Source organism: Rosa chinensis, chromosome 1 (genome assembly GCF_002994745.2).
Source record: "Rosa chinensis cultivar Old Blush chromosome 1, RchiOBHm-V2, whole genome shotgun sequence".
NCBI classification, from domain to species: Eukaryota; Viridiplantae; Streptophyta; class Magnoliopsida; order Rosales; family Rosaceae; genus Rosa; species Rosa chinensis.
Genome location: NC_037088.1, coordinates 7,854,287 through 7,926,150, shown reverse-complemented (window position 1 = coordinate 7,926,150; position 71,864 = coordinate 7,854,287). Strand labels below are relative to the sequence as shown.

At 42.8% G+C, this 71,864-nt stretch overlaps 4 protein-coding genes across 15 annotated transcripts in view; 3 read left to right on the top strand and 1 right to left on the bottom strand.

Moving 5' to 3' along the window:
* LOC112196035 (putative disease resistance protein At3g14460) overlaps nt 1–1,404 on the top strand; it is a 9,999-nt gene extending 8,595 nt beyond the window's left edge. For 11 of the 12 annotated variants that reach the window (XM_040514757.1, XM_040514753.1, XM_040514748.1 and 8 more), the window contains 2 exons: nt 2–151; nt 893–1,404. The gene's annotated coding sequence lies outside the window, so the exon portion shown is untranslated. The remainder of the gene's footprint in view (nt 1; nt 152–892) is intronic. The other variant, XM_040514756.1, reaches the window with a different exon arrangement.
* A 16,432-nt stretch (nt 1,405–17,836) lies between these two features.
* LOC112181455 (RNA helicase aquarius-like) lies at nt 17,837–19,642 on the top strand. The gene is made up of 3 exons (XM_024319797.2): nt 17,837–18,038; nt 18,765–18,829; nt 19,121–19,642. Exons 1-3 carry the CDS (start codon nt 17,907–17,909, stop codon nt 19,206–19,208), a joined length of 285 nt encoding a protein of 94 aa, XP_024175565.1. The 5' UTR covers nt 17,837–17,906; the 3' UTR covers nt 19,209–19,642.
* A 5,210-nt stretch (nt 19,643–24,852) lies between these two features.
* On the bottom strand, nt 24,853–26,536 carry LOC112199679 (1-aminocyclopropane-1-carboxylate oxidase homolog 1-like). The gene is made up of 5 exons (XM_024340659.1): nt 26,458–26,536; nt 26,282–26,356; nt 26,056–26,123; nt 25,003–25,289; nt 24,853–24,919 (listed from the first exon to the last, which is right to left on the bottom strand). Exons 1-5 carry the CDS (start codon nt 26,534–26,536, stop codon nt 24,853–24,855), a joined length of 576 nt encoding a protein of 191 aa, XP_024196427.1.
* Nucleotides 26,537–41,782: 15,246 nt separating this feature from the next.
* On the top strand, nt 41,783–56,169 carry LOC112187082 (putative disease resistance RPP13-like protein 1). The gene is made up of 9 exons (XM_040512674.1): nt 41,783–42,460; nt 47,597–51,054; nt 51,313–51,460; nt 52,062–52,560; nt 52,675–52,772; nt 52,943–54,864; nt 54,974–55,079; nt 55,253–55,344; nt 56,000–56,169. The coding sequence occupies exons 1-2, from the start codon at nt 41,818–41,820 to the stop codon at nt 50,482–50,484; spliced, it is 3,531 nt and encodes a 1,176-aa protein (XP_040368608.1). The 5' UTR covers nt 41,783–41,817; the 3' UTR covers nt 50,485–51,054; nt 51,313–51,460; nt 52,062–52,560; nt 52,675–52,772; nt 52,943–54,864; nt 54,974–55,079; nt 55,253–55,344; nt 56,000–56,169.
* The last annotated feature ends 15,695 nt before the right edge of the window (nt 56,170–71,864 follow it).

Genomic DNA, 71,864 nt, shown 5'->3' with positions numbered 1-71,864 from the left:
GGAAAGCATGATACTATCATCATCTTAGCCGTATTTATAATTACTCGGTCAAAAAATGCTATTCAATACAGAAAAGCCGAAGAATGTATGTGCAACTGTTCAAGAGCCGAGGTACAAGAGGGTCATGCTAGCATAAAATCATCGACTGCCGGTAAGTCACATATTCTGTCATTTTTGTTTACAGTAGCAATAGTACCATTGTCACAGTAGAATATCAAGACCTCAGTCTTTTGTACATCTGTTTTTGCCTATTGGCGTGTCTATCCAAATCATAAAACAAACCTGAAAGGTCCTCTGTCCTTATGTAACATGGAGTCAAGAGAAATGTACATATTGCAGTCCACAAAATGTTTTGCAAAACTCCTTTTCTACACGGAGTTGATTCTTTGTTGTACAAAAAAGTTTAAAGCCAATCAATTTATTGATTTGCCCTTAAGGTGCCTCCATTGAGATGTTCTGTTTTTCTTTATTAATCAGAAGTTCAGAACTGAGTACTTCTGCATTTCTTTTTGTGCTTTGTGTGTGGTTTATGACGTGCCTAGTGAGCTACTTTATTGAAGATATGACAGAAGTTTTATTTAATCACTAATTGTTTATCTTTTCATAGACAAAATCTGCTTAACCATAGTTCATGTCTATTTATAGTAGTTAGTGTGAAAGATTGCTTCCGTTGTCTAGATTACTTTACCTAAACATATGCAGGATTTTTCTTTAAAAATAAAAATTTTACTAAGATCAGTAATATCGCTTATATACTAACTTGGCACTCATATCAAGAAAAAAAAAAAAAACCTAACTTGGCACTCTGTTTGAGTCAAAGTATCATTGACCAATCATCAGAGAATTCACATGCGAACCTAAGTTTGGCCTTTACTTTCCCCACTTACTGCAGGAGAGCAACGCCTGAATACATCTTTGGCTGTGTTTTATGGTATCAGGCACTAACGGGGGAGCATAACATCACAGACTCTATATGTCACCCAGCATGTTTGGTGTTTATAAAGATACTGATATCATTTCTCAGTGTGTTCTTGCAAGTCTTCGTGTTCCTTGTCAGTTGTATGTTTTTTTTTTTTTTTTTAGCAAACAGTTGTATGTTTAATTGAGAGTAAAAATAGAATAGAAAGGAGTTGACGACTTTGGCGCTACGGTGACGTTCTGAGTGAATTGTGCAAGGTTGTCATTGTACCATCAATAATGGATTCAATTTTGTGTTCTCTCGGTCTCTGTGGGTCTGATCCAGTTTTATTTTGGCGGGTTTCTCTCTTTATGATGCAAAACAAGTCGGCTAGGAGAGTGCTAGACCAGTAGTTCAATTCTCCATCAATGTAACCAAAATAGAATAATATATGGATCAAGCTTTGCTTCTAGTATTTTAATCCTCTGTTATCGTTCTGTTTGCTACTTTGTTTTATATCCAATTTTTATGCAAATCTTTACCAGTCTTACGTGAGCTGGGTTGGTTTGCTCATCAGTTCGATCCTAGTAGGTCGCAACATAATTTAACTTTGCGTGTTTCTCTCCATTCAGAAATGTATGAACTGCATTGTGAGATGTTTGTCACCAATAAAATCTGGTTGCTCTATCATTCTTGAGGTGTAAAGCGAGTGTTTTACCATCAAAATAAGGACCTTTCCATAGCCTTTTTTTTTTTTTTTTTTTTTTTTTTTTTTTTTTTCAGCTTAATAAAAGAAGAAATTACAATAAAAAACCTCTACTACAACTAAGACTTAATTTATCAAAATTAAAAGCATTTAGCAATTCTTGTAACATTGGTGCTGGGGTGTGCCTAGAGACCAGAATGGGAACTTGGATAAAATGTTTTTCTTCATACATGGGATATGGCAAAGTCATTGAGACTGTGGCTTGGGGGAGCTTCTTGGTTTGCAGATGGCTTATCAATTGAATATTCCTAAAATTATAGTCGAATGCGATTTAAAATTACTTGTTCAGTTGATGAACAATGGTGTGGATAATCTTTATCCTCTTAAGAGTGTTATCAGTAGTGTACATACATGTACATTTGCAAGTATAATTAGCTATAATGGGCCACGCTCATTGTACCGCCAAAGGTACTAATTCCAACTAAAGGAATGACATGCAGACACACCGCCAGGCGAGCTACACCCTCAGCGTCGGACCACCTCCAGATCGCTGCCGACGCGCTGCCACGCGCCACGCCAATATGGCATCAGAAGCTTCTGAAACTGGGAACTGAAGCATATCAGTCCCACATCGAAAACAAAGAGAAGATCAACCTCTTCCTCACCTATAAAAGGTTCTCTCCTCTCTCCTCATTAATTACGCATTTAATACTTATCTACTGTTACTTTGTCAACATAAATACATTGACTAACTTAGGCATCGGAGAGTTGAAGACCGCCCGGCGCGGTCTCCCTCTGACGCCCGTTGTATTTTACTTGACAGGTAACGGGAACCACGAGAATAGCACAAGTACCGATCCGCCCACCGGATCAGCGTTAGCTAAGACCCAGCTACCGCTGGAAACTTAGACATTAACATTGGCGCCGTCTGTGGGAAGAAGACAAACAAAACACCATCCCATCACAATCACCATGACTAGCGGCAGCGGGGGAAACAATGATGAGCAGGCAGACAACCCCGCCGTCCCCCAACCATCCGACCCAGCGGTAGGCGTTAACCGCGCACTATTCACAACCCCGGCCAACCCCGGCCAACCCCGGCGGTGAGGTAAATCCAGGCAGTAGCCGCCCGCCGGGCCAAGATCTCGTCACTATGTACGAGCTGGCACTAACGGATCTTCACAAGGCAAACAGAGAACGTGAGGAGGAGCGCAAGGAAAAGGCTGAAGCCCAAAGGCAGGTGGCTACGCTAATGACACGTTTTGAGGAACTAAAGAAGATGCTGGCGGCCACCGCCCGCCCAGCACAGAGCGAGCAGTCACGTAGCACCAGGCGTAGTCGACCCAGCACCGGCACATTGGTACCAGGGCCAGTCGTACAGATACAAGTACCGCTGAACCCACCTGAGTTGTTGGGAATGGGACCGCCGCCCATACCTCAACTAATGTTAGAACAAGTGGCGGAATCACTCCCGCACACCAACCGCTAGGAAGCCAGGGCGAGGACTGAAGGTAATCCGCCTGTGCCGAGGTGCAGGCCAGCCTAGCGGGTCATTCAGACCGATTCCGCCGACGATGCAACCGCCCAGCTATTGGAAAGGATGCACCAACTGGAGCAGAGGTTGATCCGGGCGGAGTCAGGCGTCCCAGCGCCAACTCGGAATCCGCTCTTCACTTCCAGACCTGGGCCCTTCTCCGCTGCAATTCTGCAGGCTGTCAGACTAGCATATGCAAAAACCCCAAAGATGTCGCATTACGGCGGAATGTCTGATCCCTTCGTCCACATGGACACCTTCAAGAAGGTCACCAACAACAAGGGGTTCGACGACGCCACCTTATGCCACTTGTTCAGCGAAACGTTGGATGGCGAGGCAATGAACTGGTTCTTTGAGTGTCCGCCGGGATCTGTCGGCTCATTCCATGCACTATCACACGCTTTCCTCTCCCGATTCATCCTATTGTCCGCCGGGCACCACAATACAAGTCAGCTGTTCAGCGTTAAGCAGGGGAAGGACGAATCACTGAAGGCCTTCGTCACAAGGTGGCGAGCGGCAGCGTCTCAGTGCCGTGACCTAAACAAGACAATGGCTTCAGCGGCCTTCAGGAAGGGACTTCTCAAGGGACCGTTCCTCTATCACCTCAACTACAGTCATCCCAACGCGACGTATGACCACGTCATGAGTGAGGCGGTCATTCACGCCCAGGCAGAATTCATCACATATGGAGACCATCGCCACCAGCAACTCCAGCAAAGTCAACACAGCCATCCTCCAGTCACCAGGAAACCGCTAACAAGACCCCCTCAGCACCGCCAACTGACAAGAAAAGGGAGTGGCAGCAGGGCCACCACCAGAACAAGCGGCAGAAGGACCAGCATTACAACAGGGGAAACCGCCCAACCCATGGGGATAACCGCAACAAGCAGGCGGAGTCCTCGCAGCGGTATGCAGTTTTCACTGTCCTAACGACCTCGTATGAAGACATCTACATGCAGTGCAAGGATCAGATACCACCACCACCCCTTCCAAAGTACCCAAAAACGGGCAAACCCAGGAACACCGGCAAGTGGTGTAAATACCACGAGGATAGCGGCCACAATACCAACAGCTGCAATGCTCTCAAAACGGCCGTTGAGACCTTGTACCGTGACGGCAAGTTGGAACAGTTCAGGGTGCGCCAACCACCACCAGTAATTGCCAACGTCGAGACCTTGGGCCACATCAATACCATCGATGGCGGTGCTCCAATTACCAACATGTCTCACAGGGCAAGAAAGCGCTATGCACGCGCTAATCATCCGAATGAAGTCTGCAACATCCGCTACGAAAGATCCGCCAAACTCCCAAGATCAGGTTGGGAACCTATTACCTTCTCAGAGGAGGAGGAGCGCGGAGTGCATTTACCCCATGACGACCCATTCTTGGTCGATGCCATTCTTGGCAAATTCTCGGTGGGGAGAATCTTGGTGGATAGCGGGTCCGCTGTCAACGTCATCTTCAGCGGTTGCTACGACCATCTCAAGCGAAACAAAAAACTACTCCAGGATCACGATCCACTGCTCAGCTTTTCCGGTGACGTCACGCAACCGCTAGGGTCGGATTACATGCGCCTGGTTATTGGCACTAGTCCATGCATGGCGGAGGTGCATACGGAGTTCATTATTGTCGACTGTTTCAGTTCGTACAACGCCATCATTGGTCGACCAGCGCTTAACAAGCTCAAGTGCATCATTGCCGGCTACATGCTTCTCATGAAGTTCCCCACACCCAACGGCACAGGCTGTGTGAGGGGAAGCCAGCAGCTGGCACGAGAATGTTATTCAACGACTATAGCGCGGTCAACGCGCCGCCATGAAATTCTGACGGTGGGTAATGAGGCACCACCACCAAACATCTTTGAGGATCCTAGAGATGAGGAGGAGAAATATGTAAAGAAGGAGCCGGTCAACTCGGGCACGTCGTTGAAGGTTGTCTGCATCTCAGACGAACACCCTGAGCGGACAGTCCGCATAGGAGCCCAACTAGATCCAGAGGTGGAGGCAGAACTCACTCAATTCTTACGTGACCACGCCGCCGTCTTTGCATGGTCCTACGCGGACATGCCAGGTATATCTCCCCTGAAATTATCACTCATAAGCTGACCATCAAACCCTCCTTTTATCCTATCAAGCAGAAGCGGAGGGCCTTTGATAAGGAAAAATACCGGGCAATCGGAGAGGAGGTCGCCAAACTACGGGACATTGGGTTCATCCGCCAAGTCATCTATCCCCAATGGATCTCAAATTTGGTAATGGTAAAAAAGCCCAGCGGCAAATGGCGGATGTGCGTCGACTTCAAAAATCTCAACAAAGCATGCCCAAAGGATAGTTTCCCGCTACCTCGTATCGATCAGTTAGTCGATTCAACTGCCGGACACGAGCTCCTCAGCATGATGGACGCTTTCTCCGGATACAATCAGATCAGGATGCACCCCAGCGACCAGGAATGCACCACCTTCACCACCGACAAAGGCCTCTACTGCTACAATGTCATGCCTTTCGGTCTGAAGAACGCCGGTGCAACCTACCAGCGGCTAATGAACGCCATGTTCGCTGAACATCTACGAAAAATCATCGAGGTCTATGTGGACGACATGCTAGTTAAGAGCGTAAAGGCCGGTGGACATGTGGCAAACCTCAAAATCATAGTAACCATCCTACTGACCTATGATATGCGCCTCAACCCAGAAAAATGTTTCTTTGCAGTCACCGCTAGCAAATTTCTCGGATACATCGTCAGCGAGCGAGGTATCGAGGCTAACCCGGATAAGGTACAGGCTATCCTTAACATGGCGGACCCCGAGTATAAGGTGGACGTCCAGTGCCTCCAGGGCAAGTTAACCGCCCTTTCTCGATTCATCTCTCGACTCACTGATAAGTGTGCCCCATTCTTTCAACTACTCAAAACAACTCACAAGAAGGTCATCGACTGGAACCCAGAGTGTCAGGCGGCGTTCCAGGGCCTGAAGGAATACCTAGCGGCAGTCCCTCTCCTTTCTGTCCCTGTTCAAGGAGAAACACTATTCTTATACCTAGCGGTCTCGGCGTCGGCGGTAAGTTGCGCCATTGTCCGGCGGGAAGGCCAAGATGAGCTCCCAGTATTCTACGCCGGCAGAGGCATGAACGGAGCAGAAACAAGATATTCACCCTTGAAGCAACTAGCCCTCGCACTTATCGTTGCCGCCAGATGCCTCCGGCAATACTTCCAGGCTCACACGATCCATGTGTTAACCAATCAACCGCTGAGGCAAGCGATGCAGAACCCTGAACACTCGAGGCGCCTCAGCAAGTGGGCCATTGAGCTTAGCGAATTCGACATAGAATACAAGCCAAGAACTGCCATGAAGGGCCAGGCAGTGGCGGACTTTATCGCTGAACTTACTCAGCGACAGCCGGAACCCGGTACTGAAATAGAACCCAGAACAGAAATAGTAACCGGTGAGGAGGCAACTCCCCTACAGTCAGATTGGAACCTGCATGTGGACGGCTCCGCCTACGCCAAGGCCAGCGGTGCCGGAGTCATCTTAACAGGACCTGGGGGACTAAACACGGAGTACGCGTTGAAATTCAACTTCAAAGCTTCAAACAACATGGCGGAGTACTAGGCGCTCATCGCCGGTCTACTCCTCGCCATTGACTCAGGGGCTGACAGCGTCAACATATTCAGCGACTCGCAACTAGTTGTCAACCAGGTCAACGACAGCTTCCAAGCCAAGGACCAGCAGTTAGCGGCATATTTGGGGTACGTCAAAACGTTGCTAAAAAAGTTCAAATTTCACTCCATCACACAAATCCCCAGGGAAAAGAACGCCAAGGCTGATTCACTAGCGAGACTGGCAACTGCCCAGCCACATCAGAGTCCAGCGGACACAAAGGTGGAGTACCTTGACAAGCCAAGTATCACAAAGACCCTGGCGGAGATCTTCAACATTCAGGTCAATCCTAGCTGGATGGATGAGATCATTGCATATAAACGCAGCGGCACATTGCCAGAAGATAAGGTCCACGCAAGACAGCTCAAGCGGAGAGCAACCCGCTACAACATCCAGTATGGCAAGCTTTACCGCCAGGGATTCACCCATCCCAACCTCCGCTGTCTAACCCCAGAGGAGGGAAGGGCCGTCCTAGCAGAAATCCATGGCGGAGAATGTGGAAACCACTCGGGCGCCAGATCCTTGGCCAACTGCACAATGCGACAAGGCTAATTCTGGCCCACACTTGGTGATGACGCCCGGCGGATTTCGAGGTCTTGCCACAAATGCCAACAGTTTGCAGATCTCCCACACGCACCGGCGGAACCACTGTCAATCATCATCGGCCCATGGATTCATTCCACGTGGGGCCTTGATTTGATGGGAAAATTCCAAACCGCTAAGGGCCAGTTCAAATACATCATTGTTGCCATCGATTACAACAGTAAGTGGGTAGAGGCGGAGCCACTGACGGAAATAACTACAGCAAAGGTAATTCGCTTCCTTTGGAAGAATATCTACTGCCGCTATGGTGTCCCACATACAATCATTACAGACAACGGCACACAGTTCAACAATAAGGAACTCATCTCCTTTACCGCCAACTTGGGCACTAAGTTAAGTTTTTCATCTGTCGTCCATCCCCAAACCAACGGCCAGGTCGAAGCAGCAAACAAGATAATCAAGAAGCTGCTAAAAAAGAAACTCGACGACGCCAAGGGTTTGTGGGCGGAAAAGCTTCCAGAAGTCCTATGGGCCATCCGAACAACTCCAACTACCGCCACCGGCGAAACTCCTTTTTGTATGATGTTCGGCACAGAGGCTGTCCTTCCTATTGAGGTAACTCAGCCTACCGCTAGAGTCGAAGGCTACAGCCCAGAAACCAACAGCGACGGCGTCAACTTAGACAGGGACCTCCTAGAAGAAAAAAGATACAAGGCCCATTTGCACAATTTACAAAACAAACAACGGGTATCGCGTTTCTACAACGCCAGAGTCAAGGCCCGGAACCTCCAACTGGGGGACTGGGTAATGAAGGAAGTCATTCCGCCACCAACAAAACTCCGCCCAACTTGGGAAGGCCCATACAAAATTGTGGAAGTCGTTAGCCCAGGCACCTTCTACTTAATGGACAAGGACGGCGTCACTTCGACCCACCCTTGGAATACTGAACACCTTCGGTATTACTACAAATAGTCAGACCGCTACCCAGGAGCATCTTGACTTAGCTAAATTTTTGTTCAATATTTAGCTAAGGGAAGCTACCCAACGGGTACTACCCCACTTTTGTACACTGATCAGTCAGCTATCAATGAAACGAGGAATTATTCAAACCATTGTTACCAAGTCTGGCACTGAGGGCAACTGGCAACGCCAGCAATCGTCAGCGGACCTCATCCGCTACGTGGTGCACTTGGACCAATCCTAATTCCTTTAATGTTTCATTGATGGACAAAAGAAAAATATAACTCAGAGTACTAGCACTACAAACACATCATAGCAAACCAATTCAGAACTTTATTTCATTTCGCAACATTCTTTACAAACTGTTGTGCCTCAGCGGCTACAAAAAAGGTAGGAAAATCTCTAGCGATCCTAGCTGGCTTCAGGGGTTGCCTTTGACATCTTCCACTTCAGCAGGCGGCGGCACGATCGACCGACTCGCTTGGTCGGACCCTCGCGCTGTCGGAATGGGGGTCTCTATGGTGCCATCTGCCCGGGTGTGCGCCGCCAAGAATCCAGCACGTGACACCTCGGACGGGGTGGGGTGGGGAGTCTGCTGGGACCCCTCCCCGGGATGTGCGCCACTTTCTCCGCTGCCTGAGCGGGCACCTCCAGCTGGGGCAGGCACGACTTCTGTCTCCGGCGGGATACTCTCAGCCGGCAGCGCATCAGGCTGTGACACTTTGGCAAAGTCGATGGCGCCCTTCTGCTTCAGCATGTCTATGTTTGCTCGGGCCCCAGCCTACGCCGACTCGGTCATCGCCTTCTTAAACTCCGCCGACTGCTTGAACGCCTCAATAGCGGCGGCCCCAGCGGTACTCCCTTCAGCCCTCAGGCGGGTAACCTTACCCTGCAGCCGCTTCACTTCAGTCATTCTATCGGCGGACTCCCGCTGCACAATAATGAGTTTTTTATCCTTGGCGGCTATCCGCTCCTGCAGCAGGGCGATCTCCTGCTCCAACTTGGAGACGCGTTCATTCCTCTTCAAGTCCCGCTCGATGGCCACGTTGAGCTTACCGCGGACGTCCGCATAATCACATTCCGCCTTGGCCAGCCTCTGCCAGTTTCTCCTTTGCCTCCGCCAACTCCCTCTGGAGACCTTGGATTTCCTCCCTGAGCTCCCCCTCAATCAGGGGCTGCTTCGACGCCGCCACGAACATGTCGTGCAGTCCCGCCGATATTTGACCAAACACCGAGCTGAAAGGCGATTGGTCAATTGTCGTGGGGCGCGAGATACCCGCTAGGCCGCCGAACCCTAGCCGTTCGCATAGATGGAAGAGGAACTCCCGCTCACCATCTGTCATGAACGCCGCATACTCGGCAAACGAGTCCAGCTCACTAACGGCGGGCGCCTCTCCCTCGACCGCAACAGTTTTCGAAGAGCTTGTCGGGCCTTCTTCTGTCGGCGGGCCCCGATCACCTCCACCTCCTCTCCCTCTTCCTCGGCAGGAGAATCAACCTGCCGGCGTTTTCTCTCCAGCGCCCTTTGGTTCCCGGCGGCGGTCCTCGTCACCCTCATCGGCGGCTCCTCCCTTGACACAGTGACACCCTCCGCCGGCTGCACCACCTTCTCCTTTTGAGGGCCACGCCTGTGGGCAGGCATCCGCTCCTTCTGTTGCCCAGCTGCAACGCTTCCCCTCTCCTCTCCGGCCGCTTGGGTCCCCGCCTGTACTACCGGCAGACCATCCTCACCAAGATGGGAGTGGTGCGGCATTGGCAGCACCACCGGAACCTCGGACTGGCTCAGCGCCAGCGTCTCGGGGTTCACCAGCGTCTGCTGGGCCGCCAGCCCCTCGGCGTACATGGCCTCCAGAAAGTTATCTATCTCCGCGCGGTCCATTGCTTTTTCAAAAGCGTTGCGACTCGATTTGTTACCCGGCGGGGTTTCTAAAAAAAAAAAAACAAAACAAAAACCACCAGTCAGTCCGGATCACTTACTACAAAAAAAAAAAAGATCTGGCGAAGATTTCTCACCAATGGAGTGAGTTAGCCGCTGGTCGACCAGCAACTCCCAACCAGTCAGAAGTCGGAAGTCTAGCAAATTGCGGTTCCGCCAGCAACCTCGGATCCTCGCTACGCGACACTCCTCTTCGCGCGTTAGAGTATACCGCAGTCCCGCTGCACAAACACAGTAGTCATTAGTAAGAGTACAAATCTGCAAATATGTGAACCCGCCAACTACGTTAAGCGGAAACCGGTTACCAACCTCGGATGGTTGGAACTCCGACTTAATCTTAAATGTCGGCCCTTCCTCGTTCGACCTGGCGTGATATTCCCAACCCTTTGTGGCGACGCAGAAGGTCCCCCGCCAGTAGGACATTGAGTCCCTTAGATTCTCAATTAGCTTGGGCGCTCCCTGACGACGGCTCAGGTTCACTTGCCCTCTACAACCTCGGCGCTTCACGTACACCAGCTCGTAGAAGTGAAGCACTTCCGCCACAGTAGGCCCCTCGCACCCTGACAAGCGCCACAGTGAGTTCATGGCCAACATCAACCGCCACATGTTGGGACAAATCTGACCAAAGGCAAGGCCAAATTCGCACACCAGGATTTGGAGATTTGGCACCAGCGGGAGTGTCACTCCTTGGCGGAATATCACCTTATGCACGGCCGCAAATCCAGCTGGGAGAATCGACGCCTTCTCATCCGCCGTCGGCGGGCGCAGCTTCACCGAGCCCGGCAACCGGAACGTCTGCTTCATTCGGGTAACAGCGGCGTCGTTCATCCGCCCTCCTGCCTCGTCGACGGCGGTGCCATCCTGGAGGAATCACGCTGACTCAGCATTCTGCCCCTCTGCTTCTTCTTCCCCAGCGGAGCCGCTGGCAGCACTATTACTCGCCAAACGCTCGTTGCGCCTAGCCTTGGCAGCAGCAGCCTCACCCGCCCTAGAGCTCTCCGGACGCGGACCACGACCCATAGCTACTTCCCAAGGTATGGTCTGTAGCGGCTCAACCTCTAGCGGTTCTGGCAGTGAGGTTCCTGCATGGACAGACGGACGCAACGAATCAATAAAAATCCTATCTGCCGCGCTGAACGACACGTCAGACCCGGAATCCTCACTGCTCGAAATCTCTATGACGTTAGCCATCCCAAATCCTAAAACCCACACCAGTTAGCACAAACACAGATCTAGCCTATTCTTACATCAATTATAGCCAAGGACATCAAGAACAACACCCAGAAAATCCCAAAATACGAACAAACGCACTCAGCCCAGATTCGACCATCTAACAAATCCCTAAGCACTAACTCTTTGACAACCACCATAATCCAACCCCCCCCCCCCCCCCCCCCCACCAAAATCTCATTTTACACCTTAGAATACGCCCAAGAAAACCAGCAACCATTCCAGAAAGACAAAAACAGCAAAACCCAGAAAATAGCAGATCCAGTGAAACAGAAAAGAGAAAATCCAGATACCAACCTCAGTGCTGAAGCCTACGGTACGTTGGTACACAGTAATCGTAGGGGGGAGCGATCGTCGTTTCTCCGGGAACGGTAACACCAAACTCCGGCAACCTCTTTCTTCAGTCTCGGACGACCATAGCTTGAAGAAGACGACTCGGATTTGAAATTTTCACAAAGTGTCAAATCTCCCAAGGTTCCCCCCCTTTTTATGTCAACATCAACACGTCCTAAGCCGTCCGCTCCACAACGACATCACATACCAGCCGTACACGTGTCGTAAGTCCCCACTCACTCTCCGGATTACCCGAGGTGTTGCCTCGGTTACGAAACCCATAATTACTATCATTAATGGCAAGAAGACGGACAGGCTTAGGAGACAAGCCTACGCACGCTAGCCCTCTACGGGTTGGACGCGTGTTAACCACCACGGGGATGACTTCACAAAGCCGTCCAAAGTCTCCGCTGAGCGAAACCCCGCCAGCGGAACTTCTCTTTTGTCATCTTCCAAGTGACGAAGTCTCCGCTGAGCGAAACCCCGCCAGCAGAACTTTTCACTTGTTGTCTTCCAGATGATGAAGTCTCCGCTGAGCGAAACCCCGCCAGCGGAACTTCTCTTTTGTCATCTTCCAAGTGACGAAGTCTCCGCTGAGCGAAACCCCGCGAGCGGAACTTTTCACTTGTCGTCTTCCAGATGATGAAGTCTCCGCTGAGCGAAACCCCGCCAGCGGAACTTTTCACTTGTCATCTTCCAGATGATGAAGTCTCCGCTGAGCGAAACCCCGCCAGCGGAACTTCTCTTTTGTCATCTTCCAGGTGACGAAGTTTCCGCTGAGCGAAACCCCGCCAGCGTAACTTCTCTTTTGTCATCTTCCAAGTGACGAAGTCTCCGCTGAGCGAAACCCCGCCAGCGGAACTTTTCACTTGTCATCTTCCAGGTGACGAGGTCTTCGTTGAGCGAAACCCCGCCGGCAGAACTTCTCCCTAGCCATCCTGCAAGCTGGGAGTCTTCCGCTATACACCTCTGGCGGAACCTACTTCCATCTTGCAAACTGCGTGCTTTGTTTAAATGCAATATCGTTCAACAAAATACCGCCAGGCACGTCCACCGGACGCTGCTTCCTGCTACATTTAGCGGGGGGATATCCGCCAAACCGCGTATCCCGAGGCCACGCCTCACTTTGACAATGACCGCCACGCGGTGTTACCGTCAGACCGTCCCTACGGGACACGGGGACTAGTCAACAGTCTACGACGACCTTGATCAGGCACGTTGACCCCCGTCATCTGGGTGCTAAACATTGGGCTCGCTACCCAACACCCCCTGCTCCGTGCAGCTCCCCCTCAACAAACAACTTGCCGACCATCCGGAGGTCTATCTTCGCCGGGGAGTGGGGGATTCCCTGGGGGGCCCAGCAGGGGCCCAGCCGAAAGGGTATAAAGCGTTTGCTCAGTAAAACCAACGGTTGACAACGCACTGACGCTAATTATGCTCTTGCAAGTCTAGCGGAAGAAAACGCTTCAAACCGCCGAACAACTCCCCAACCAAGATTGCCCTCCTTGACTGGGGACTTGGGGGACTTGTACATACATGTACATTTGCAAGCATAATTAGCTATAATGGGCCACGCTCATTGTACCGCCAAAGGTACTAATTCCAACTAAAGGAATGACATGCAGACACACCGCCAGGCGAGCTACAGCCTCAACGTCGGACCACCTCCAGATCGCTGCCGACGTGCCGCCACGCGCCACGCCAATATGGCATCAGAAGCTTCTGAAACTGGGAACTGAAGCATATCAGTCCCACATCGAAAACAAAGAGAAGATCAACCTCTTCCTCACCTATAAAAGGTTCTCTCCTCTCTCCTCATTAATTACGCATTTAATACTTATCTACTGTTACTTTGTCAACATAAATACATTGACTAACTTAGGCATCGGAGAGTTGAAGACCGCCCGGCGCGGTCTCCCTCTGACGCCCGTTGTATTTTACTTGACAGGTAACGGGAACCACGAGAATAGCACAAGTACCGATCCGCCCACCGGATCAGCATTAGCTAAGACCCAGCTACCGCTGGAAACTTAGACATTAACAAGTAGCTACTACATATGAAAGTTGGATTTGAAGAATGTATTGTGGTTCATGTGTATCGAGAAGTTAACATGGTTGTAGATGTGCTATCTACATGGAGCAACATCCTCCTCAAGTTATCAATGCTTTAACTTTGAGTTAGTGTTCTTGTTTTTGGTTCTTTTTAGGCCCCCATCTTAATTACCAAAAAAAAAAAATTAAAAGCATTTAAAGGTAGAATGAGGAAGAGAATTGTTTCGAACTTGAGCATTTGAACTGTGTCTGCAATTGCATCTACTAAGACGTTGGTCTTGTTTGGCTCCAGTTTTGTTGCAGCTGGTCAAAAGTCTCTTTTCTTGCACGGGCGTGCCAGCACCGTTCGGGTGCGGTCGTCGGGGGTGTCCCTTGACCTGACTTCTTTCAAGAGATTGTGGACGAGGAGAGCACCAATCTCGTCGTGGGATTCTTTGTGCCTCGTGGCGAGAACTTTTGCTGAGCTTCTTGAAAATCACAATCGATACTCGATGTTGTAGATCGAGTAGAGCGAGAACCACTGGGAAGTGAGGAGAACTTGCTAAAGCGTGACTTTAGCTTGGCTGGGTTGCTAGGGCGTTACCCTTGCTTGGCTGGTTCTGTAACCGTTGTGGTCGCGGCACTACCGTAGGCTCCCGAGGAGACTAGGACCGAAGTACGTTGACAGAGGGTTTGGTGGCACTGAAAGTCGGCTTCTGAGAAGACTAGGACTAGGAGTATGATCACCGGTAAGAGAAAGAGAAGGAGAGGAGTTGCTCTTAGAGAGGTTTCTCTAGAGAGAACTTAGATCATCTTAGAGATGTTTGTTGTGAATGTGTTGGTGTTCTTGGTCGTGGTACTACAATCGGCTCCCAAGGAGACTAGGACCGAAGTACGTTGACAGAGGGTTTGGTGGCATTGAAAGTCAGCTTCTGAGAAGACTAGGACTAGGAGTGTGATCACCGGTAAGAGAAAGAGAAGGAGAGGAGTTGCTCTTAGAGAGGTTGCTCTAGAGAGAACTTAGATCATCTTAGAGATGTTTGTTGTGAATGTGTTGGTGTTCTTTGTTGTCTTGTTTTTGCCTCTATATATAGGCTTCCAAGCAACACTATTTGGCCTTTAAACAAATCATAATGGAGCACTTAATGGGATCATGATGGAGCACTTATGAGATTATGGAATTGTTAGGTTCAAGCACTTAAACACTAATGGAATGTTAGGTTTAAGCACTTACTGCTCCAATTTTGCTGCACCTATATCTCCACCAAGAACTCAAAATGGGCCTTCGACTTCTGCATATCAAATTATCCATAATGAGTGTAGATCATTGTGACAAATTTTCAGAGCTTTCTTCCATGTGGTTGGGCCGGAAATGCTGCTGGACCTCTTACAGGTCCAGTTTTCCAGTTTTGCTTCTGCAGAAAATTGGACTGATTGTTTGAAGGCCTTCCACTCAAAACTAGCTCTGGCACTCTTCATAAGAAATTATCCTTGGGCTTTCTAGATTTATTCTAGAAAGGTTTAGCTTATTTCGATTTCATTTGGTTAGTCTGCCGCTCCTCCTTCCTTGTTTAGCTCGGTTTCTCCTAGCCGAAGTAGGAAAATGTGCTAAAGTTGACTTTTCATGCTTCCATGCTTCCATAGTAGGCTTTATTTAGCCTCTAAATATATATTTCGAGGTTGTCAACAATATATAGCTTGAGCCACTGATATTGGTTCAATTTCTCCAAGACGTGCCTTGTCAGGCCAAAATGTTCATTTTGGGTCCAAACAGGTCTCCCTCTTGATATGCTTAAAATTGACATTGTGGAGCCGATTTGCAAGAAATCTAATATCCTTGATAATTAGCTCGATTTTTCAAGTAGGAGTAATGAAACCCGTTATGGTATATAATAACATCTTCAAATCGCCTTCCACTTCAAGCTATTTGAAACCATGAAGAACAGTAGCCAATCTTGGATCTCCATTTCCATTTCGGAAAAATACAACCTTCTGCACTCTGTTGATTCATTTTGACTAAGCCATTAAAGTTAAGTTTAATTTTTCCATAGGGCAAACGTACCACTTGGCGGTGAGGTAGTCCAATTAAAATTCAGAAAATTTTAAATTTATTCAGAAACTATCCTTATTAAAATAAAATACCCAAAACACCTATTGCATGTTCACTAATCAGAAAGCCCTACAAATCACATGGTATATTTTCCATATATAAAAATTTCTCTAATATTTTAACGTAAATGAATCCTTCATCTTCTAGCATTTTAATTGATGTATCAGTGTAATTAAAAAAACTAAGGGGGGTGTATTGTATATGGAATTAGTGGAATTTTTAAAGAAATCTATGGAATTTAAAAGTCTGGCTGTAATCAATATAGACTTTTAATAGTCCATAAAAGTCTTGCGGAGTTGCGGTATTCAATTAGGATTTTTAAAGACTTCATGAATTCCACCAAAATATAGGGGTATTCAATTAGGACTTTTAAAAATGAATAAAAGTACAGAGGTATTCAAAATATCATTCATACTTATGGAATTAGAAAATCATGGATAATCATGGACTTTGTAGTGTTAACTATACATACCAAACTCCAATAATTTTCCAGCCTCCAGACCAAAGATTTCAAAAAGTCTATCAAAGTTTCCTCTTCAAAAAAAAAAAAAAGTTTATCAAAGTTCTTATCTCTACGCACGAAGAAGTTTGTCCTTCATCATCTCTCTCTTAATTTTTTGTCTTTTCTCTATTCTTTTATGGTATCAACCTTGTTCATTGTATGGTTGTTGAATGTGATTTTTTATTTTTTTTTCAATTGTGATACTTCGAACCCTAATAACAATAAAAATGATTTATGAAACCCTAAAACTCAAATATTGTGGTTAACCCTAAGACCTTGAACCATACTAAATTTTATTTTATTAATTAATTATTCTCATTAATTTGAATTTATATTATGGTTCAAAAATTGAACAATTGAATTTAAATTGATTGATTATAGATCAAGACATTGACCAATATTGCTACAATATATGTTAATCGGCGAAAACAAAATTGATGAGAATAATTAACCATAAACATCAAGTGATCTATATTGTATATTTATGTTGTTGGGAGATTAGGAATAAGAACAAACTCGCTAGACAGACTAACAATAATTTATTTGAGTCAATTTCTATTAGAAGATATTGGAGCATTGAAGAGACAACAAGTTATTATTTTATTTTGTGTTTGGGCTGCATTTGTTTTATTTATTTATTTATTTATTTTTTGTTTTTTGTTTTTTTGTTTTTTTTTAATATTTTGTACATCCTAGGAAATCTGTAGAAGTCATTCATAATAAAGTATATAGATTTTCATGAATCAATAAAAGTCTGTTTCTAAAATCAATGGTTTTAAGAAATCCATAACAGTCTATCAACTTTTTAAAGAGTCTGTGGACTTTTCAAAAAGTCTGTCATTTAAAAAAAGTCTGCACAAATCCAAATACAATACACCCCCTAAAAGTGATAGGTCAGATTGACAATTAAAGGAAAGGTTAAGGGGCAATCTGCTATACTTCCCAAGGCGTATATAATAATTACCTCAAAGAAAACCCAGGAACGAAGCAGTAGAGTAGTATAGTACCCAAAACCCGAATAGATCGAAGAACCGACCCTGATGATTACATAAATTCACTCTCACAAGTTACAGAGCTTTCTCTCTTAGAAACTCTAACCCTCGTCGCTCCCCCAAATTGTAGCTTCCCTCCAAAGCCCGCATTGCAAAACCCTAATTCGTCATTCTCGTCGGCAATGACCAAGGTTTACGGCACAGGCGCGTACGATTTCAAGCGCCACCATGTTGCCGAGTACCCGGTGGAGCTGAACCAGCAGCTAGGAGAGAAGCCGGTGGAGGCTAAACCCGGTGCAGCGCTGTCGAGCTCGATAACGCTGTCGGAGATTCAGAGGGACCAGCTCACTATGATTGCCGCTGCGAATTGGTCCAAAGCCGGTGGCGACGCCGCGCAGGTGAAGAAGGCCTTCAACACGGAGCTGGTGAAGAAGATTTACTAGACGGAGTTGTGTGTGAAGGAGGGGCAGAGGAAGATGGTGCCGTTGCAGAGAGTGATGATTTTGGAGGTCAGCCAGTATTTGGAGAACTATCTCTTTCCCAATTTCGATCCCGAAACGGCGATGTTCGAGCACGTTATGTCCATGATTCTCATGGTCAATGAGAAGGTATTGCCTTTTGGAATTGCAGTATTTACTTTAGGTCACATTAGAGCAAGTGCACCCGTAGTCAAGAAAAGGCAAAGTCGAGAAGTCAAGAATTCGACCAGTCAAGTTACTATTCACTACCACTGGACATAGGTTTACACCCGTTGTTTTTCTTGCCCGGGCAACACTGTTCACGTAATTCACTGTTCATATTACTGTTCACGTAGTTCACTGTTCATCCGTGTGGATTTAGCTGTTTAAATTACTGTTCATATTTTACTGCTCACTGTTACTGTCGTATTTTACTGTTCATATTACTGTTCACGTTGGAATCAAAATCACTTAAGAAGCCAACCCTGCGCTGCCAAGTGTCCTGCCTCTTTGCTTTTCTTCCTGACGTCACCCACGTTCCTCACAATATCGAGCTGGCAGCTCCATGACTTTGGGCAAGAAAAAAGTCACAGCCTTGCCCTTTTTTTTGACCTCAGTCATGCAAAGCCAAGCTTTGCCCAGTCAAGCAATCACCGGTGGAAGCTTCATTTTCATTATGCCTGGTCACCACATCATCATTCTCCCCTTTTGCCCGGGCAAAGCAAGACCGGTGCACTTGCTCTTAGGGTCAGAAAACTAGTCCAAGTAGTTTTTATGCATTAATTGTTTTTCTTAATGCTTTAAATTTTTAATTTTGGGATTTAAATGAAAATGTTTACTATGGTTGAATTTGTGTACTTTATTTCCTACTTGCAGTTTCGAGAGAATGTGGCAGCTTGGGTATGCTTTCATGACCAGAAAGATGCTTTTAACGTAAATCGGTTTGTGCCCATTTCTCTGCATTAACATATTCCTTAATGCATCATATATGGGCTAAGGTATGTCATCAAGGGTTTTAACATTTGGAACTATGACCGATAACACAATAATCAATTACTGTGGAATATGGTACGGGTATCTTCATACAGTTGGAACATTTTATTCCTCCTCCCTCGTTATGTCAAGCTTGTGTAGTGAAACTGTATGATTGCTCCTGTGGTTTATATATGATTGCCAGTAGTTTATGCCTCGACTCTTATGGGTATTTTTTTTCATGGAAATTGGTATGCCAGAGGTGCTGATGAGGCCCAAACAATTATGAGGAGTTGGGTGACAGGAGGCATTGTACCTTGCTTGTGCCGGCCCCATTTTGGTGATTGATCACCAAGAGCTGGGTGGAAAAGGTGTCCAAGATGTCATCCATGTCAAAAGCCAAGTGTTTGAGCTCATCCAGCCACAGGTTCACCGTCTTGCTTGTGAGAGTTGCTTCTTCTCGGCATCCTGCAGCACAGCTCCAATTGCAGACAAAGTTGCACTGCATTTCTTGGAAATGACCGAAACTGAGCAAGTTGTGGGGGGGGTCAACTCATCAAGCGCAACTGAAGAAAAGCCTCAAAGAAAAACACCTCCACCACCATTTCTGCTGTCGAAGACTTCGGATTCAATAAGGCTTCCAAATGAAATTGTGTCCATAGCTGTCGCTAAAATTAGCAAGAAAGAAAGTTGAACTTCAAAGTCAAACTAGTTCAGTGTGGTGGGGTAGACCCGTAGTTGTCACAATGGACCCAGATCTTTGTTTTTTTTGTTTTTTTTTTTAATTCATGTAGGGACCCAACGACTTACGCCACAGTTCATTCTTCTTTATGGACTTTACCTCAGTGAATACTTGGTCTGATGCAAAAAGGGGATATGGAGGCGTGAGTGACCCAAATGTGCGAAAGGTTTTGAGAACTCCATAATCACACGGCATCAAATCCTCAGAGGCAAAATTGTGCTTTTGTTATGCAAAATGAGGTAATGGAAGGGAAAGCAACCAAGTCCTAAAACTAACCCAACCAGAAATTCACACCGTTGTTATCTGGGGTTGTCACACTAGTTTTAACTGTTTGAATTTGGAAGCAACTGAAGAACTGCAGCACATGCCCCGCACCTACTTAACACCCGCAAGGAAGGAATGAAGGAGTACAACAGAGTTGTTTAGGTAATATTTAAATGGGCTGCAAGACACCATAACCATTCTTTGTGCAAATTTAAATGGGCCGCCGGACACGATTTAGTGGGTTAATTTTAAAAATGATAACAATAATAATAAATAAATAATTTGATCAGTTTTTACGTTACAGCTGCGAATTATACATATACTAAATTAAAATGAGAATTGTACTGTTGAATGAATAGTAATACATGGACCTACCTGTTTTGCCCTTCAACTTTCTGCTGTTTTACTTGCTTATCCCCGACATGGAAACTTCCTCCACCGTAACATAGCTTGGGTAGTTTGCTTTGCCCGATGTGTTATTGGTTTTGGTACCCATCACCCTGGTAAACCCCGAACTGCCAAATGCTTACAAGAACTAAAGTGCTAAATAATGAAAAAAGTGCGCTTAGCACAACTGTACGTAAGCCATCATGTATTGTCAGTGTGTGATAAATGCATGTTGTGAACATCTGAATTGCTTATAAGCTACTTGGAATTTACATTGTCTCAAGTGAATTCTAGATGGTCAAATTTTTTACCGAATAGATAACAAACTCTTCTTTGAAATGGAAACTTTGAACTTGTTTGGCTCTAGTTTTTCTTGAGCTGGTCAACAGTTTCTTTTTTTGCGTGGGCATGCCAGCACCGTTTAGGTGCGGTCGTCGGGGGTGTCCCTTGACCTGACTTCTTTGGAGCGATTGTGGACAATGAGAGCACCAACCTCATCGCGGGATTCTTTGTGCCTCGTGGTGAGGACTTTTGCTATGCTTCTTCAAAATCACACAATCGATACTCGATGTCGTAGATCGAGCAGAGCAAAATCACTGGGAAGTGGGGAGAACTTGCTAAAGCATGACTTTAGCTTGGCTGGTTTGCGAGGGCGTTACCCTTGCTTGGCCGGTTCCGTAACCGTTGTGGTCGCGGTACTACAGTCGGCTCTCGAGGAGATAGGACCGAAGCACGTTGACAGAGGGTTTGGTGGCACTGACAGTCGACTCTTGAGGATTCTGGGACTAGAGTGTGGTCACCAGTAAGAGAAGGAGAGGTTGCTCTGGAGAGGCTTGGATAATCGTAGAGATTAATTGATGAATTGTGTGTGTTGTTACTTCGTCGTAGCCTCTATATATAGGCTACCAAGCCATAGTGGTTGGCCTTAAACAAATCATGATGGAGCACTAATGGAATTATGGAGCACTAATGGAATTATGGTAGGTTTAATGGAATTATGATAGGTTTTCCAATTAAGCACTAATGGAATCATGATAGGTTTTCCAATGTTGGCCACTATAAAAATGTAGTTGAATGCTTTCCCACGTGCATGTCATATTCCTTAATTGAATGGAGTATAAATATTCGCATGGGAGTGTGTTTTCTTATAGCTTGCATAATCTTCCATAATTCTGCAGGTAGGCTTTATTTAATCTCTAAATAATATATTTCTAACTTGTCGACAATATATAGCTTGAGCCACTGACATTGGCTCAATTCTCCAAGACACGCCTTGTCAGGCCAAAATGCTCATTTTGGCACTACTACAATAAGTTAATCAGACGACGGGTATTTGTAGTTGTGTGATGACCAGCCTCACTGTGGTCTAAACGAGTGTTGTGTGATTGAAAAATCACACAACGGTGATTTCACCGTTGTCCAATATTCATTTCCTCAACATATATTTAGTTCTGTTGTGCGAATTCTGCGCAGGCATCTGCCTGGCATGGCATGCTCGGGGATGCCTCGGCATTGACATGGCCATTCAGACAACAAAAGATGAAATTTAGCTGTTTTTTGAGATTCATAACACACAACTCAATGAAATGATATCTGTTGTCTTTTGATTGATTCAGACAACAGGGATAATTTTATTTCTGTTGTGTGTTATGAATCTCATACAACATAATTTTGTTATTTTTTGTTGTTGGTTGTTTGTTCACACAACAGCTATATTGTCTTAACTGTGGTGTGAATATTGTAATCGAATTGGTTAACATCTAGTAACTGTTGTACGAGAAGCCTTAATTTTGAATCCTTTTACAGTCAGACAACATATTATTCTGCATTGTGTTGTATGACTGAACCTTGGACAACTGAGATTGCCTTATCGAATTGTGTGAGGAGAACTCAGACAACATATTCTTTTTATCAACCATTGTGTGAGCATTGTAAACCAGTTGTGTGATTATTTTAGGGTCTGTTGTACGAGCTTGGTTCTCACAACTTGGTTGTGAAATGTTGTTTGTTCAATCATGACCTAACTAGCTGGAACAATTTTCCAGAAACAATGCTGCATGTATATTACCACAAAAACAGTACATTACCAAATGAACAATACATATAAAGCCACATTGATCCATATCATTAGTGTAACTATATAAGTTGAATTTGTCGAGTACAACTAAACATCCAAAGTTGATAATTAAACTACCAAACAAACAAAGAAAGCATTCCTAGTCTAGCTAGACCAATGCATGCATGAATCAAAAGCTGATAATTGTTTCATGTGATCGATATCTATCAGTACAATCAAAAGTTCATCATGCTTTCCAAAAACATATGTGATGGCTTCTACACATATCTATTAACCACAAACCTAGCCCACTCATTCCTCATCTCATCAATTTCCACTTGGGTATAAATATGGTTGCTTCTCCTCTCCCACTGAAAAAAATTCAAGTAACCCAAGTCAAAATTACCATAAAAAGCTTGTTGGAACACAAACAGAATAAACAAGCTTTAATTGTTCCTTGTTAACAAATGAAAAGTCTTTATCCTCAATGATGTCTCTCATGTATTGCAATACTCTTCAATATAAAATAAAATCATCGACACATAAAGACTTTCAATAAGTAACGATCACAAAAATCACAAATAGAAACACAAGTTAACAGCTATAAATGACAATATGAGGTCCACTGGTTCGATATACATGAACAAAAGGATCCAAAACAGCGCATGATCATATTTAGAAAGTTTAGAAAACATAATATCTGAAAATAGGTAATATCTTAGCAAAGGAGATGTGATCACTAAATCAATTTTTTTTTGCAAGTCCACATGCTTGTGCAGATTATCAACCTGTTATGAAACCAAAAGATCATTCTGCAGAATCTGTTGATTTGTTTGGGAGAAAGAACACATAGAACTAGACACAAAATTAAGGGAGAAGGAATCAAATAAAGTTATCCTGGTTAGCAGTACCTTGATTATTTTGTTACTTAGTATTTTGTTTTTGGCTATACTTGATGCTTATTTTCCTTGTTTAAGACAGTTCGTTATAGTGGACTATTTATATTAGCTTTTATCATATCAATACACAATATCTGTTCCTAATCAATTGTACATTACAATCCAATGTTATCTAACAACAGAAACTGTAAAAGGGCCTTAATCCTCACTTATGCTATTGTTTGGATTTTGATGACATGGCTCTCAAAGTCCAATTTCAATTACAAAATAATAAACCTTACAGCATGTTCAAAAGGAATATAGTATGGATTGTACAATGCGATTAAATTAGTGCAGCTGACATTTACCAAAGGAACCCAAAGTTCCATAATAAATAAAACATAATATCACACTGTTATACTAGACATTTCATTAGTTATTGAGTACCTATTGCCAGCCAAGAGGAATAAAATGTGCATCAAAAAGATCATAAGACATGTAAGCCGAATGGTACTTTTCTCCTTCCACAATGTGAATCCCTTATGCATGCCTCACTTGCGTACGTAATCACTTGGTCCAATAAATACCGAAATGCATTTTTCACATAAAATTAAAATGAGGAACTGCAGCACCAATTATGAAAAGTAAAAGCAACTGCAGCACCAACAAATATGGTTGAGAACATTGAAAATCAAACAACTCCCAATGTATGATATCAATTGACCCTCATAAAAATTGACCCTCATACAACAAAAAAGTACAATTGACCCTCATAAAAAGTAAAACAAAAAAGAGAAAGAGAGGTACCATCATCTGAAGAACCATTGCAAGGAGAAGAGCCCTGTGATTTCGTTGAGTTTTCAACATGTCCTTGACCAATAGAACAAAAGCTCATTAAGTATTCAGATACAATCTCAATTCAAGTAACTGCAATGAGTTCTGATAATGCATATATGATCAGCTTTTTGGTTAATGAAACTACGACTGCTCCAGATACTCATATATAAACTAAACAGAGGACAAAAATGAAGAGACAGCACCATCTATTGAATGCTTTCTAGGCATCAAGCTCTGCTTCTCTATAGCAACACTGAAATCAAATTAAAATTTTAAGTCTAGACTTTTTTCTTTTCCTGCAATTATTGGCAATTAAACACGACATTAAAGAAAAAGAGTGAGTGCCCAGAAGAGGAAGAGTGACGAAGCTTGATGAGAGAAGCGCAAGACTAAAGGTGAATTCTAGATTAACTAAAACACATCTTCAGTATCATTTCCTCTCAATTCCATTAATCACAACACAAAATCCAAAATGAACACATCAATTAAAACTTGACCAAAAAAGCACCATACTTAAAAAAGAAGGAAGAGATAAGCTAGTACATACCTTCTGGAGGTGGCCTTGCTGATCCAGATTCGGCATCAATATGCTCTCGTAGGCCTCGTTCCCGCCGTCCTTCACCGGCGACACCTTGTCGTTCAGCCCAAACTGGTGGAGCCTGGACGACGACCGACACGGAATGAATCTGTTGCTGCACATCGAGGTCTTCGACGAAGACGACCAGAGGCTCAAGATTCCCCAAACGAGTCGAGTCGCAGATGGCTAGACTCAACCCGTCTCAACGCCAGAAGAATCGGAAATTTAAACTCTCCGGGTTGTTGCTCATCTCACTGCTGCTCGATTAGAATACTCCATAAGTTGTGTACTTGATTAGAATACTCCATAGTTATATCCCTGAAATGAGATAAAGAACATGTTAATTAATTGAATCATATGCACATGCAGATGCCTGATCATATATATATATATATACATACTTGCAAACCAGAGGCAATTCTTGGGGATCCAAGGGCTCCGGAGCCATGTCACAAAACAAGCTGTCCCTCCAAGCAGCAAACTTTGACTCGTACAAATTAAAGCTACTAAAGTATTTGACCTTCCTCTTGGGATCCCTAGTATAGTACTCAGCCTTCACCTCCCTTGGCAGCTCATGAAACCCACGCGTCACCTCAAGCATCTCCTCCAACACTGTCTTGGGTATCCCATGGTTAACCACATAAAAGAACCCCACACTCTCTGCAGCCCGCCGGATATCCAGAGAAACCTACCAAAACATGATAGAATGCTCAGCCACTATCCTAAATACTTACTTGTAGGCAGCTACGATATTCTCATATTGACAAATTCGGTCTTGAATAAAGTTTCTTTTCTGTAATGTTTGTGTCTCACTTCAAAATTTAAAAATAGAGCACTCCAATGGTTTGTAAGGGACCAATATAAAGAATAATGATAAGCACATACCATAATAAACTCCATCGACCTCAAGCACATCAATATGCATTGATTAGATAATTAGTCATACAAAAAGTTATTTTGGAATATGCATGCATTTAGCTCAAACTATCTGCTCGGAAAGAAAAACCTCGATCTTAACTATTAACAGATCCTAGCATGCTATTAAAGTTAAAAGCTCCACTAGCGAGAGATCCTATCTTTTGTTTTTGGTCTGGCATCTTAGCATGCACACCAGATTTTACTAGCATGGACCAAATTCTTTCAGTTTCAGACAACAACGTTTACCCTCGGTGGAACTATGATTCAAAACCAGCTTGAGAGGAGTAATAACCCAACTTATTCATGAAAAATCAAGTAAAGCATTGATTATCTGAAATCAACAAAACCTAAAAGTGCTCAATCAGTCCTATATGAGAAGGATGATCAAACTGAAAATACATAACCCAATAAAGCAAACTACTAATTGAGTTTGTTACCAATACTTACAGGTACTTGGAGGCCAATTTCACTTATGATATCCATCAGTTCTTGAACCTTGACCGGATCATTAGTTCTGGTTCTCATCAAAGGCCAACAGGAAGCTCCAATATCACAGGACCGCCACCGCCACCACTACTACCACTAGAACTGAAAGGAGGAGACCCTGAAACACAAAATTCTGATCAAAGATCACATCTTTATCACAAAAAAATTAAACCCAAAACAAAGAAGGAGCTGGGTTTGGGATTATTAGTCAGTTTATTTTGGGGTTAGTTACAAGATGGAATCGAAATCGGAATTGGAATCAACCCAAAACAATACCTGACATGAGAGCTTCCTCGAGAGTCCGAGCCTCGAACTGCTTAGGGAAGACGTACTTGGCCAAATCGAGTAAAACTGCAACAAGAATAAGAAAACACCAAATGTTAAAACCAAATCGGAACCAATTAAACCTGAAAATCAAGGAAAATTTTAGATTGTGTGAAAGGGATTTGAACATTTATGTTCTTGGGAGACGAAGGAGGCTTGGGTGGCGAGAGCGGTGACGAGGGAGCTTCGGGCTTTGAGAGCAGACATGGTCCTCCTACGCTGTAGTGGAGAAGATACGGCAGCGCAGTTGGCGGCCGTATCCTTCATCCCTCTCCTTCGTACTCCGTCCCCCCAAATCCACGTGCTTCCGATTCGACGAATCGTAGGAGAAGAACATTCTCGTGAAATTCGAATCTTCGAAGCTAGGTTAAAGTCCACGCAACTCGTTCCAGGCTTCGACGAGTGCTTGATAGGCCGAACAAAGAAGCTAGACCTAGAATCGGAGAAATTGAAGAGTCTTTTGCATCTCTTCAATTGCAGAAGAGGATTTGGATTTGGAGGCGAGGAGGAGAGACAAAGTGGATCTAGGGCACTCTATCTCTTCCATTGCTGAAGAGGATTTGGATTTTAGGGGATGAAGAATAGAAGCAAGGAGATCGAGAGACTGAGAGAGAGGGGTTTCGTTGGGGGGGGGGGGGGTTCATGATTGGGAGAGTCGTGGGGAGGGGGGTGGAGAGACTGGGGTTTCACGACTGAGAGAGCTCGAGAGAATTTGTTTCATTTTTCTTTCGACACGATGTGGCTTGGGCTGGGTGGGAGGCACAATTAAACTTCCAACAAATTCTAAAGTTGCTCACACAACAGAAACCTAACAAACTGTTGTAAGAGTATCAAAATGTCAAAACATGGAGGGAAATCTGCCGTATACAACAATTTGGCTCAAAATGTTGCCGCCTATATGTTCTCACTTTCACACAACAGAAAAGTATAACTTCTGTTGTCTAATTTCTACAGCTTGCACTAGGTTTATCTTGTGGAAGACATTCAATCAAGCTTCCGCAAAATTTGGCATCTAGTTTTCAATCACACAACGGAAATATAAAGCACCGTTGTATCAAGTAGCACAAATTTCAGGTTTCAAGAGGCAACCAAGGCTCCAAAGTGGAGGGAAATATGTCGCTAATTTTTTTACGACTCAGACGACAGACATTACTTAATTCAGTTGTGCAATGTAGTTCTAATAAAAAAGTTATCACTTTGTTGGCATTCACACAACAGAATATAACAAGTACAGTTGTGCAATAAAGCTTACTTAAACACACAATGGATGATTTCTGTTCCGTTGTGTGATTGGTGTTGTGTGATTAACTTTTTGTAGTAGTGTGGGTTCAAACATTGCCCCCCAGACCTTGAAGTCAAAGGTCTTCGTCTTGACTGAAAAGGTCTTGAATCAGCACTGCTCTTATAATGTCGTTACTCCAAAGCCACTTGTATTGGCTTGACTGAAATTACTTGACTGATTCCATACATACCTCTAAATAGGCCATAAAGCTTGAATGCCACAATCTGAATTGCCTTTCTCATGAACTGATGCTTTCTTTGCCAACTTTATTGCCCCCCATGTGTCGGATGTCTGGTATGCAGTGAATTGGCGAAACTTGGGCAGGTTGTAGGAGATCAGAACTTTAGCGTGCCCCTTATGCGAAGGAGACTGCTTTTGATCGCAAATGAGGATCCTTATCTTCCTTGGTGGTAGCTTCGCCATGTGTATAGTAGCAAGTATTTGCTTTGTTCGATGGCTCTCTGTTGATTTTCTCAAATGTAGGTGTTGGTGCCGCTTCATTGGCTAGATCAAGGCCTACAGTACTTGGCGAAATAAGATGCAGAATAGCAAACTGTTTGCTGTCATTTAATCCTTCGCGAGTCTTATGCTGAAGAGGATGATTGAATCATGGCTATCGACATCATGACATGTGACCAAGTGAAACCACCATACTTGCTGTAACTTTAGCATCTAAAACCGCATGGGTTTTAATCATGTTTAATTAAAAACATCAGGCCACTACACTGGCCCTACGGTTGTAGGGAAAGGTGCAATGACATCTCTTCACCACCGCCTCAGATACAATTCTCAAGATGGAATAATGATTAATTAATTATCAATTAGAGCCACTCACTGGCCCAGCTAATAAATTAATCATCAGTCGTCTTCCATTTCCCAAGAAACCATTCGTTATCGATCAGGCAGATGAAATCACTGAGAAAGCCGCATTCACCTGGCAGACTAACATGGGTGTTCAATGCAGAAGTCAGACCGGAGAGGATAGAAGTCGACTGTTGGGCTTTGGTGGAGGTGATAATCAAGCAAGTCTGGGTCCCACACCTCGCGATTGTTTGCCATATGATGCTATGGCCTATTATGGGCTTCCCATCCATCGTTCCATAACAGCTCTTCGAAAGGTGCCCGGTGATTTTAGCAATTAGGGGCCAAGGAGGAAAGTGGGTTTCTGGCCTACCATCTCTCCCGAGGAAAATGTTTGGTATCAGGAGGTCCGAGCGAGAGATTTGGCCCGTTGGGATGCAGTGGGTATCACCCAAACTATCGATCTAAGCTTCTGTCTTCCCCATAATACCAGCCCTGCACAGCTAGCCGCCGCTCTTTGCTTTTGGAACACCTCCAGTAATACATTCGATTTTCAGTTTGGGCAGATGAGCATAACTTTGCTGGATGTTCTTACCATCACGGGGTTGCCCATTGACTTTGACCCCTATGTGCATGGTCAATTTGATGGCATTCAATTTCCTTTGAGAATGGCTATGGCTGGTCGACGGCATCACAGCAAATCCTACCCATTTTGGCGCAACTATTACTGCACCCAGTGTGACCATACAGGAGGTATTACATTCCTGGAATTCTGGTTTTGCAAATTTATCTTTTGCACTTCTTCCAACAAACCTACTGGGCCCTACAATTCTCTGGCCACTGCTCTCTACAATGGTATTTGCATTGGCCTAGGGCAACCTGTATTGGGTGCGTTATATCGCTCCCTTTATAAAGCCGTAATGTGCCCCTTCGATACCGACATTAGTGGCCCTTTCTGGATCCTCGCCTTTTGCTGCAGATTTATTTCCCTCGCTTCTGTCACGATGATACTCCAAAAGATCCTCTAATCGATTCCCTTTTGGGGAATTGGCTTTGCAGTAACATAAGGTATCGAGCTCTACCCTACTCCGAGTGTTTTATTTACTTGTACTTGCTGAAAGAGATGCCGGACCCAAAATAGTCCTTTCTAGGCGTTTCCCTCCTCCCTTTGATGATGGCTTTCTGCCTAGTGGACGAGATCATAGCGAAAGAGCACTCCTGGCCTTTCGTCGCGCCATCTCCTGCTTGGATATTTGTCATGCCACCGACCAAGTAAGCTACGAACTCTATGCCCCTAACCACTTTGCTCACCAATTTAGGTTGGCCCAGTTGGTACCCTGGCCTCTGGTTGATTCTGCCAATTACTACACCTCTTGGCGGAGATTAGCCCCACCTGGGTTTGCCCCATTTTAGAGTCAGTTTACTTTGATAGTGATTCCCCCTAGGGTCAGAGCGCTGTACCCTCTCAACGATGTCGACGATGATGATGCTGATTGGTGGAAAGAAGTGTCCGTGAACTGTTGGGACATGCCATATGACGAACTCTTCGCCCTGATCTTTCGTGGCATGAATAGTCCTGGTCTGAAGGACTGTAAGATTCTTGAGTGCTTCTCCAACCCTGCAGCACAACCCCCGCGACCTGTTCTACCTTCTCGCTCATCGCATCCAGGGATACAAATCCACGAGCCTAGGGCAACAGTAAGTTTTTGTCTTTCTTCACCATTCCTTTTCCTTGTCTTGATTTTCCCGCTCTTATTCTTGAGTGTGTTTTGCAGCAAGCTACCAGGAGCAGGACAACCTCTGTTCAGGCCGGGAAACAAAAGGCAATAGTAGAGGAGACTCTTGAGGGAGAGTCTTCTCATGATGAAGATCCCGCTGAGGTAATTTGGTTAAGAACGATCCCAAACTTGTATATTTAGTGCTTCCCTCCTTTTTGAGTTGTGATCCTTTTCTCGTACAGGCCACTGTTGTCTTCGTTCGCAAACACGATCAAGCTCAATTCGTCGAAAAGAGTTTTGAAGATGACGAACCTCTGGGAATGCGATTGGTAAACTCTGGCCCCGTCTTATCCTATTTAAATTTTAGAATCTCGGTAGGATCTTCACTATGTATCTTTTGACAGGTCCGTCAGACCCCTCTCACCTGAGCGAGGCCGGATCCTCAGCCGCTGTAGAAGAGCGAACTCTCTCGCTAGTGCTAGTTCAAGCATCAACTAGCCCCCGGCGCCTCTTCCCTCTCCCATATCTACAGAGCATCTGCAAGGTCCTACCATTCTAATAACGATCTCCGATGACGACTCCCCCGAGCAAGAAAGCGTGGAAAGCCACTCTGAGGCTTCTGCTGCTTATGAGGAACTAATGACTACAGAGATTCCAGCGGCACTAGAGGTCCAAGAGGTGAATGAAGCAGGGCCTCTTCCTCTTGGTGACCACGTACAAGATATCGACCCGACAGCTCGAGAGGTAAGCCACTGTTGGCTAATGCTTTCCATTTCCTTTTAGATCCAAACCCGCTCTCTGACATTTCTGAACCTGACCAGGATTCTGTTTGTATCGAGGAGGTGGTCCTTGACACAGAAGCAATGGCCGGCGGGACGTACAACCTAGATTTGGGGGACGAGGCGAGTAGTGGTGGTCTCTTGATTTCGGAATTAGACGAGGCGAGCAGTGGTGGTCTCTTGATTTCGGAATTAGTCGAGGCGAGCGTTGAGGCCGAAGGTTCTGCTATCAAAGCTGCTCATTTCCAACACTCTACTAATGAACCTCACATTGAATTTCCAAAGTCTCTCGCAGCTGAGATGTCAGACCAAGCTTAGGGGGTCGTTGAGGGAAATTATGCTGAAAATGAAAGAATTGAGGAACCAATCGACCCTCTAGCATTAGTGACTTATGATCGTGTTGTGAATCCTCCGCCTCCTCCTCCTACTAGGCTTGAAAAGCTAGCTCGAATCCTTGAGGAAACTCCTCCTACCGCAACTGAACTAGCGAGGACAGAGCTTCGAAACCTTTTGGGACAGCGACGGCTGGGGCCTGAAGAACTCCCCAAGATTTGGGAAGCCATTGTGTTCCTTCGCCGAGAGCATGCAGTCAATTTAACTCAGCTCGACACTATAGAGAAGCTGTTGAAAGACCTTGAAGTTGCCCGCGCTCGCCAATCTGCCATGGAGGCTCGAGCTCGTGCTGCCCGCGTGGTACGGAATAACCTTGCTAGTCAGATGGAGACTCTTTCCGGCACCTTGATTGATCGGGCCACTCGCATGGGGGAGATAAGGCTCCAGAAGTTAGACTTAGAAGCCCAAATCCGACATCTCCAAGCTTGTTTGGCCCATGTGAACAACGAGCTCAGCGCGGAGGAAGCCCAACTGGACACTCCCTTGGCTGCCTCCAAATAATTGACTCACCGCTTCGCCCAAGCTGAAGAACGAGCCTTGTTGATTGAAAACGGAGCCCTTGCTGCAGGCCTCTAGGTTGAGGTGCTTTGTGTGAAGCTTGATTTTGCGGGCCGGCCACTTTAGGCCTCTTATGACTTATAGTAGTGATTTCCTTAGGCCCAATTGTAGTACAAAATATATATATATATATATATATATATATTCTTCTTGTAGTACCGATGATATCTTTATTTCTTAACTAATATTTATCTTTTGGATCCACTTGCTGGCCCCAACTCAAAACTCTTGGTTTTATCTTCTTAATCATTCATGCAATGTGGGTTGTAGATGTGCCCTCCACATATATCAAAGCCACCGCTTGGCCTTGAAGAATATATGAAGAACTTCAAGTTGAATTGATTAATAAAGCCACAGATTGGGTTCTGTAGACCACAACTTAATTGATAATTAAGTTGGCCATGGCTTAATTGATTAACTCCACCATGACGTCTAGCATGGCCAAGGCTAAATTGATGATAGTAAGGTGGGCCCTTCCCTTGACCCTTTGCATGATCATGATGACGTCCAGCCACCATATTCCATCTTGATTGATAATTGAGTGGGTCATGTTGACCGTGCTCTTGACCCTTTGTATGGTCATGATGACATCCAGTAGCAGTGTCACAATTGAATTGATCATGAACTTGCTTCTTTTAATCAAAGGGATGATCATGGGCCATATCTTGCCCCCCATGCATCTGCCCAGTAGCCACGTATTTGGCTTGATGAGTGGAGAAATCAGCTATCTATTCAGAGACAATTTTCTTGTCAGAAGAACGATTTGTTGATCCTCTTCTCCATATGCAGCCTTTGTGCAAGGCTGTGATTTACATGTGGGCAAGCTGATTTCTTCTTATGCAACAGACTGATCCAGACGAAGGTTTTCGCCTTTAGATTGATTGCCTCTTATAGGCAATTCAATCTCGGAAACAACCTTTTTACACTTAAACTTGCTGAAGATCTAGAAACTCGCTGCGGTTATTTTGTGAGAAGTGACCTGTTTGTCCTCGCCAATGATGATCACAAAGAGTTGATCCTATAGCGCCTTGCTCTGCTGAGCGTTCCACCGAATTTGGCGGTCAATACTTGCAAGTTCCCTTTCTATCTCTTTTCCATATCTTTCGCTATTGCCCCCCAGTATTATGACCTTTTCTTCGAAACTTGCATAATCTAGGATGGGAAGCGGAGTGAGCTTGTCAACCTCAATGGTGCTATTGACCATCTTTTCACTTTAGGAATTTCCTTTGGTAAAGATTTTCCCCTGACATCCCAATGATGGTGAATACAAAAGACTCTGGTGTAGTCTCACCGGGTGTGCCAAAATGTTTGGCTCCAGTTTTTCTTGAGTTGGTCAACAGTCTCTTTTCTTGGGTGGGCGTGCCAACACAGTTCAGGTGCGGTCATCGGGGGGGGGGGGGGTGTCCCTTAACTTGACTTCTCTCGAGCGATTGTGGACAAGGAGAGCACTAACCTCGTCGCGGGATTCTTTGTGCCTCGTGGTGAGGACTTTTGCTAAGCTTTTTAAAAATCACACAATCGATACTCGACGTCGTAGATCGAGCAGAGCGAAAATCACTGGGAAGTGGGGAGAACTTGCTAAAGCGTGACTTTAGCTTGGCTGGTTTGCGAGGGTGTTACCCTTGCTTGGCCGGTTCCATAACCGTTGTGGTCGCGGTACTACAGTCGGCTCTCGAGGAGACTAGGACCGAAGCACGTTGACAGAGGGTTTAGTGGCACTGACAGTCGGCTCCTGAGGATTCTAGGACTGGAGTGTGGTCACCGGTAAAAGAATAAGAGAGGTTGCTCTGGAGAGGCTTGGATAATCGTAGAGATTAATTCATGAATTGTGTGTGTTGTTACTTCGTCATAGCCTCTATATATAGGCTACCAGGCCATAGTGGTTGGCCTTAAACAAATCATGATGTAGCACTAATGGAATTATGGTAGGTTTTCCAATTAAGCACTAATGGAATCATGATAGATTTTCCAATGTTGGCCACCATGAAAATGTAGTTGAATGCTTCCCCACATGCATGTCATATTCCTTAATTGAATGGAGTATGAATATTTGCATGGGCGTGCCTTTTCTTGCAGCTTGCATAATCTTCCATAATTCTGCAGGTAGGCTTTGTTTAGCCTCTAAATTATATATTTCGAACTTGTCGACAATATATAGCTTGAGCCACTGACATTGGCTCAATTTCTCCAAGACACGCCTTGTCAGGCCAAAATGCTCATTTTGGGTTCAAACAAAACTTACGAGTTACTAAGAAAAGAACTTGAGATATGACTAAAAGTTAAGTCAGTTCAGCTACACTACTACTAAAACTATGTGAGATCAATATAACTGTTGGAAATCCTATTTTCAAGACCAAGTTGTAGAATATTCTGTAAATATTTACTTTCCTTGTACGTATAGATTTCGTCTCTCTGTATAATTGTAGGAGATCGTTTCCTTTTAGGATTACTCTTGTATCACTTTATAAACCCTATTCTTTGAGGGTAAATATAATTGAAGAATTCTTATTTGCAAGTTGGTATCAAAGCAGGCTGAATACCTGCACTGTATTCCTCTGAAACCCTAAATCCGAAGAACCTTACGAACTACCTGAACAAATTAATCTTCTCCAACTACCATAGTCTGTCTTGAAAGCCATAGCACAGTAACACTACAACGTTGCTGACAGGCATCACGTGGTTAGCTGGTAAACCGACAGGACCTGTTGCAACTGACAGGACCTGCTGCAGCCGACAAGCTCTGCCGCCCAACCTGCTCTGCAGCCCAAGCCGCCCAAGCCGTCGAGCCGGCTGCACTGCTCCAGCTAGTTTTCTGTAGTTCCGTTTGTTTTTTTTTTTTTTTTTTATCTCTGACGAACAGGTCCCTATTTCTACTAAATGGAGAACGACGCTGCCACCCTTGCACTCCATAACATGCCCCATATTATTAATCATTATCATACCACCACTCAAGACAACTCAGCGTTTCCAACTGGCGTTGCCCTGAATGAATCCAATTACACCATATGGGCACCTCTTATGAAGATGAGGATTGGAGCACGAGGAAAAGTTGGCTATCTCACTGGAGCTAGAGTTGCACCGAATGTAGATTCTGCTGAATTTGAAGTTTGGAAGAGTGAAAGAGTGAAGAGTTGGCTAATTGATTCCATGGAGCCATCACTCATGAATCGGTATATCCGACTTCCAACAGCCAAAGATATGTAGGAAGCTGTTGAGAAGACCTTTTATGATGATTCTGATGAAACAAGGATTTTTGAACTAAATAAAAAGTGCTTTGGAGCAAAACAGAATGGTCGGACTCTTCCTACCTACTACAATGAATTGGTGGGAATGTTTCAGGAAATTGATCAGCGTATGGCTTCTCAAAATAACACAGTGGCTGCAGTTGTTCAAGAGACCACTGCCATGGCACGTATGCGAGTTCACATGTTCCTTAGTGGACTTGATTCAGAGTATGATCAAGTCTGTGGTGAGATTCTGCGAAAAGACCCAAAATTTGACTTGGAGCAAAGTTATGCATATGTTCGGAAGGTGCATTCTAAGAGGCAGGCAATGGGACACGCCTCTGAATCTTCTGCCTTGGCTGTCCAACGTAAACAGGGATCCTCCTGAAGTTTTCCAACTCCCTCACAACATCGCCCTCCAGGTAAAACAAATCCATATGCAAATACAAAGTGTCCAGTTTGTGGAGATTTGGGACATAGCAAGCAACGGTGTTATGAAGTGATTGGCTACCCTGATTGGTGGGATTTCACTAAGAAACCGCGGAAGAAACTTGGAAAAGCTGTTGTGGCTACTACAGAGGAAACGCAGCAATCTACTGCCTCCGCCAATGTAGCACAGTCAGGTATGAAGGGTAAGGTATCTATGAATAGTTCTTGAACCATATGACTAATGACCCTAGTCTCTTAGAAAAGCTAAAACCCTCCTCTCAAAATATTGTGTCTACTGCTGATGGTACTCCAACTCCAGTTACCGGAGAAGGTTCTGTTGTCCTGTCTACTACATTAACCCTTGATTCTGTGTTGGTTGTTCCCTCATTGGCATATAATCTCCTATCTATTGGCTAAATTATTCTGGCACTAGCATGTATTGTGACCTTTTATCCCTCTTTCTGTGTGTTTCAGGACATTCTGACTTGGCGGATTCTTGGTTATGGTGTTAGAAGGGGGAAACTCTACTACTTGGATCTGACAGAGAGTGGAGAACAACAGTTGTTAGGACAAGTGAATCATGTCAATGGAGTAGAGAATGCTGATAGGAGCATTTTATGTGACGTGTATATGGTTAATCCTTATATTAATCTTTGTTAGTTTATTCTATTTTCTCTTTATTTATTTACTTTTGTGTTTATTAGGTTTTTCGGAGAAAATATACAAAAAGAAGATAATATTGAGGAAAGATGCGCAAATAAGGAAAACCTTGAAGTCCTGGACTAAGCAAAAGACCTTGATGGATCGAGAAGACCAATTCATGGAGATATCACAGCAAATTATGGAGATATTCGCAGAGATATTGATGATGACATGTCGAATTCTCATTGGACAAAGTGATGTGGAGAAATCCTAATTCAATCAGAGAATTAAGAAGTTGATTTTCTCTACACTTTAAGGACTCTCAAACCAAAAAGGAATGAAGGAGGACTCAAGAGCACTATAAAAAGGCTAGAAAAGCTAACGAAATGCTTCGGACGCGCGAGAATCAAGCAAGAAACCCGAGCAGAAGAAAGCAGATCAGCCGCCCACCGACCAGTCGGCAGATCCCGCCGACCAATCGGCAGACGACTTTTCCAACTTGATTTTTAGGGTTTTTCTGTTTTACTTTGCTTATGAATTATTTTGTGCTTCCAATTCAAACCATGTGCAACTAAATTCTAAGTAGTTAGGGCATGTTGAAGCCCCGATCATGATTGTATGCCATGCTATGACATTTAATTAGTTTTTGTTTATTCAATGGATGAGAACTTAATCACTATTTTTACATTGATGATTTCTTTATGTGCTTTCTTTGGTGGCCAACTTAGATTGCATGTTTAGGATTCTATTGCTATGAATGATCATTGCCTGTTCCTTTTAAGAAGGTTCCGTTGGAAGTTCTAGAGTAGTAAATCGTCTATAAGGCGAGTGATTAGGTTCCTAGATTAATTGAGACGCGTCGTACTCATGATGTCTTGTGATGTCTCGTTTTTCTTAATCTTAATGATTTCTATGTGTTAAATCTAGAGTTGCATCAACCTAGGTTGCATTTTAGGAAATAGGTTAGGTGTAGAGCGTCTCTCACCTAGCATACAAGTAAGGAAAAATAAGAGGTTGATTCAGGCGTTGGGTTAACTTGAGCATCTTCATCCTTAGGTAAATAAGTCTAGGTTAAACATGGTTTGCATACTTGATTGTTTGGTGGTGGATACATTCCCTGACTTCTGCTTCTCTATTGATTCTCAACCTTAAGCAATTTCATTATTTGTTATTTACTTTCAATTGTCCTTACAAACTTCACAATCAACTCCTAAACTCGGAAACTCTTACAATTAGTTCCATAAGTCCTCTGCGGGAGACCCTACTTCCTTATTCTACAATTGACATTCAAATCGGTAGTAGGAAAATTGTTGGCATAAAAATAACCGATCAAATGCTAAGGAAACAGTGTGGCTATGGCATCGTCGTTTGGGTCATCTATCTTTTAGTTATCTTAAGAAACTACAACCTCATTTGTTTTCGGTTGTTAGTGATTCTGATTTTCGTTGTGATGTATGTGAATTGGCTAAAAGTCATAGAATTTCGTATTCACCTAGTCTTAATAAAAGTCCCATTCCATTTATGAAGATTCATTCAGATGTCTGGGGTCCTGCCAAGATCCCTTCTCTTTTTGGAGCTCGGTATTATGTGACTTTTATTGATGATTGTACTCGTATGACTTGGGTCTCTTTGTTAAAGAACAAGAGTGATGTATGTTCTATGTTCCAAGATTTTCATAAAATGGTGTCTACGCAATACCAGCAGTCTATTCGTATTTTCCAGTCTGACAATGGTGGTGAATATGTAAATGGCCCTATGCAGGAGTTTATGCAATCTCATGGAATTCGACATCAAACTTCCAACCCTTATACTCCTCAACATAATGGATTGGCAGAAAGAAAGAATCGACAGTTACTTGAAGTTGTCCGTGCTTCTTTGTTTGGCATGCATGTACCGCGTGAATATTGGGGAGAAGCTGTGAAGTCCGCCGCCTACCTCATTAATCGTACTCATTCTCGGGTAATTGAATTTCAAAATCCTCAACAGACACTTCAGAAACTTCTGTCACTTTCGTCGCTACCAAATCTTGAACCTCGCGTTTTAGGTGCGTAGCCTATGTTCACATTCCCAAGCCTCAACGCAGCAAGCTTGATCCTCGTGCCCGTAAGTGTATGTTTGTTGGTTATGCGGAATTTCAAAAGGGTTATCGTTGTTATGATCCCCTTACTGGCACTATGTATGTTTCTCTTGATGTTGCGTTTCGCGAATCTGAGCCTTATTATCCAGGGGGAGTTCCCAAGTCTTCCCTTCAGGGGGAGAGGAACCGTGAAGGAAATTGTGAAGGAAATTGTGACGAATTTGAAGAATTTGAAGCATTCGAAGATTTAGAGGCCTTGGAGTCTAAATTTGGCGTTGGGCAAGTATCTAAATCTGGCATTGGGCAAATATTAGGCAACGAAAAAGAACAAGAATTGGAAACGAGGAAGGAAAAAGAAGATGTTGTGGCAGGAAACGGAAAAGAATTGGAAAAAGAATTGGGAGAGGTAGGAAACGAAGAAGAAATTGGAACATTAGGCGTGGGACCCTCAGATGGAGATGGTGACTTGACCGTGAGGTCATCAAGTAAAGAAGGTGGTCTGATGGAAGGTAGAAAAGTTGGTGGACCAATAGGGCCCTTGGATGGGCATCTTTTTGGCGTTCCAAGCTCTCCAAGCCGACGGCTTGGCTCTAGCCGATCAGTTGGATTCAGCCAACCACGTGACAAGCCAATTAATGTTGATGCTCCTAGTCAACTTCATGATTTGTCAGATGCAACACAGCAACATGTCACTATACAGCTCCAAAGTGGTCTTGATTTGTCAAACAGAGAACCTATGCGCCAAGAGATTGACACGCAATTTGAGGGTAACAATGATGCATTAATGCATTCTGAACAGAATAGTCAGAATCCTCGTTTACCAGAATTCTTCCCCTTCTCTGCATCGTCAACTGAAGAATCCTTCCCCTTCTCTGCATCGTCAACTGAAGAATCCGCTGCAAGTGTTCCTTCTCAGGTACCTTTAATTTCAAACGAATCATTTGGGATAGGTAATATTGAGTCTAGGAGATCACAGAGGGCTACTAAGGGTATTCCTAAAAAACAATATGAACCAGACATCAAAACCAAAGCTAAGTATCCTATAGCTAATTATATGTCTAACCATAGGTTGTCTGGGTCACATGCACTTGTTGTTAATCAATTATCCACTGTATCTATTCCTAGTAGTGTACAGGATGCTTTGGCAGATCCTAAGTGGATTCAAGCGATGAATGAAGAACTAGAGGCTTTGCAGAAAAACTTGACTTGGGATATTGTGACGATGCCTGCGGGAAAGAAGACTATTGGATGCCGATGGGTGTTTATAGTAAAACTCAAAGCTGATGGGAGCATTGACAGGTACAAGGCCATATTAGTCGCCAAAGGTTACACTCAGTGCTATGGAATTGATTATGAGGAGACATTTGCTCCTGTAGCAAAGATCAATACTGTTCGAATCTTGATTTCACTTGCAGCAACTAAAGATTGGCCTCTACATCAATTTTATGTGAAGAATGCGTTCCTCAATGGTAACTTGGAGGAAGAAGTGTATATGTACATGCCGCCAGGAGTTAAAAATTTACCATATGGTACTGGTAAGGTTTGTAAGTTAAAAAAGTCTCTTTATGGTTTGAAGCAGTCTCCGAGAGCTTGGTTTGGAAAATTCTCTAAATCTATGAGGACATTTGGATATAAACAAAGCAACTCAGATCACACTTTGTTCATCAAACGTCGTCAGGGTAAGATTACCGCTCTGATTGTATATGTTGATGATATGATTGTCACAGGGGACGACTTCAAAGAGATGGAGGCTCTACAAAAGTATCTTTCTAAGGAGTTCGAGATGAAGGATCTTGGGAAATTAAATTATTTTCTTGGAATCGAGGTGGCAAGGTCTAAGAAAGGGATTTCGTTGTCCCAACGTAAGTATGTGCTTGACTTGTTAGCTGAAACCGGGATGCTTGATTGTAATCCTATTGAGACACCGATCGAGATGAACCACAACCTTGCTATCTTTCCGGATCAAGTTCCAACTGATAAAGGGAGGTACCAACGTCTAGTAGGGAGACTTATTTATCTTTCCCATACTAGGCCTGATATTGCTTATGCTGTGAGTGTGGTTAGTCAGTTTATGCATTGTCCTAGTGAGGAGCATATGGATGCAGTATATCATATTTTCAGATACCTTAAGATGGCACTTGGAAGAGGTTTGTTGTTTGAAAAAAGGGTGAGTTGGATGTTGTAGGGTACACAGATGCAGACTGGGCTGGTGATAAGACAGACAGACGGTCCACATCTGGATATTTTACATTTGTTGGAGGAAACCTGGTGACTTGGCGCAGCAAGAAACAAAAGGCTGTTGCTAGGTCAAGTGCTGAAGCTGAGTTTCGAGGTATGGTGTTTGTGAGATGTTGTGGATTCGTAATGTGCTGAAAGATTTGGGTTTTAAACTCAAGAAACCTATGGACCTGCATTGTGATAGTACGTCTGCTATTGAGATTGCTCACAACCCGGTTCAGCATGATCGGACTAAGCATGTGGAAGTAGATCGACATTTCATTAAGGAAAATCTGGACAGAAAGATTATTCGTTTTCCTTTTGTGTATACAGAAGATCAACTAGCAGATGTTCTTACGAAAGGAGTGTCAAGGAAAGTGTTTGACAACTCCATTGGCAAGTTGGGCAAGATCGACATCTATGCACCAACTTGAGGGGGAGTGTAGAATATTCTGTAAATATTTACTTTCCTTGTACGTATAGATTTCGTCTCTCTGTATAATTGTAGGAGATCGTTTCCTTTTAGGATTACTCTTGTATCACTTTATAAACCCTATTCTTTGAGGGTAAATATAATTGAAGAATTCTTATTTGCAAGTCAAGTTAGTGTCAGTTATTTTTTCCTGCTTTCTTGATGTAGTTTTTATACTGTTTATAATCTCATACAAGCCAAACAATTGAGGCAAAAAACAACCCCGCAGCAAAACGCGGCCTCAGCAACTAGTGCTAAGTTGAATCAAAATTGAATTTGTTCTCGCTCGCTTTCTTTCAAAGATGGGTGAAACACCAACTAGAGATAGATAGCCCTGGCAGCAGACCAGTTGTGAACCCAGAACCAGGGAAAGCTAGCCACTCAGCACATTCAAGATCTGGTATATATGTCCTGTAGAGTAGGAAATTCAATTGCCCTAATTAAGGTAAATTTTTTCAAAAAATTATTCAAGGTTTGGAATTAGATCCTACAAAATTGATGATGTTGGGTGAGAGGGACTAAATTATTCTTATCATGCAAGTTGGAGTCTTTAAAGCAATAAAATTAATCAAGTATGAAAGATACCTAGAGATTGCCATTGCATGTACTGTGAGGCATAATACAACGATTTGATCAACTGGCGGTTCCTTGTTCTCGTTGTTCTTGTCAAAATATGACCGACCTAGCTAATAACGCAAAACAACATTGAATATGATAAAGGACGAGGTTTGCAGTTTTATTCAATCGTCTTAATTACAGAAGACGTACATTCTTGTTTGACTTCGTGCAATAATCATTCTTGAATCCACATCATTGCAAAGCTTGCGCAAAACAACGACTCTGCACTTTGTTTTAATTTCATTGTTTCTTCCTCTGTGATCTTCCTGAAGCTAACTATGGCAGTAGGAGAGATCTTTCTTGCGGTATTCCTTCAGGTGCTTCTGGAGAGGTTAACGCGTCAAGAGATCCTTGGAAGCTTGGGAGGAGTTGGAAAAAAGCTGCAGAAATGGAGAGAGACACTTTCCGCAGTTGCAGCCGTGCTTTACGATGCGGAGGAGAAGCAGCTGACAAACAAGGCAGTGGATCTGTGGTTGAATGACCTCAAACACTTGGCCTCTGATATGGACGATCTAGTACTCGACACCTTTTCCACTGAGATGTTAGCACGCAAGCAGCTCAAGCTTCACCAAACTAGCAAAAGCAAGGTACGAGGCTTCTTCACCAAAGTTAAATTCAACTTCAATATGAACTCCGAAATAGACAACATTGCTAAACGCTTGCAAGACATATTTGACCGGAAAGAGAAACTCGGTTTGAAATATATTGAGCAAACCCCTACTTCAACATCGTCATCGCACAGGACACCAAGTTCATATGTGTTGGATGGACCTGTGGTTGGGAGAGATGGAGACACAAGAAAGATTGTGGAATTGTTGTCCAGAGATGCTGATCCTTCTTCTCCCAAAAATTATCAAGTTGTTGCCATTGTTGGTATGGGAGGCCTCGGCAAGACAACGCTTGCGGGACAAGTCTTCAATGATGTTAAAGAAAACAATGTGGTGAAGAAAGTAATTCTATTGTATATTCTTCAATGCAGTTGTCTACAACTTATACACACTATGCTAATACTCGATCCACAATTCTAGGGAATCAGTATGGTAATACAACTCAGACTATCAATCTAGGATATCAGAATAACTACAATCCTAATCTAGGATATTACAATTATTCCATTCCTAATCACACGGGATTCTTTCCCTCAATACTCCCCCTCAAGTTGGAGTGTATGTTGATCACTCTCAACTTGCTCAGTAGCATAGTAAACTGGTTTGAGCTCAACGGTTTGGTAAACAAGTTAGCGGGTTGTTCCTTGGTTCGGATGTGCATTGTCTTGATCAGTCCTCTTTGCACCTTCTCACGCACAACATGACAATCTATTTCAATGTGTTTTGTATGCTCGTGGAACACCGGATTGGAAGCGATGTGAATGGCAGCTTGGTTATCACAGAATAACTTGACCGGTTCTGTATGTCCAACATTCAGATCCTTGAGTATGTTTCTTAGCCACGTTACTTCACAACAAGTGGTGGCCATGGATCGATATTCTGCTTCTGCACTTGATCTTGACACTGTGCTTTGCTTCTTGGTTTTCCATGAAATGGGCGCTTGTCCAAGAAAAATACAGTAACCGGTTGTGGACCTCCTTGTATCTTTACATCGAGCCCAATCTGCATCACAATATGCCTTAAGCTCTAATGTTCCCGTCGAAGGCAGAAGTATGCCTTGTCCTGGTGTTTGTTTAATATATCTCAGCACCCTATACGCTGCCTCAAGATGAGGCTACCTCGGTGTGCCCATGTATTGACTTAAGATATGAAAAGGATACACAAGATCAGGCCTTGTAATGGTGAGATAGATGAGCCTCCCTACTAGCCTTCGGTACTGTGCTGGATCCTTCAATAAGCTTCCGTCTCCTTGTGTAAGAACTAGGTTTTGTTCAAGTGGGAATCGTGAAGGCTTGGCCCCCAAGAATCCAGTATCTTCAAGAATTTCCAGAGCATATTTTCTTTGACACAAGGCAATCCCTTGTTTAGATCTTGCTACCTCTATTCCAAGAAAGTATCGAAGCTGCCCCATGTCCTTGAGTTTAAATTGCTTCGAAAGAAACTCTTTTGTCTCTATGATGGCTTTCAAACTGCTTCCTGCCAAAATAACATCATCCACATAAACTAACAAGGCTGTGAAGTGACCTGATGTGTTTCGGACGAAGAGAGAATAATCTGACCAAGACTGTTGAAAGCCGGCAGACTTGAGGGCTGTAGAGAGCTTCAAAAACCATTGTCTTGAGGCTTGCTTCAAGCCGTATAAGGACTTATGAAGTTTACAGACACGAGACTCCCCCTTTCGTCCGAAACCAGGTGGAAGTTGCATGTAGACATCTTCATAGAGATCGCCATTCAGGAAAGCGTTGTTGACATCTAATTGATAGAGATGCCAACCTCGTAGAGCTGCAAGACTTAACAGAACACGGACTGTAGTTAGCTTAGCAACTGGAGCGAAGGTTTCTCTATAGTTAACACCTTCAACTTGACTAAACCCTTTAGCAACGAGGCGTGCCTTATATCTCTCGACTGTACCATCAGGATTGTATTTGATTTTGTACACCCATTTACAGCCAATAGGTTTCTTGTTAGCCGGGAGAGGGACCAAACTCCATGTTCGATTTTCTGTAAGGGCTTTAATCTCATTCTGCATGGCCTCTCGCCATTTTGGTTCTTGAATAGCCTGTGAAAAAGAAGTGGGTTCTCGCTACATAGTAAGCTTGACAGTGAAGGCTTTGTGAACAGGGGAAAGCTTATCATAAGCAAGGACAGTGGAGAGAGGATGAATGGTACCTGAGGAAGGAGTCGTGACCTCGTTCGAAGAAGACGACGGGACAGTACGTGAGGGAAGAGCCGCCTCAATATGGAAGTCCTGCAACTTGGTGGATGGCTTGGTTGGACGAGAAGAGCGGCGTGGAGGTGGTGGTGAGGTACTGGAATGTGAAGCTTCTGTACTGTGTGGGAATGAAGATGGGTTGGAAAGAATATTATCTGGTGATGGAACAAGGACGTGATCTTGTGGAGGAGGTGGGACCGTGCGATTCAAGTCAACGGAAGAGGAGGATTTGTGATGAGGAATAGGTGAGAGATTAGTGGGGAGAGTGTCAGGTTCACATGGTGATGAGGGGCCATGTGACACAGAGTGTGGATGAGAGGAATGTGAGGGACCCGAAGAAGGGGAAATCTCATAATGTGGTGGAGAGAGATTTGAGGGATTAGGTGGAAGATTTGTGGGAATAATGTCAGAGTCAAACGGTGGTGAGGGACCCGAAGAAGGAAAAATCGGTGAGAGATGTGAGGGATGATTATGGATAGGATGGGAAGGAGAAAATCGTGGAGAATTGTTTTGAAAAGGAAAATCATCTTCAAAGAAAATCACGTCTCTTGATACAAGAATTTTCTTACTGACCAAGTTGTAAACTTTGTACCCCTTTTGCCCATGTGGGTATCCAATGAATATACACTCAGTGGATCTAGGATCAAACTTGGAAGGACGAAGAGGATGAGTTGACACAAAACACCGACACCCAAAAACTCGTAAATGTGAATAGGTTGGCTCTTTGTGAAAAAGTTTTTCAAAAGGTGATTTGCCTTGAAGAAGTGGGGTTGGTGTTCTGTTAATTAAATATGCAGCAGTGAGGATAGCTTCTCCCCAAAAGGGCTTAGGTAAATTTGCTTGGAAGAGCAACGCTCGAGCCATATTTAGCAAGTGTCTATGTTTGCGCTCAACAACACCATTTTGTTGTGGCGTGTTGATGCAACTAGTTTGATGCAAAATGCCCTTGGATGAGTAAAATTCTGTGAGTTTAAACTCTAGCCCATTATCACTCCTAATAACCTTCACTCTTTTCCCAAATTGATTTTCGGCTAAATGAACAAAGTGTACAAGAAGAGGGCGTGTATCGGACTTGTGTTTCATTAGATAAACCCATGTGCTTCTGGAGTGATCATCAACAATAGTTAAAAAGTATTGTGCACCAGAAAATGTTGGGACATGATAGCCACCCCAGATATCAACATGTATGAGATCAAAACAAGATTCACTCAATGTAACACTTAATGGAAAAGGTTGTCTGGTTAGTTTGGCCACAGGACAAACAGAACAAGTACTTGCATCACAAGTTTTATTTGCAAGGAAAGGAAATAATGGAAATACTTTGCTGGAGGGGTGCCCTAGTCTGCGGTGCCATAAATTTTGAGGTTTGTTGCGCACCATATTACATGCTCCTTGTTGTGGTAGATTAAGGCAGTAAAGTCCTTCACTCTCAGTTCCCGTCCCAATCGTCTTCCCCGATCGTAGGTCCTGTATGAAGCAAACTTGTCTAAGGAAAATGGTGATATAAAAGGAATCGAATGCAAGTTTGCTGACAGAGATGAGATTCAGGTAAAATAATGGTACACAAAGAACATTATGGAGGATGAAATGTTGGGAAAAAACAACAGTCCCAATGTGAGTGACAGGAGCAGATTTTCCATCAGGTAATTTTACAAGACGATTATGAACGGGCTTGAGTGATGTAAGAAAATGAGAATGGCAAACGATATGGTCACTTGCACCACTATCTAATATCCAGGTTGGTCCATTAGTAGCATGAGAAACACGAAAATTTTTACCTGAAAGTTCCTCATAATTAGGAACATTACCAACAAGGTTGACTGCAGATGAGTTAGGCTTGTTCAAGGCTCCTAGCATTTGGTGATACTCATCTTGGTTGCTAGCAACGGTCTGAAATTTGCTTAGAAGACCAAGCATTTGATTACACTCCTCTTGGGAAAAGGGAAAGGTTGTCATTCCTTCTTTGTTGTCACTTGAAGAAGCTACATGGTTGACCCTTGCTCGTTGCCCTCCTTCCATTGCATTTTTCCTCCTACGACAATATTCGTAGGTATGTCCTTTGCCATTACAATAGGTGCATTTGAGATGTGCCCTGCAATTTTTCGTGCTATGATTTGTCATGTTGCACTTTTCACATTTCTTCTCTCTTTCTGTTGATATAGTAGCACGGTGGAACTTAGTCACAGAGAAGGCGGACGCTTCAGGTGGTGCAGCTGTCTTCCCATTAGAGACCTGTGCCTGTTTCTCATGACGCAAGGCCATGGCATAAGCCTTGTTTACATTTGGAAGTGGATCCATTCCAATTACATTACTGCGAATGGCTGCATAGCTCTCACCAAGTCCCATCAGAAACTTCATAGTCTTCTGTGTTTCTAGATAGGTTTTGACTTCAGCAGCCACTTCACATTGGCATGGTGGAAAAGTACAAAGGGCATCCTTTTCATCCCAAAGACTTTTAAGTTTTGTGAAAAATGTTGTAACTGAATTGGCACCTTGTTCGCAGTCATGAATAGCATTCTCTATATTAAATAGTTGAACTGTATTCGTGTGAGAGAACCGCTCCTGAAGCTCAGTCCACATACCTCTCGCTTCTTTGCAGTGAATAACGCTGCTTGAGATTTCCTTTGACATTGCCCCAAGTAGCCAAGTCTTGACAAGGGTATTGCATCGATCCCATTGTTGCTGCTCATCAGGATTGTGTGTTGGTCTCTTGAGAGTCCCATCAATGAAGCCTTTCTTATTCTTGATAGTTAGGGCCATGCTCATAGACTGGACCCAAGTGTTGTAATTATCTTCCATCAGTGGTTGTGACACAAGAATTGCGCCAGGTTGATCTGAATGATGGAGAAATAGAGGGTGATTTGGGTTCTCCCATGATTCGGGGTTTCTCTGTGAAGCAGAGGTTGAAATCTTGTTCTGCTCTATCTTCAAAACGTCATCTCCTGCCATTGAGGAATTGGTTTTGGTTTTCTTGTTTTCAGATTATGCCTCAGAGTCGGTATGCTCTGATACCATAAAGAAAACAATGTGGTGAAGAAAGTAATTCTATTGTATATTCTTCAATGCAGTTGTCTACAACTTATACACACTATGCTAATACTCGATCCACAATTCTAGGGAATCAGTATGGTAATACAACTCAGACTATCAATCTAGGATATCAGAATAACTACAATCCTAATCTAGGATATTACAATTATTCCATTCCTAATCACACGGGATTCTTTTCCTCAATAGATGTAGCTGCAATGAAACAGTTTGATCTCAAGGTCTGGGTTTCAGTGTCTGACGACTTCGATCTTCAAACAGTGACGAGAGCTATATTTAAGGAAGTTACATCTCGGCCTTGTGATATGGATGAGTTCAGTCGACTTCAAGAAAATCTGAGCAAGGAGATCGGTGGTAAAAGGTTTTTGATTGTTTTAGATGATGTCTGGAGAACGTGTGGTTATGATTCATGGACAAAACTGCAAGCCCCCCTCCGTGGAGGAGCCAAGGGAAGTAAGGTAATGGTGACAACACGTGATGAAAAAGTTGCTGTATTGATGGGAGCCCCAGCCGGTGAAGTTTATTATTTAAAGACTCTATCAGATGAAGGTTGTTTGCAAGTATTTGAGCAGCATGTTAGCAATGACAGGCCACCGAATTTCGAGTTGCTTAAGAAGAAAATTGTTACGAACTGCAATGGATTGCCATTGGCTGCAAAAACTCTTGGTGGTGTTTTACGTTGTAAAGAAACTGACAAATGGGAGGAAATGCTGAATGACAAAATATGGAGTATATCAGATGAGAATAATATACCCCCAGTACTCAGATTGAGTTATCATTATCTCCCTTCACCTTTGAAGAGGTGCTTTGCCTATTGCTCAATACTTCCCAATGACTTTGAATTTGGGAAACCCCAATTAATCCTTCTGTGGATGGCAGAGGGTTTCCTTGAGCAAACAGAAGGGACTAAAGGAATGGAAGATATCGGTGACGAATATTTTGGGGAGCTATTATCTCGGTCATTATTTCAAACCTCGGGCAAAAACAGTTCATGCTATGTAATGCATGACCTTGTTGGTGATTTGGCACGATGGGCTGCTGCAGACACATTTTGTAGATTGGAGGATAAACAGCATGGTAGATGTTCTGCAAAGACTCGTCATCTGAGTTACATTTCTGCTAAGTTTGATGGGGAAAAAAGATTTGAGACACTTTCTGGAGCAAAACGCTTGCGGACTTTCCTACCACTTCCTGTTTCCCGTGGTTATGAGAATTATCTAACTCGTTATGCTACTTTTGATATATTGCCACAATTGAAGTACTTGCGGGTGCTCTCCTTCAATGGCTATAAACTGACCGAGGTGCCAAATTCCGTAGGTAAGTTGAGACATCTACGGTACCTTGATCTTTCTCACACATTAATAACGTGTTTGCCTGAGTCAACATGCATGCTTTACAACTTACAGACGTTAATATTAGAGAATTGTTCAAAATTGAAGACACTACCTTCAAACATGAGCAATTTATCAAATTTACGTCATCTCAACAATTCAAACATGCCTTCATTGGAAGAAATGCCTCCCAAAGTAAGTCGGTTGACTCATCTGCGAACTTTGCCTAATTTTGTGGTGGGGAAAGGTAGTGCATCAGGGATTGGAGAGATACAGTCATTGCATCTTCGTGTGACCTTGAGTGTTGGAAGATTGGAAAATGTGATTGATGTTGGGGATGCGAAGACGGCTCAAATAATGAACAAGGAAGGGCTGGAAATCTTGCAATTGGAATGGAGCGGCACAAGAGAGAAGGAGTTGGAGGTGCTGTGCAGTTTAGAACCTCATAAAAAGCTTAAGGAGCTGACCATCAAGGGCTACAATGGTTTCGAATTTTCAAAATGGATTGGACATCCTTCATTCTCTGATATGAAGTCTGTGAAATTGGAGAATTGTAAAAACTGTCGATTCTTACCTCCTCTTGGCCAATTACCTTTTCTGAAAAAACTTCAGATACAAGGACTGGCCAATGTTGAAAGTGTGGGTGCTGAGTTTTATGGAGAGTGCAGCTTGCCTTTTCCAGTGTTGGAAGTCCTGAGGTTCAAGGATATGCAAAATTGGAAGGAGTGGCTTCCTTGCAAAAGAGATGAAGAAATTCGAGTTTTCCCATGCATGGAAAAGCTTTCCATCCTTGGTTGCCCCAAATTGAAAGGTTGGTTGCCCAAGAACATGGATTCATTATCACAGCTGTATATTGCTGAATGTGAAGAGTTAGTGGTTTCAATAGCCAATTATAAACATCTTCGTATGCTGATCATCCACGGTTGTAAAAGGGTGGTGCACAGAAGTGGAGTTAAGTTTGAGTTACTGGAGATTATGGGGCTTCATAATATTTCAGAGTTCAGGCTCGAAATAGACGGGTTCATCAGAGGATTGCCAAAGCTTCAAGGATTGTGGATTACTGGTTGTGAAGAGTTGACATGTTTGTGGGAGAATGAGGATAGGTGGCTGCAGCGTCGAATTTCCAATATTATTGGAGGCAACATATCTGACTCCCCCTCTCACTTTATTCAAGAGCTAAGAGCACTCGGTGTACTTGAGTTAACTGGATGCTCAAATCTAATTTCTTTTCCAGAAGCTAGTTGGCCACCTTGCCTTGTACTTGTAAAGATGGTGTCGTGTAATTCTTTGACGCATTTCGTAAGGTATCAAGTACCGCCAAGCATAAGAAGAATAGAGATAGAAAAATGTCAAAATTTGAAACTATTAGTGAAGGATGCTGGGGAGCTAGAGGGTTGTATGGAGTACTTGAAGATAAGCGAGTGTGCATCTTTGACATCTTTGACATCAGGCAAAGGAGGCCGACTACCTAGAACGCTTAAAAATCTTTGGTTAAGAGACTGTGAACAATTGGAGTCGATAATCAAAACATTCCACGATGACACTTGTCTTGATTATATTCAGATAGAGGGTGTGCAAATCTTAAATCCTTACCAGAGAGGCTATGCCACTCTCCATTCTTCGCGCCTTAAAAATTCTTACATGTGGAAGTCTCGTTTCCTTCCCGAGAGGAGGGCTGCCATCCAACCTGATATTCTTGTCTATCTTCGAATGCGATCAATTGGAAGCTCTCCCCAGAGGCAATGACAACGTCAGCTCTCTTCAGACTTTGTTATTGGGATCCTGTGGAGGTTTGGCATCCATTCTAGAAGAGGGTTTCCCACCCAACCTAATTAAACTTCATATTTTCGGTCCTAAAAGTTGCAAGCCTCTCTCAGAGTGGGGGCTTCACCACTTGGACAGACTCACCTCTCTTAAAGGCTTGTGTATCAGTGGTGTAGATCCAGATCTGGTGTCCTTTCCGCCAAAGGAGGTGCTGCTCCCTACATCTCTCATTAACCTCAGGATTGGAGGCTTCCCAAATCTGAAGCGCCTGTCATCATCTTTTCAATCACTCACCTCTCTTGAATCCCTTTCAATTGATCGGTGCCCAAAGCTAGCATCTATTATTGGAGAACAAGAGGATCATCTGCCTCTTTCACTTACACAGCTTCGCATCTATAAAGGCTGTCCGCTGCTCGCAAAGAGATACCAAACAGGTAAAGGACGATACTGGCCCAAAGAAATAGCCCACATCCCTTACGTTTATGTCGGAGATTTCAAGGACGAAGCCAAAGCCGACCGCTGGTACCTCCCTTCCTAATGCATACAAATCAGGTATAATTTTCCGACTTCTGTTGTGCTTGTGTCTCATTATTCTTCCACTGATTGCCACAGCAAAATCACAACCTGTTTTCACTCTTCACTCTTTTCTGGTTTCAGTGGCCTATGAAAAACAAAAGAAAATAAAAAGCTCAAATAATTTACCACATCGGAATGTCACGTTAATTCATTCGTCCTTTTTATATTATGTGCCTGCTGTTTTGTGTTTACCATTGTCCATGCTGATCCCATTTCTCTGTGTCTGAATCCTAGCTACAACAAACCATGAAGGTCCCTTGATGCACAATGAAAGTCGAGACAAGGGTATATATGCAGTTATGCACTACAATGCGGAAGCCAGGTTATATGCTCAGATGTCGTATTTGGGGAGCTTGGCTTACTCCATTCCCAAAATCCAGAGGTAGGTACGCAATAATCATTTCATTTCATTTCGATCCCCAATTTGCATGCATTACTTTACTGCTTTCATTTCATTTGTTATAATGTGGATGTTCTTTGGTAGGGATATCAAAGTGTTGTGCTTTTCTATTATCATCCTGCAATTAAAGCCGTTTGGGATTTGATGTCCCGACCAATTGGTCAAATACCTTTCTTTCTTTCTTTCTTTGTTTTCCAGCTTGGAGCTTTCATCATTGTAAAGTTCTGATCTTGGATCGAGTATCTCCAACAACTTTCAATCGTGCTCTTCTTTTTGGGAAATCAAATTGGTTATTCATAAAGCTTCTAGTCTGATCTCTGGAATAGACATGAGTTGTCTATAGCCGTTAGGAATTATTTAGATTCCGTTGATTTTCAGTTTGGTGTCGTTTCATTCCTTCCTGACGTGAAGATATTATTCTGTATTGCATTGGTGTCATCCGATGATATAATATTTTTTTTTTTTTTAAATATCATCCGGCTTTATGTTGTAAACTATCTCCTATATCCAGTTTATCATTAGATTTTCTAGCTTCAGATAAAGTTACATGTACAAAAACTAAACTGGATTTACTTCTCTTCAGCTACAAAATCTCTTGCGAGGTTATGCTCTGCGGTTTGTTACTAATTCAATAGAAAAGAAGGAACTTGCTGCTAAAATTGAGGAACATCAAGAGTCAGCTGCAGTTGAAGAAACTGAAAGCACCCTAAAGGAAGACATGGCAGAAGACGAGGAAGGGAAGGAGCAGAAGAACAATGGATACAGAATAAGTCCCTCTGCTGCTTATCATATTGCTGCCTCTGCAGCTTCCTATTTGCATTCCCATACAAGGAGCATACTTCCATTCAAATCCTCAAAGGATGAGACTGATCAAGATTCAACAGAAGAAAGCAGAGGAAGAGGCAGTGCTGTTAATATGATGAAGTCAGACACAGAGCAGCCAATTTCTTGACTAGAGTGTTAAAGCCAAACAATCATTCATCTTTTGTTGTAATCTAGATCATCTTCACGTCTGCACAGCCTATCGAGTTCATTTCCCATACACCACCATCGTCATCAAACTAACTTTACTACTTATTGTGGTAAGCAATTGAAGACCTTGAACCTGTACATTATGATGCGGCTAGTCAATCCTTACTCTTAAGTTATCTGCTCATGCTTCATCCGTTAAGTAACTGTTTGTGAATGTTTTGCAGACTATAAAGATGCAAGACATACAAGATTGAGAGAGTAAGTTTAGCAATGGACCAGCTCAAGAGCCTTGATCTACGCACCCTTCTAATTCTGGTTTAAGGTACTGACTGACAGCACTTCAAATCTCATCCCTTACACCGAGCTAGCACATTTTTTTTGCCTAGGAGCTTCGAGGCCTAGTGGCATGGCTGGATATTAATCCTTACTGGCTAAGCTATCCGATCAATCTTATCTATGAATTGCTGATGAATCTTGTTTTGCACTTCGCAGGGCAGTAGCAAGTAAAAGGAGGAAAAAGTTGTTTGCAATGAGAGCACCGTAATCTTGATCTGGGCTTCTAATTCTGGTTTAAGGTATTGTCCACTGAGTAATTCCAATTACTGTGCATTGATATGCTTTTTGTGTGATATATGCTTCAGTTATGAGTGATGTGAACGATAAATTTGTTGCATGTGGGGACTGAAGTAATCTAGTATGACAGATAAGTTTTCTTCATTCATAAAAATGTCTTATCTTAATCCTAACCATCATTCTATGTTCAATGATGTTTATAATAACAACTAAATCACTGAAGTAATTATTGACTTTTTCTTTGGTGAAGATGTTAGTAATCTACTTTTTTAACTGCAATAATGCTGTTAATTGGTAGCTTTATTTATTTTCTTTATTCTAACTCAATGCTCTTATTCGAATATGTCAATGTTTCCTATGTCATGTTTTTTTCGAGGGGAATGAAATGTATTCATAGATCAAAGATCATTACAATCATAGTTTAAAGCATCCTCCACAGACGGGGGAGCAGCATCCAAAAAAAATGGAAACATCCTGTAACTGATAAGCCTCCTGTGCTAAAATGTGAGCCACTTGATTAGCTGGCCTCCTAGTATGAACCAACCTGGCTGAAGACAAAAGCACCAAGACCTCTCTCAGATCCTCCACTAGGACCCCCAGCATAGATAAACAGTCACTAGAGGAGTCAACCTCCGTCACAACTTCCAAGCAATCTGACTCAATGATCAAAGGTCTCCAGCCTCTTTCAAGCGCTATTCTGGCTCCATAGAGACAAGCTAAAAGTTCAGCCTGTTTAGCACTATGGACATCCTCCACAAAGTGCATGAAGCCTCCTAAAAATGAGCCTTCTGCGTCTCTTAAAGTGTCTCCTAACCCACTAGATGCTGTACGTAGCATTGACCAGAAGTAGATTACTATTTAACTAAGAAAAGAACAGAAGTAACTAGCTGAGGTCCATGTGAAAGATTCCTTCCATTCCCCAGTTAATAGTAATTGTTTCAAGTCAGATCACCTTAGTCCTTTCTTTTTTGAAAGCTGAAATCCTTTCTTTTTTGAAAACTCATATCTCCAGTTTCATAAGGATTTAGGGAAACCCCAACTTAGTGTTTGTTTTTCATTCTATATTTGTTTTGTTGTGCAGTGAAGTCTGATGGTGGAGCTTTTGACATTGACAATGTGCACTAGAGAAAGTAGCATGTATAGTTCACTAGGCATACTATATGTCTGCATTGGCATATCTTTGGAATATTAAATTTTTCCGTTTTCTAAAAATTGTTGAAAACTTAATGTCTTACCATAAGAAGATGATAGTGTCGACTGTTTTCTGAAATTTATGTTTTGCATCTTCTTTTAAAACCATGGTACAGGAGGAGCACAAAACCATTGATTTCAGGGGACTTATATGTGCAACTCTCATAGCCTATCCAGTGTGTTCACACATAGTAAATATTCAATAAAATGTCAAGACCTCGGTGGTCGATAAAAATTCAGAACGTACTTGTTTTCACTTTTCACTCTTTTCCAGTTTCAGTGGTCGATAAAAACAAAAGTGAAATATTAAAACAACTCAATTAATTTAATATCATATTTATTCATTTGTCCATTTCATATTATATGCCTGCTGTTTTACCTTTAATACATGTACATGCGGATCCCATTTCCCTCTATCTGAATCTTACAACAAATGTGAAAGGTCCCTTGATGCACAATGAAAATTGAGACTAGTGTATATATGCACTACAATGTAGTTGATGCACCTCAAATCTAGAGACACATGCAGAGTAGTTAATTTTTTGACTGCAGTTCCAAAGCCAATCAATCATTCATCTTCACGTCTGCACAGCCTATGGAGTTTCCCATACACCACCATCATCATCAAACTAACTTTACGACTTATTGTGGTAAGCAATTGAAGACCTTGAACCGGTACACTATCGGCTGCTCAATCCTTACTTTCCAAGTTATCTGGTCATGCTTCATCCATTAAATGTTTGTGAATATTCTTAGCAGACTATAGAGCCGCAAGAAGTACAAGATTGAGAAAGTAAGTTGAGCAATGGACCAGCTCAAGAGTCCTGAACTCTTGATCCAAGCACCCTTCTAATTTGTGTTTAAGGTACTGTGACTCATAGCACTACTTCAAATCTCAGTCCTTACACTAAGCTGGCGCTTTCTAGCCTAAGAGCTTCGAAGCCTAGTGGCCTTGATGGATATTAATCCTTACTGGCTAAGCTATCCGATCAAAATCTTATCTAGGAATTGCTCATGAATCTTGTTTGAACTTGGCAGATTATAGGGCAGCATCAAGTACTAGGTGGGGAAAGATGTTTACGATGGAGCACCTCAAGAATCTTGATCTGCCCTTCTAATTTTGGTTTAAGGTATTGTGACTATTGTCCACTGAGTAATTCCAATTAATGTGCATTGATATGCTTTTTATGTGACATATGCTTCAGTTATGAGTGCTGTGAACAATCAATTTGTTGCATGTGGGGACTGAAGTAATCTAGTATGACAGTACTTTTCTTCATTCACTTTTTTCTTGCAAGACTCTGTAGTGCAATAATCAAGTTCGATGCTGGAGCTTTTTTGATCAGTAGAATTTTGAAAAAATATGTTAGAGCACATTGCATGTTCTCCAGGTTCCTTACTAGATTTTTCTGTTGTAGGTCAATCAAACAAAGCTAACAAATAACAAAAAGTATATAAAGCAGTAAAAGCACTAATTTTTCTGTTAACGTATCTTTGATATGGGAAAATTGTTTCTGAAAATCTTATTTGACAAGGCACCCTTCCCAATGAATGATGTTGAAAATTTCACATGCTGCAGGGGACCATGCATGACCGTGTCCTCTGTTTATGAAAGTCACACATATATTGATCCGGTTTCAGAGCAATTGTACACGAGGAGCATAAATTCATTGAACGTTGATAACTAGTTAGATAGATTACACTATGTACATATACTGTATACAAATAGCAAGAACTTTTGTTATCAGGTCAAAAGCTCAGGCATTTCTTTTCTATATGCTGCAGATTGCCAGACAAAGATTATTATGATGGCCAATGAGGTATTTAAGCATGCCTCTCCATTTCAGAGTGATGAACTTCTGGTAAGAATCAAATGATTCTGCAAAAAACTGGAGTTTTGAAGGTTGTTGGGGATTTTGCATCAGTGTTGAAGGTCATCTTGTTTGAGTGCGGTTGTGGGAACAAAAAAGGCATCAGAATTGAAAGAGCAAACATTTTGGTGTAATCGATCTTTTGTTATTTCTTTTCTCAAGTAAGTCAGATTATCTGCGTTTGCTTCAGGTAGTCGGTAACTAATAGAGTGAGAGTGACATTGTGATTGAGAGTACTTTTTGTGTATTTGGTGTTCCCAACTAGTGAACAAGAGAATAAAAGAGATGTCATGCTTTCTATTTTATTTTTCCCTTTCCAATTTGAGTTTTTGTAGGCATGTGTGTTGAAGGATGTTGACATAATGTGTGCCTCTACAAACTAGGGTTTAGAGTTGTAATAGGAAAGTGTTCTAAGTATTCAATTGTATTCAGATTCTATTACCTATTGTGTACCTTGTAACTCCCTATATAAAGGGCTCCTATTATCAATAATAAACACGATTCTATTCTCCTACAACACGTTATCAGCACGATAATCTAACCCTAGCCTAAAGATAAAAGAAAAAAACCTTAGCTTGGCTTTTCCCTCCTCCGGCAACCTGCGCAGCAGCCTGCATCCCAACCTTGCCATCTGTAATACACGGGCCTGTAGCACACCACCGGCCTCCAGCCTAGACCAAGCCACCACCCGCCTGCGCGCACAACCCAGCTCCTGCATCACCACCTTGCAGCAGCACCTGCAATCCCGCCACGCAACTCTAAGCACAGCCCCGCCCATCGCTGCCTCCAACCCAGCCCATCGCTGCCCAGCTCGCCTGTAGCCCTAGCCGCAAGCTCTCCAGCCTCCCTGCAGCCCAGTCCATTCCAGCCCTGTCCAGCTCGCCTCCCAACAGCCCAGCCACACTCGGCCTCGCCTCCCTGCAGCCCAACCGCTCGTGGCCTAGCCCGATCGATCACCATCCTGTCGCTGCTTCGGCCTAGCGCCCTCCAGCCTTGACCCACCGCCCACCGGCGCAGCCTCCACGCCTTGCAGCACAGCCTTCAGCCTTCGGCAGCACAGTAGCCTATCCCCACACAGCCGGTGCTACCTCCACGCCCACAAGCAGGAACCAGAAAACCAGAAGGAAGAAAAGAAGAAAAGAAGAAAAGAAAGAAAAGAAGGAAGAAAGAAAAAAAGAAGGCAGGCCTCGGCCTCGAAAAAAAAGAAGGGGAAGCAGGCTTGGGCCCGGAAAGGAAAAAAAAAAAAAAAAAAAAAGGGAGAAGGGCAGCCTACCAACTGCCAATTTCCGACCAGATTCCGGCAATCCTAATTTAGCTACACGCCTGCATCAACACGCGCGTGTATAAAGAATCGTGAAGCAAAGCTTCAAATTACCAAGTAAGTTTTTACGATTAAAGTTCCTGCTTTCTTGTATTTAAACTCCCTTTTATTTCCTACAGAATTTTGGAATATATGAATATATGAACATGTGTGGTTTTGAGTATTTAACAAAGAGGAATTGTGGGGATTCACGCTTAACGAACTAAGAGTGTTTGTATGAACTAAGAGTGTTCATAATTAAACGAACTAAGAGCGTTCGTATGAACTAAGAGTGTTCATAATGCTTGGACTAAGAGCGTCCACAAGCATCAAATTGTGACCATATTAAAACATTATTGTTTGGTCTAATCCAAAAGAGATTCTTGGAAATTGATTTCTTGGTAGCATAGCTCGGAAATCTTATTGTTTTAGTTTTCGTGGAAGTTTAACTCCGAAACTAATATATCTTCTCTTCTTATTTTCAGGATGTCAAATGAACCTAGACTCGACTTTCCCATGCTTGACTCAACCGGCTCGAATTACCATAGCTGGGTAACCGATGTTAAGAACCATCTCACTTCAAATGGAATATTACCCATAATCCAGGCACCTAACCTGGATCTTGTGTTCGTTTGAACACCTACAAAGCATGCTCAAGCAGTCATTTTGATGCGACCTCATATGGACAAAGCACTCAGATTGGAGTATATGTCGATCAAGAATGCAAGAGAGCTATGGGTAGCGCTAGAAGAGCGCTTTGGCAATGTCCAAGATTCCCTCCTCCCTGACTTGAAGGTTCAATGGAATGATCTGCGCTTTGCTGATTTCAAGTCTGAAGTTGAATATAATTCAAAAGCTCTTCGCATACAGTCCATGTTGAGGTTTTGTGGACAACCTGTCACATAGCAAGAGCTAATTGAGAAAACTCTCTCCACCTTCCCTGTTTCAGCCCTTGTGGTATCAAAGCAATACCGTACTGAAGTCAATGTTGGATGGATCACTAGGTTTCATCAGCTTATCAATGTTATATATGTAGCTGAGAAACATGATAACATACTCGTGAGGAATTATAATTCAAGGCCCATTGGAACTAAGAGCATTCATGAGGCGAATTATAACGTACCCAAAGGAGGGCGCAAGGAGCAGTACCTTAAGAATGGGGGACATGAGGGACGTATGGGCCCATATAACCGCCCTAACTAGGAAGGAAACCGCAAGTTTGGTGTGGATACATGTGGTGGTAATGCCACACGTGGGAGAGGCGGTCGTGGTATCCCTAGCCGTGGTGGCGGCGCCATGGGTCGTGGTGGTGGCACCAACCCTCCTAGGGAACACCCACAACGTGCACAACATGCGCCTCAATTAAAGGGAGGCAACCACAATGATGTGTGTCATCGATGTGGATCACTTGAGCATTGGTTCAAGCAATGCAAGGCAAGCGAGCAACTAGCTGCAAGATACATGGCATACAGGGACCTGAGGAAGCAAGGAGTGTACCTTGCAGAAGAAGAAGAAGATTGTGGAGATGTCAATCTCACCATAGAGGACTTCAAAGCTGAAAATGAAGTGCACAAGGATGCAACAGACTTTGATTAGATTAGTCCTTTTATTTTTCCAAGAACTTTTGTAATGGCAATATGCCTTAGTCAATAAATGACAATTGTATTAACTCTTTCTTATGTGGTGGACCCAACAAAATGTGATGTCTAGGAAAGTCATTGAGATTATTGGTACTTAAGAGAGCCTCACTCCACCAACATCTCTCTCTACTTTCCTGGTCATATTTGATTGGAGTTACCAAACGGATAGAGTGACTACAATGTGTCTTAGTTTGATTTTATTTTGGATTAGATTTTGGAAACTTTGATTTAATCATTGGCTATTAATAAAGTGTCAATTCTTTTACTTAATGTCTTGGACATACCTTAATTCGAACTTTATTATATAAGAGTCAATGGTTTTCATGTGGAAACACATTATGAGAATGGACAGAGTTCCTTTGCATCACCTCTAATGACTACGGACATAAACGAGTATTAGAGAAACTTATGTGTCGCTCTAATGGGTTGTATGCAACCACTATTCGAGTTATTGAATCCAACCATGTCATGAGAGACGACTTATGGGATTTTGACACATATAGGCTTTGGCATGATGATTCGTGTATTAAACACTTTACCCGGACATCCATTTTCAGAACGAAGAAAAGTAAGAACCAAGAATTGGTTCGAGGAGCTGCACATGCGCCTCATGGTGCCATGATTGTGCAAAGACCAGCCACACATGGCCGGCGCCGCCTACCCCCTGCGGCAAATACATGGCATTGATGCCATAAACCCTTATTCAACTCCTCTTCCTACTTCTCAAGTCCATTGTGACATTGTGGCTTAACCAAAATATTCATTGGTTGATTATAAGGCCCATGTTTCGTTCTGTAAAGCCTGTTATTTAGGATTGAGACCATCCTATGGAGATTGAGGAAATAATTCCATTCTCACAAAGAATCTAAGGGAATTCTGTGGATTTGATCAACCAACTTGCGGACCGTATAGATGTTTTATGGTGTTGGTTGATACGCAAACACGCTGATCCCGTGTTGTGCCATTATCCACTCATAATGCTCCTTATACTACACTCCTAACACATAACATATGGCTACGGGCTCACTACCCAGATCATCCCATTCAGTCAATTTGACTTGATAATGCTAGAGAGTTTACATCGAAAATTTTAGATGACTATTGCATATCATTGGGTATTGATATCTACACACCTAATTGGTCTCGCGGAAAAGCCACCATTAAACGACTATGATGGTAGCCTGGACTTTGGTAATGCGCACTAATATTTTCCGTTTGGGTTATGCAATATCGCATGCAGCTATGCTCATTCGTCTACGACTCATAGGATCCACTCAACTTTTATTTGCGTTACAGCTAGTGACTGGGTTCGAGTCTAAATATCTCGTCTTATGCATATTTGAGTGCACAGTTTATGTGCCAATTGCGCCGCCACAGCACATCAACATGAGTCATTGCAATGAATGCATATATATATATATATATATATATTTGTGTTGGCCATAGGCCTCCAACTATACGTCCGCTACGTAAAACCCTTGATAGGCGATCTCTATTTCGCTGGATTTGCGAATTGTCACTTTGATGAGACAATCTTCCTGTCGTTAGGGGAGATTAGAACGTCAATGTTCAACAGGAACGACAAGAATTGTCGTGGTCTGTCCCCACTATGTCTCATCTTGATCCCCTTAAAGTGACGAGATCACATATACCTGCTGCAAACATGCATGCAAGGATTGATGTCCCCACAAGAGGACATGGTGCCACCCAGAGAAGATGGGTACGGCAACACCACCATGGATGGTGGTATGGTAATGCCACAAAAGTGGCATAATGGCGTCATAGGCCATGGGTTCCACTAGAGAGAGTAGGAGACCCATAGGTTCGATGGATTCTCACCCTAAGAAGAGAGCGAGTTTGGCATAACTTGATCCATTGATCATTAATACTCAAAATCCGTCTCATGAGAATATTTTGGATTGTGGTTATGTCCAAGAGACATCGTTGGGGGACGCCTCAATGTTAAAACCAATTCCTGAGAATATAGAGATCTCTACAAACTACACTAGTGTACATGAGGACATGGAATTGTTGAGACCAATGAGATCGAACCCTACTCCGTTGAAGAATGCCAACGTAGAGAAAATTGGCCTAAATGGAAAGATGCGATCCAGCTTGAATTGGATTCACTAACGAAGAGGAAGGATTTCAGGCCTAAGATGCCAACACCTCCTAACATAAAACCTATTGACATTAATAGGTCTTCGTTAGATAGCGTGATGAGAAAAAGAGATGGTAATCTCACCTTATGGCGCAAGGTTTCTCACAACGCCCTAGAATCGACTACAAGAAGACATATTCTCTCGTAATGGATGTCATTGCACTCCACTACCTTGTCAGTTTGGTAGTTTCCAAATAACTGAACATGCATCTTAGGAATGTGGTCACTACGTATCTCTATGGGGATCTAGATATAGAATATAATGAAGGTTCTTGTGGACTTCATTTACCCAAGTCAAGTGGCTCTAGACCACGGAGCGTATTTGCAACGAGGTTGAAATGCTCACTAAAATGACTACATGATTGGGAAGGGATATGAGGAACTATGCCCACGCGTTTCCATGACAAGTTTCGGATTTGCAATTGTCGCGGTTTATGTTGATAAACATAATTGAAACCCTTGAGAGTTAAGGGAAATCGCTGAACACCTGAAATCCGAGTTTGAGAGGAAGGACCTTGAGAGAACACGGTTTTGTCTAGATTCAGAACTTGTATACCATTTTAATAGATGCTTTGGCATTTTGATAAAATCAAAAATGCACTCCCATGGTTGTCTGTAGTCTTGGCCCTAAAAGGGATCTGTTTCGTCCCAGGGATGATGACGAAGACGTGTTAATAGCAGAAGTACTTACTTATGTACAATAGGCGCATTATTGTACTTAGCACAATACAAGACCGGACACCTCAATTATTATGAACTTGTTGGCTAGATATAGCCCCGCGCCAACGCAACACCATTGGATTGGCATAAAGACAATTTCTCGATATTTGAGAGGTACGATTGATATGGGCTTGTTCTATCCCTACAGAGAGAAAAGAAATGATGGAAGTGTGGGATCGGACCCCACAAGGCAAAATGCCACCTTCCGTGCTCTTCCTCCCCTCCATCAAAATGACAACAAGCATTTCTAAATATTGAAGTGAACCAAATCCGATCAGAGGATAATGTAGCAGACTTATTTACTAAGTCGTTACCAAAATCTACCTTCGAGAAACATGTAAAGAGCATAGGATTGAGAAAGTTATCTGAACTCCCATGATTGTATCAATCAAGGGGAGATATTGACATCAGGGGAGGCATGATGTCTACATGTTCGATCTCGAAGAGTGAAGGACGTGTTGTGCTCTTTTTGTCCTTCGACCAGGGTTATTTTTGTCCCATAGGGTTTTTGTTACCTGGCAAGGTTTTTAACGAGGCAACAATCAAAGCGTCATCACCAAGTTTGAGCGGCACAAGGGGGAGTGTTGAAGGATGTCGACATAATGTGTGCCTCTACAAACTAGGGTTTAGAGTTGTAATAGGAAAGTGTTCTACGTATTCAATTGTATTCGGATTCTATTACCTATTGCGTACCTTGTAACTCCCTATATAAAGGGCTCCTATTATCAATAATAAACACGATTCTATTCTCCTACAACAGTGTGTGTATTATCTTTAATTGTTTTGCATTTGATGGATTGTGGGAGTAGAGATTATGTATATTTTAGATATGTCTCTGAGTTACTCAAATATGGGAAGAGGGCACCTTTTATTTCACTTTCAAATCCAGTAGTATAAAATCCCAGACAAATCGCAACTATGGATTTTAAAAACTAGTGTATTAGCATCTAGATTTTCTTCTATTATTGCATTGACAAACCCAGAAGCCAGTTTTGGATGAATAGTGAATTGACAATAACAATTTTTCATAGCAATTGACCCTAGCACATTGTTGCACTTGGTCTTAGGTCTGGTAAATAGGTTCCATCTGGTCATCTTGTTTGTAGGCAAGTCTGTACAATACAGATACAGAGGAGCCTCAATCTCCATAGGTATATTTTTCGCTTGGTACGAAAATTTAACTAGAATTGGGATTGGAATCGGAACTGGAGACTTTAATTAATTAGAACCAAATAAGTTTTAACTCAAATAAGTTTGATCATGGAGGTTTTTCTCAGTTCAAGTATATCCTGATGTATCTTTCCTTCGGCGTTTTGGTGCCCATGTAACCAAAAGGAAACTCATTCTTGTCGAGAGAAGGAGTTCATGCATCACATATGGGAGGAAATGAGATCTCAAATAGGAACCTTGAGATCATGCAAAGGAGGCTGTGAATCCCATAAGGGAGGCCATGAATCTCACCGAAAGACAATGATTCCCGCCAGGAAGCTGATGAGATCATACAAAGGTGAATCTCATCCGGGAGGCCCTGAGATCATGCCAAAGAGACCCTCAGATCATTTGAGGAGGCCATAAGATCATGCAAAGGTGGCCATGAGGCCATGAATCTCAACCGAGAGATGATGAATCTAGCACGGAAGGCCTTGGCATCATGCAAAAATCACCATGAGGCCATGAATTTTTACTGGAAGGCAATGAATCTAGCTAGGATAATAATGAGGTCATGCAAAAGATGGCCATGAGACCATGAATCTCGACCGGGAGGCCTTAAGATCATGCCAAGAAGGTTATGAGAACATGCAAAAGAGGCCTTACATCTCGAGCAGGAAGCAATGAATCTAATTGGGATGGCAATAAGATCATGTAAAAGTGGCCATGAAAATCTCACCCGGGAGGCCATGAATCTCGCCGAGAGGCCATTGAATCTCAAGCAGGAGACAATGAATCTTGCATGAAAAAACATGGGATCATGTAAAGGTGGCAATTAATGAGGCCATGAATCTTAATCGGGAGGCCAATCTCGGCTTATCTCGCTAATAAGGCCATGAGATTTTACAAAGGGTGACCATGTGACCATGAATCTTGACAAGGAAGCTCTGAGATCATATCAAGAAGGCCTTAAATATTGACCGAGACGCCATGAAATCTCGACCAAAAAGACAATGAGAGATGTAAAGGTGGCCATGAGGCCATGAATCTCACTCTGGAGATCGACAATGAATCTCGTCAAGAAGGCAATGAGATCTCGAACAGGTGGTCATGAGATCATGCAGGACACCTGAATTCTATACAAGAGGCACTGATATCTCGCAAGGCAGGGCTTGAGATCAAACGGAGGACTTGAATCCCTTAAAGTAGGCACTGAGATCTCGCAGAGGCCTTCAGATCATGTAGAGGTGCTGGTATCAAGCAAGATGATTTCATGTATGGGACTCCCACATATAGCACCACATGTTTATGTCATAGCAAGGAGACCAAGTAAGATGCACGAGAGAGATAGAGAGTGACACAAAATGTATAGTGGTTCACCTCACTCTTAAAGAGATGTTACGTCGACTTAATGTTTCACTATAAGTGTACGTCTAAATAACCATTGCAGTGCTAAGGGAAGAGGGTCTCTTTTAGGGGTAGGTTCGTGAAACCGAAAACCGAAAAAAACCGAGCCGAAAGCCGAACCGAAGTCGAAAACAACCGAACCGAAAAAAAACCGCACCGAAACAAAAAAACAGAACTGAACCGAACCGGTTCAGTTCGGTTTTCGGTTCAGTTCTGTCAAAAACCGCACCGCACCGAAAAAACCGAAACTATCTAAACGACGTCGTTTTGTCTGTTTTGACTTTCAAGTCACAAACCCTAAAGGACTAGAGGGTTCCACGTTAACGACTCTCTTTCTTCTCTGCCGCTCTAGCCTCTCTTTTCTCTCTTCTCTCAGTTCTCTCTGTCTCTCTCGTTCTTCTTCTTCGAAGTCTCACTCAATCCTACTACGGCATTCCGCAAGAGCTCTCCGATGTTGGAAGCTCCGGCTGGTATTCAGCTTCCTCTTTGCCTCTATATCCATGCTCGCTCTTTCTCTTATCTTCAATTTTGTTTCTGATTTTAATCTTTGCTCAGTTATGAATCTATGATTAGATCTGTTATAAAGGTCCAAGATTGGAGGGCTCCAAAGTTTGTGATGGAGATGGGGCTTAGCAATATCACCAATTTCAGAAGAGAGGCTTATGGGTATGTGTCTTCTTCTTAGAATCTGATTCTGTTTCTGGGTTTTTGTTCTGGCTTTTGATTCTTCTAACCCAGCCTTTCACAAACCTCTTTCAGATCTCTCTATCCTGCTGAGTCTCCACTGCGAAGACTCGGTCGAAGCTGACACCGGAACTGCTTTTAATACCTCGCACGAGGTCAGATCTTCATGTTGCTCGCTTTGTGCTTAGAATTTCGAGCTCCGGTAATGGCTGGCTGCCTTACATCTCCCCTGGTATGCTTAGTCTTCTATTACACTACACATCCTTTTGACGTTAACTTGTAGTTATGCTTAGCCTCACATCTCCACTGCAACATCACCTTTAATTGATTGCATTCATTAATGATTTTTATCATATTTATGGCTTGTTCATGATTCGGTGTACACATGCAATGATGCAAATACATGCATTCTCTATTTGACATGTCAAGATCAGCTACCTGTTTTGTCTCTAATGATTATACTGGAGAATCTCAACTCTAGTTGAAGTATTGAACACATAAATATATTAGAAATATACGATTGTAGTAGTCTTCTTTTTTCTTATAGTAGACGATGCATTTGACAGTAAAAGTTTTGTTCCTCTAATGATGCACTGCTTCTGGTACAATTCATGAAAGACAGCTTCGCACAATGGATGACTTTGCCTGGCCTGTTAATTCCAGTTTCAATAGTCCATTCATCATTGATGGTCTAGCTAGTTGGTATATTGAATGTCTCTTTTTTATCAGCAATTATATTCAAACATGTTCACCTAAATTGTTTTCCTTTTTTCTTCTTGATCTATGAATTTACATAATTATGTGGTGATTATTTGCAATTGATGATATTATTTTGTGGGTTGCTGGGAAGATGGAGCTGCTGGGATTGTTAAAGATGGTCTGAGGTGTTGTGCCAAATGAAAGGCTTGGATGGGTTGACTACAACTTTCACAGGTAAAGTTTGCATCTTTTTCTTCTTGATCTCATGATGCAAGGTAACGAACAGGAACTGGTGGATGATAGACTTGGTACTTGATCTTTTGCAAATGCTTTATGAATCAACCTTTTTCTTTTATCTTTTTATCTCCAAATATCAGTATGGTTGTGTTTTTATGTTATTTTCTTTGCTGGTTGTATTTGCTATTGTATATTTGTTACTTGTCTTTTCAATTAGATTGATAATGTGTTTTATTTTACTAGCTTTGAATGACATTTTGTGGGCTCTGTGAATACCTGATGTTATATATATCCTATGAAAGATGAATAGAAAGTCTCAGTCAGCCGTTGATTTGTTTGAGTAGTGGAAATGACATTATTTCTCGTATTCTATTTTTTCTTTTTAGATCAACTAATTGAATCCTATATATATATTGAATGTGCAGAAGTGGAGTGCTATTGCAAGAGCAAGACTATCCTAAATTTTTCTGAGGTAATGTTTCCCTCTAATTATTTGTGTTCCGGGTTTTCAAGAAGCAATTTGTATGAAACTCTTATAGCTCTTAAAGCATGTCATTATCTTCTTTTTTGTCTAATGTATTTGGGCTGAAGCATTTTCGTCTCACTCTGCAGGCAACAAGAACCAATTATCAAAATTTTCCAGCTATTTAGAGGATATATTTCTAGATAATGTTTTTAGCTTTTTTTTCTTTTTTCTTTCCATATCTAAATGGCTCCAATGGCCTCGATTTTTTCCATATTGAAAAGGCTCCAATGGTCATATTGAGAAGGCTCCAATGGCCTTGATTTCTAATTTGCTAGTTTCTAATGTAATTTTTGTAAGTATAGCGGTGAGCAAGGAGCCTAAAAAGCTAGCTAAAATAGAAAGGGAAGGGAACATCAAACAGGCCTTAAAAAAAAAAAAGATTAAATAATTTATATAAAAAAAAAACCGAACTGGACCTGACCGCACCGAACGGTCTGGTTCGGTTTTCGGTGTTGAAGTTTGAAAAATGTAAAACCGAACCGAAGTCTAGTTTGGTCCCTAGTCTCTTTTATAGGTAAGCCATTACATGTTTCCGATGTGGGATATATAGACTAGAATTACTTGTCTTGAAGACTTTTGGAGAGCATGGGAATGTGGCCTCCCTGCAAGATATAGTCTGACCTCCACCATGGCAAGGTAGGTTGGGTGTTTATTTAGGTAATTCATTGCTTACCTCGATTTTTCAACTTACTAAGTATTTATAAGTGAGCCTAAGTGGATATTATGGTTAGCGCGCGTAGTGGTGTGTAACTTCCTCAAGTCACACGTTAGTGAGTCTGATGCCACTCTTAAGATGACGTTGGAGAAGGTTTCCCACTTGCTACAAATTGAATCGAGCTATCCGATTCCGCGTTATTTAGATCCACCTCGAAGGGATTTCGCCTCGACCAATTTCTCAAATAGGTTGGGCCGCCTCTCTCTCTACCCATTTCTTGACTAAAACTCAATTTCGCCTTACATAGACCCGTCTCGAAGGGATTTCACCTCAAGCTGGCCAATTCTTTTTTACTCAGATTGAGTGTGAGATTCGTCCTCGAGAGAATTTCTTGAATAAATTGAGTTGCTTCTCTTTCGATCACCCATCTCTTGATTAATTAGGAACCATTTTGATATTTACAGTCCCACAACCACCTTATTGTTTAAGGAAAACAAAAATTGGGAGAGAATTGAGTCGTATTTTCATTGATAATAGGGGCCTTTTTATATAGAGGATTACAAGACATAGAATCAGAGTTGTACAAGGAAAGATAATCGTACAATTAATCGGATATCTATGAATATCTCCGAGAATATCTCTAATTCCAAAAATACTATTACAACTAGGTCAAGTAACCCAGAGTTTGGGCCAGACACATATTCTGGATTTACTTGAACACTCCTCCTTGTGTCGCTCAAACGTGGTGCTCCTCTCGTTGCCTCATTAAAAACCTTACCGAATAACAAAAACCCTGTGGGACAAAAATAACCTTAGTCAAAGGGGAAAAAGAGCATAACACACCCTTCACGTTTCGAGACCATACATGTAGACATCTCCCCGTGATGTCTGCATCTCTCCCTGATGACTATGGTCATGGGAGTTCAGATAACTTCCACAAACGATGCTACCAATATGTCTCTCAAAAGTGGAATTTAGTCATTGACTTAGTGAGCAAGTCTGTCACACTATCCTCAGATCGAACCTAGTTCACTTTGATCTTAAGGAGAGTTTGTTGTTGCTGATTATGCTTGGTGTTGTCACTTTCGATGTAGCCTTGCTTCATTCGTTCAAAACAAGCAGCATTATCCTAAATGCACGTAGGCTCATCTGTGGTTGACTTCAAACAACAATTGTTCAAACATGTGTAATTATGGATCCAATCCATATACATTCACAAACCACTTTGTGAAGAGCAATAATCTCTGCATTGTTCAAAGATATAGTAACTAGGGTCTATTCTGTAGACCTCTAAGATATCACGGTCTTTACCCATGGTGAACACTTAACCAGTTTGGGAAGACTTTTGTGTGGGTTAGAGAGATACCCAATATCAACAAAACCTTCCAAAACACATGTTGTTTTGGGATAGGGATAGAGGATGCAGGCTAGTGTTGGCGGTGTTCCTAGTGTGTGATGGGTCTGAATCCATCATCTCTTTATAGGGATAAAATAAGCCCATATCAATCATACATCTCAAGTACCAAAAGATTTTTTTTTACACCAATCCAATGGCCTCATGTTGGGGCAGAGCTATACCTTAGCTAACAAGTTCACTGCAAATGAGATGTCAGGTCTTACGCATTGAGCTAAGTACAATAATGCGCTTATTGTACTTAAGCATGACACTTTTGCCTTTAGCACTTCTTCGTCATCATCTTTTGGACGAAGAGGATCCTTTTCAGGATCAAGACTACGGACGATCATGGGGGTTCTTGAAGGCTTGACCTTGTCAAAATGCCTAAGCATCTATCAACACGATGCTCAAGTTCCAAACAGAGACATAATCATGTTCTCCCAAAATCCTTCATCTCAAAATCAGATTTCAAGTGTTCAGCTGTTTTTTTTTAACTCTTTAAGGGCTTCCAATGAAGATCATGTCCAACATGAACCGTGATAGAATCTGAAACTGTTATGCAAACGCGCGGGCATATCCATTCCTAATCAAGTAGTCACTTTAGTGAGCGTTTCAACCTTATCGTAAAAGCGCTCCGTGATCTAGAGCCACTTGACAAGGGTAAATGAAGTTTATCACGAACCTTCATGTATATTCCGTATCTAAATCCCCATAGAGATACGTAGTGACCACATTCGTAAGCTGCATGTTCAGTTATTCGGAAACTACCAAACTGACAGTGTAGTGGAGTGCAATGACATACATTAGGAGAGAATATGTCACGCCCCGAATTTTGAATAACAATGAATTCAAATCCGAAACATGAATAAAACTAAAACAAATAAAGTCCTGAATTTTTTTCTCATAAACAAACCACACCACACGCCACTCAAAATTCCAAATCCGGTAATCCTCGAGTTAAAATTTACAACTCCTACTCGCAAGTTAAAATTGTAAAGCTCTAAATGAGCATGACAAATCTCATAAAAGAAATTAGAATAAATTGAATGCTGCGACCCTAGACAGCTCGGTCACCGCCCTGATTATCCTGCCCTGCAGGAATAACCACTACACCATATAATAGTGCACCAGGATTGCAAACAACAAACCCGGTAAGCTTTTTAAGCCCGTATGAGTAAACTCAAATAAAGTGACTCACGTCACGCATACTTATAATTTCTCAACTCGTGAGATAAATTAAAGCAATAATAATCAACTCCACAAAACACATATGAATTTAAAATCAAATAAGATAAAAATCAATAATACATGCGTAGAAAATTAGTTCAGGAGATTACATTAAAAATCACCTCCACAATTCATTTGAAATCAAGTCCCAAAAGAATGACAAAGGAAAGGACACCGACACTTTCTTGTAACACAAATATACCCATGGGCACACGATAACTGAAAATTATCCCCATACAGTATATTGGCAGACAGACTAGAGCTCTAACTAAATAGTAACCTGTCACCCCCTTCAGGGTTCAGCCTTCCGATAATAATTGCCTCATTACCAATGTGATAAAAGGTCCTTAGACCAAAACATTCAATGTACAATTTCATCAATCACTCACATGATGGATCGTACACCGATAATCAAAGTACAATTTCATCAATCACTCACATGATGGATCGTACACCGATAATCAAAGTACAATTTCATCAACACCATAAAATCAACACTTCCCCAAATACCACACCATTCAATATATATTTCACATAAATATATATATACGTAGTCACCCTCACAGGAATGACCACTAATACCAACTACAGTTCACATGCGTTTAAAATCGGGAAATTCATTTTTATAAGAAAAACTTGTGTTTACTTACCCATGGACCGTAAGGATCAAGTCCATTTTATTTAAAAACAAATATTTATTTTCATAAAATAATTTCCACAACTTATCGAATAAATAGAAAAAATAGTAAGATTCGGTTCGTAAATGAACCATGTGAGATTTACTCACCTTTAACTCTTGCTACGTCTTCTATCAACCAAATCACAATATCCCAATCGCTCGTCAACTCAAACCGTCAAGTACCTAATCAAATGCGGTCTTAACTTAACAAACGATTCATAAAATATACTTAAACGATGATCCAACGGTCGGATCCTCACCCATGAAGTCATCGAGACAGTCATACGATCATCATATCAAAACTACAAGTCGATCGGACGGCCAGATCCTCACGGATCAAAAACCAAATGATCCAAATCGTAAAATTCAAAACTTAATAATACGATCTCCAAAAATTAAGTATTGTATGTTGAAATGATCGTATCGACATGTAGAACACAAAAATGGGCAGAAACTGCCCTTGAGATGGTCGGAAGTGGCTAGAAATGGTCGCTGGAATTAGAGGCAGAGCCTCCACCGACCACTGCCAACGGTGTCGGGGGCAGGCTTCTCCTCTTAGTTTCATCAAATTAAACAACTTTCCTAACTAGCATGAAGTCTGAAAACGAAAGGAAGTGGTCAAAAATTACCAAAACAGTCATGTGTGGCCGAAATTTTTCCAGAAACCGACGATGCTCCGACGAACGCGAAAACCTTCACTTCAGGTGCTGTCCTTCTTGGAGCTTGATCAGGAGGTTGAGGCGAGCTCAACAAGCCAAGAAACCCGAGTTTTGGTGGCCGGTAACTCGAGATATCGTCGTCAGCCTCAAATCGGAACAAAACTAAAACAAACTTCCTGCCGCCGCAACAGGCCATGCCGCGGCGCAAGGCTGCCACTGGCAGCTGCGCAAGGTCAAGGCGAAGGTAAGGGTAGACGTTTAGTAAGGATTTGTGGCCGGAGGAAACGTGCTCTGTTTTTGGCTCGGAGAGAGAGAGTGAGAACAGGGCCGGCAGCTAAAAAAGGAAACTAACCCTTTTGGAAAAATTTCCAAAAATAGTTAGGTATTTATACCTGAAATGGAAACTTCTCCAAACATGATAACTTCTTCATACGAACTCCGATTCTTGCGTTCCGCTTATGCATGAACTCGTATCGATGGGCTCTACGACTTTTGTGAAGGAAGTTTTCCCAAATTTTGTATGTGTAAAAAGTCGACTTCATAACCCCCCCCCCCCCCCCCCCCCCCTAAAATGTGCATTTCGAATAATTATTCGTCCGAAAAATAATTTCACTTCACCCTCGAACCATGAAATCATACT

Excerpts from the sequence above, each read along its gene's own strand:
- LOC112181455 (XM_024319797.2), top strand. The coding sequence starts at position 17,907 with ATGGTGCCGTTGCAGAGAGTGATGATTTTGGAGGTCAGCCAGTATTTG. Across the intron at positions 18,039-18,764 it reads TTCTCATGGTCAATGAGAAG|TTTCGAGAGAATGTGGCAGC; the intron begins GTATTGCCTTTT and ends TCCTACTTGCAG. Across the intron at positions 18,830-19,120 it reads GATGCTTTTAACGTAAATCG|AGGTGCTGATGAGGCCCAAA; the intron begins GTTTGTGCCCAT and ends TTGGTATGCCAG.
- LOC112199679 (XM_024340659.1), bottom strand. The coding sequence starts at position 26,536 with ATGTCTGCTCTCAAAGCCCGAAGCTCCCTCGTCACCGCTCTCGCCACC. Across the intron at positions 26,357-26,457 it reads CGTCTCCCAAGAACATAAAT|TTTTACTCGATTTGGCCAAG; the intron begins GTTCAAATCCCT and ends TTCTTGTTGCAG. Across the intron at positions 25,290-26,055 it reads CTGTGATATTGGAGCTTCCT|GTTTCTCTGGATATCCGGCG; the intron begins GTTGGCCTTTGA and ends ATGTTTTGGTAG.
- LOC112187082 (XM_040512674.1), top strand. The coding sequence starts at position 41,818 with ATGGCAGTAGGAGAGATCTTTCTTGCGGTATTCCTTCAGGTGCTTCTG. Across the intron at positions 42,461-47,596 it reads TGCGGGACAAGTCTTCAATG|ATGTAGCTGCAATGAAACAG; the intron begins ATGTTAAAGAAA and ends TTTCCTCAATAG.